We start from the raw sequence: 72,089 nt of genomic DNA on the forward strand, positions 1-72,089 counted from the left end.
CTCAACTTGTGAATTCACACAGAATTTCAACAAGTGTTAAATATCACATCGGTTTAACTTCAACTTGTAAATTCACACAGAATTTCAACAAGTGTTAAACATGACCCCGGTTTAACTTCAACTTGTAAATTCACACAGAATTTCAACAAGTGTTTAAATATCACATCGGTTTAACTTCAACTTGTAAATTCACACAGAATTTCAACAAGTGTTAAACATCATCTCGGTTTAACTTCAACTTGTAAATTCACACAGAATTTCAACAAGTGTTAAACATCATCTCGGTTTAATTTCAACTTGTAAATTCACACAGAATTTCAACTTGTTAAATATCACATTGGTTTAACTTCAACTTGTAAATTCACACAGAATTTCAACAAGTGTTAAACATCATCTCAGTTTAACCTCAACTTGTGAATTCACACAGAATTTCAACAAGTGTTAAACATGACATCGGTTTAACTTCAACTTGTAAATTCACATAGAATTTCAACAAGTGTTTAAATATCACATCGGTTTAACTTCAACTTGTAAATTCACACAGAATTTCAACAAGTGTTAAACATCATCTCGGTTTAACTTCAGCTTGTAAATTCACACAGAATTTCAACAAGTGTTAAATATCACATCGGTTTAACTTCAACTTGTAAATTCACACAGAATTTCAACAAGTGTTAAATATGACCTCGGTTTAACTTCAACTTGTATATTCACACAGAATTTCAACAAGTGTTAAATATGATCTCGGTTTAACTTCAACTTGTAAATTCACATAGAATTTCAACAAGTGTTAAACATCATCTCGGTTTAACCAACTTGTAAATTGCTACAAATTTCAACAAGTGGTAAATATCATATCGGTTTAACCAACCTGTAAATTGCTACAAATTTCAACAAGTGGTAAACATCATCTCGGTTTAACCAACTTGTAAATTGCTATAAATTTCAACAAGTGATAAACATCATCTCGGTTTAACCAACTTGTAAATTGTTACAAATTTCAACAAATGGTAAACATCATATTAGTTTAACCAACTTGTAAATTGCTACAAATTTCAACAAGTGGTAAACATATTCTTCTTCTCTCTGCCTCCTGCATGGCTTCCACATACTCCTTTGCGAACCTTATAAAAGGTCTTCAACCTGGCTAACTGCAGTCCAACCTTGTGTGTTTTCTTTTTTATCTTCTGAGATCTGAGATTTGCTCACTGAGCTCTTCTCTTTTCGGACTTAAGTGCCGAGATCTTGTCTGCCAGAATCTTGGATCTGCTCACTCAGGTTGGGCTATTCTCTTCATGGACCTACTCATCTAGGCCGAGATCATGTCTTCTAGGATCCGGGATCTGGAATCCGGGATCTGCTCACTTAGGTTGAGCTATCGTCTTCTCGGGCCTACTCGTCTAGGCTAAGATCATGTCTTCTCGGATCCGGGATCCAGGATCTAGAATCCAGGATCTGCTCACTCAGGATGAGTTCTTCTATACTTGAATGTTATCTCCTTGGGAGCGCTCATGCCCCCTGTCTTTGCATCCCTTCTAGAAGGGTCTTCGTTCCTCCGCAGGTATCTATCCTTCCATACCTGAAGGTCATCTTCGTTGTAGTATCCGCTTCGATCTGTTGTCTTTGGTACGTCACCTTCCTGGCTGGCATCTTTCACTCCGTGACTCTGGTCACGAGTTTCTGTGTTGTTGTTGTCCCTTTCAACGTTGAGGTTGATAGATCTCTCATTCCCAGCAGGAGCGTTGTCTCTAGTCTGATCCTTCTGTTCGTCATTGGCCATTTATTCTTCTTTCTTTTATTGGCCATCTATTCTTCTTTCTTTCCCACAGACGGCGCCAAATTGTGTGGGAAATTTTCCGACCACACTGCCAACTCAGTAATTCAGCTAGAGAACACTGACAGAATAGATGGCACCTAACTGACCTGCAACAGAAATATAAGAATCCCGCAGTGATTCGTCCACCCGGGGGCACTCCGACGATCAAGTCAGTATATCTCTCAAAGATAATCAATTATTCAACTCACAAGCTTGAGCCTAAAAAGCATACCTTAGACCCATGAGGGTGCCTCTCTTTTATAGCCAACATAAATCTAGTTCCTATAGAAGCCTAACTTCTATGGACTCAGGATTACTGCTAATCTTGGACTCCCAGTAAGATTAGGATAAACTCTCTAAGAGTCTTATCTTAATACAAACTGAAGTCTTCTCTCATTCTAGGACTCTTGTCCCTCATCCAGGTTGAGTTCCCTTTTTATTCTAGGATTCTTGTCCCTTATCCACTTATCTCGGATTCCGATAGCTTCAGAGATAACTTCGGCCTTGCCGAGATCACCTCGGTGTCACGACCAGGACACGTGGCACCTCGACTGACACGTCGGCGTCACCTTGCCACGTGTTGGTACTCAGAAAATATATCCCCACACCAGTAAAAAGTATTTTCAGTCCAATGTAACTGAGATGGAGACTCTTTTTGATGAAGTCTTTGAATTAAATCTATGTTGTTAAGCAAAAATAATTGTAGTTTATTTTTTATTTTGTAACAATGAACAGTAAAGCTCTACATATAGTTTTGTACTTGAGTTATTGGGTTTTAATAATATCATCCTCTTTATTCATATTTTGTGATATGAAATGATATGATTGTGATGTTATCACATAATTGCGACTTGTGTAGTCATAATTATTCTGAATTTTCCATTTCATAAATTTAATTTGGAATTTTATGATTCAAGCACACCATAGTCAATAAATGATGGATGTTATATACTAATTTATATCAAAATTGTGTGGGTGTATTGATATTTTTGTGTGGTAATATCTTAATAAGAAAATTAATTTTTCTTAAAATACTTAAAATGTGGAGGCGCTTGGAGGATTTTACTAAAGTAATGGTTTCGATAGTAGGTCCACGAAAAATTTCAATTCTTTCTATTGGACAAAGTTGGAATTGAAGCAAATATGGTTTCATTAAGTCCTAAGGAACACCTCTATGTTTATCATTTGATTTGAAAATAGGAGTGACATAGAGTAACGGTAAGTCTCGATATAATCAAAGACTTAATGCCATGGACATTTGCTTTCAGTTATGAATATTGTCCAAGGATAATATAGTAGATCCACTAACTAATCAATGATATATAACTGAGAAGGTCAAACGGAAAATAGCGGCCACTAAACAAAAGGTTTGACCAAAGAGCAAATGAGAGAAAGTTTATCGAGGGGAATGCGATTAAAGCCTATTAATTTCGAGTTGCCATAATGGCAACCCAACCTAATTGATTAGAGATCCCAAGATATAAATTCAAAGGGACAACCGAATTATGGATGACTCACCAGAAATCACTAAGAGAGTCTATCTCTTATCCATTCCTATGATGAGAGTGAAATCTGCAACATGTGTTATATGTAAGGGACTTAGGGTAAGCTATGCTTTTAATGATCACTTATATCTTGAAAAACCTAGAGGGATATCTTTCAAGATGAGTATTTAAGAAACTCGCATTTATAAGTATGAAGGGGCCGCTTCTATGAGAATTGATAAGGCTAAAATCTCTAAAGCACTCATGCCAGGACATGCCCAAGACCAAAATGGGCACAATCGTGAGAACTAAGTTGTGATTAGAGATATTTTGTGTGAATTCTATTGTTTTGGCTTACAAAAATGATTAAACAATTCAAGGCATTACGTTCACTGATTAGCTAGTAAATCCGATAGTCTTTCACTAAGGAATGTTCCAAACCAAAAGCTACATATCCCCATTCAGAATATTTCCAATTGAATTCTCGTTGAGTCTGCATCAAGTCTTGCATACTTTTCTGTTATTTCATTCATGTGGGGGATTGTTGGAAAAATGGTTTGGAAACCATTAATAGGTAAATGAGAAATTGACTCCAAAGTGCACCATTTGAGTATGGTTTTAAGACGAAATTTATTTGTTATATTTTTTGGTCAAAATTGAACCAAATTCAATTCAAAATTCAAATCTATTTGAAAGAACAATCATATCTGTTCTTTGTACCTATTCTATGGAATAGTTGTGTCTCTTTATAGAAAAGAGATGTGTGTTTTCATTGAAAAGTCACCATGACCTTTTGAAGAGCCACCAATTCACCTATATAAATAGATCTTCATTGCATTCATTAAACATAAAATTCATCTTGTATTTCTTTTCTTCTACACTTTGTCTTCTCTGTAAGAGAATTTTGCACAGTAAGGTTTGTCAGACTTGTCGTGGTAGTGCGGCTTCTACAAGGTTCGATTGTTATATCCTGGGAGACGAATGTCCGATAAAAACTCGTGAGCACCATAACGGAGACGAATTTTTCTTAAGAAAATTGTGTCCAACACAAGCCTCAATTACATTTGGTTTTGTTTCTAGATTTTACAATCTGTTTGTAAATTTTCTACATTTGTAAGTATTTTTGGTTCTCTTTATATAGTTTGGTTTGGTTTTATCCAAATAATTTACATTATGTTTAACTTATATTTTTTTAATATAATTTGATAATGTATTTAATGCAATGATTACGTGTTTCACACCATACACATAAGAGATTATTCCTACACTTTATTCTAAAGAGATAAAATTAAAACTAGCCACATAATAGCACTACTCTAAATGAAGTCATGGATGATTCATGTGATTGACAATTTCTTTAATTTATTTACATATTTGCCACTTTGTGGTGATTGCATATTGGGTGGCTCATTTGTAACCAACAGTCATATGTGGCGAAAATAAGAGTGTGTGAGGAAGTAATAAACCACAAATTTTTATTTTTATTTGAATTAGTGGATTAATCTGAATTGTTTATGAATGTAAGCTTAAGCTGGGTCATGTATATTTTGTCTTGTTGTTTATTTCACTTGTTTGCTAATTTTTTGATCAACAAATTGAAAATTTCATTAAAAATATAAAATTACAAGTACAACAAAAAGAAATACTCCGATAGAGACTTTGAGAGTTCTATCTCCCTTACTACTACAACTCATATCCTCACAACTAACCTCTCGGGCTCACAAGTTTTTTTAGAAAAATAACCACACAAAAAAAAAACAAAAAACAAAGCAGAGTACAATAAGAAAAAAAAAAAAAAAAGAAGTTAAGTTTTCACTTGTTCACTAATTTAAATCATCTACTATCAATCTTGTGTGGTTAAGTTTTTGTAGGAACTTTTACATAACACTTACAATGTTTATTTATTTATAGAATTCAACTAACAAAATAAACTTTACTACAAGTACAACCTTTTTCATTTGAAATGAATTTAGTTATAGGCATTAGAATCAAAACTAAGGGTATTTTTTTGGCACAAAACATATAACTTCTCCCTTCCTATATCTTCAATTTTAAATGAAATGCTCGTTAGAGAATAAACTTGAACCTTCCACCCCTCTCCAGAAGTTGCCTGAAAATGGAAGAACACAATGAAGAAACAAGCTATGAGCTTCCTTGAAGCTCACCAAGACAGAAACTTAGAAGGCAAGAAACTAAATTCAAACCACAGCAATAAATACACACGTTTGATACACGATTTAGAAACCTATAAATAGATTGTTAGGTTGTTATAGATATCAATCAATAAATCAAGAAACCCATAATAGGTTTGAGAGATAAAGAGATGGGAGATAAAACCCACAGATTGTATTTTTTTGAAAATAAATTCATTTATTTGTTTGTGTGTGAGACATCATCAATTTCATACAAAATATATAAAAGCCCATCATCAGTGGTATCAGAGCCTAGGAGGCCGAATTTCTGCAAAAACAGGGGCAGAACAAAGTAATTTTCAAAATTGCCCAGACATAAAAGTTGTCAAGTTCAACTTTTGATCATACTAGGTTAAAGATCTCGTCGAGACAATCACGTAAGAAAAAACCGTGTCAAAAACCTAGCACCGAGGAGGCTGCACATGCCACACACTTCGTTCGACGCTGTGACCACGCACTCCAAAGGAAGACGACGTGAGAAAGCTGACGTCATCAGCCCCCATGCACACTAAGCAGAACTATGCCGCCGTACGAGTTGTGCACCGACTGAGCCACTAACGTCAGCCTAAAGCACGAAATCTATAATTTCAATCTAGTGCTTCACACGCTGCAATTTTCTAGCAAATATGAACCGTTAGATTTATTTTGGCAATATCTAAGCCATCCGGAGTCCAATCACAATATTTCAATAGTGTTTTCTAACTATTTGGACCATTCCAAAGTCATTCGTATGATTAGATTTCGAAAATTAAATTTCTAAAAATATTTGAAGATTAAAGCAAGCTATCTGATGGCATCCACAAGAAACTTCTTCCAACCTCGGTTTCCAAAATTAGATAAAGACAATTATGAGCATTGGAGTATATAGTGAAGGTACTCCTATCATCCCAAGATTTATGGGATTCAGTGAAGCACGGATATGATAAACTAGCGTCCAAAGAAAATGAAGAAAAATTGACAAAAGCTCAGAAGACCGCACTTAAAGATGCAAAGACAAAACACAAGATAGCCTTATATTTAATTTATCAAAGCATAGATCGAACTACTTCTAAAAAGATCTCCACTACAAGCACATCAAAAAAAGCATGGGAAACTCTGTAAAAGGCAAACCGAAGAATTGAGAAAACCACAAGGATTCGACTCTAAGTCTTACAAGGAGAATTTGAGTTATTGCAAGTTAAGGACGATAAGTTAATTTTTGAATACTTTACCAGAACTTTGACTATTGTTAACCAAATTAAAAGACTCGATGACAAGATTGAAGAAATTCAAGTTATTGAAAAGTTACTTAGATCACTTAGTTCGAAATTCGAACATGTGGTTGTTGCCATTGAAGAATCAAGGGATTTTAACGACTTGACAATCGATGAATCGCAAGCATCATTAGAAATTCACGAGCAAAGAATCAATAAGAAAACTGCATCAAGTTCTCTTAAGCAAGCACTCCAAACAAAGCTTATGATAAAAGGAAGAAGGAAAACTTTAAATCAACAAGGAAAATGAAGATATCCCCAGTACAATAGTACAAGACGTCCACAACAGCAAGAAGATTATGGAAATCGTCGATCACCAACGATGAACATTCAAAGTGGTCGAGGAAGAGGTCGATACAAAAGACCACAAAGGTATGACAAATCTCAAATTCAATGTAATGTTTGTCAAAAATTTAGACATTATGCTACTGAATGTTGGTATCGAAATACCAACATTCAAGAAAGGGAAGTCAATTATGGTGAAGTTAAACAAGATTCCACTATGCTACTGACATTTAATGATAGCGGTGAAGCAAATCAAAATAGCTTATGGTACCTTGATTCTGGTACCAACAATCATATGAACGGCAAGAGAGAATTGTTCACAACACTCGACGAAAGTCAGCAAGAAGAAATCACCTTTTAGAGATTCAACAGAGAGACCCATGAAAAGCAAAGGAACTATCGGCATTAAGTTAAAGAATGGAGAATAACAATATATCGACAATGTTTATTATGTACCAGATTTAAAGAGTAACATTTTGAGTTTTGGTCAGTTACTTGAGAAAGGCTATAATATCCACACAAGAGAATTGGGATTATCCATCTACAATCAACACAACAGATTGATCACGCATGTAAACATGACCAAAAATCACATGTTTCCTCTCTATTTGCAAGCTAGCAATGCTATTCAATCCAATTGTTACAAAGCCAAAATCATAGGTGACACTACATTGTGGCATCTCAGATTTGGTCACTTGAACTTTTAGGATTGAACATTATGTTAAAGAAAAACATGGTGATAGGGTTACCATAGATCAAGTTTTCGCTAAAGAAATGTGAAGGATAACTTATCGACAAACAACACCGAAAGAGCTTTAGAGATTGTCACTACCCAAACCCGCCCCTATGGGTTTAGCACCGTAACCCGCTAGTAATCTGAGATTACCGAAGGCCTGCTTAACAATAGAACAGTAAAACAGAGTACAGGGGCCTGGCGGAAGCTAAAACAGTAAATAAATAATGTCCAATGAGCTGTGACAGTCTGTATGCAAAAGACTTTTTCATACATATATGCAGTCAGTGACAAAACAGTACGTACATATACACAATCATTCAGTTCAGGGACCTAATCCCTATTAAACAGTACGGTAACAGTCTACAGTTTACAAAACAGAACAAAAGGGGGAAAACTAAAACACCCCATGGCCTTAGCTTGACAGGCTCGGAACCTCGCAGTGAGGCACATAGGTTGGCTTGACAAAACTGGAGTTTACCCCGACGCTACTAGCCGCGGTCTGGTGCCTGCACACCTACATATATATATGAGCAGTGAGCTAAAGCCTAGTGAATAACATAAGGTGTAAAGAGGTTTAGAATGAATGTCCTTACAGTAATGAAAACAGTTCATTAAATCAGTATTTCAGTCGTTCAGTCAGTACAGTCATATGTGGTACATCCATTAGCATAACAGTACAGTAAACAGTAGGTCTTGAAAGACCGAACAGTCAATGATTGCCATCAATCAGTAAACAGTAGTGGTTCCAACAAGGGAACCGACAGAGATCTCTGTAACAGTAACAGTCAGTAATAGTAGTTGCTAAGGATGTCACAATACAGTTCAGAATAGAGGACATACATTCATTCTATTAACAGTATCAATTCAGAAACAGTACAGTTCAATTGTTCAGAAGATAATCATTTTTGAACATATCTTTACACAATTGTTACTCACAGAGTTCTGGGCTACAGTTAGGCTAGAGCGCGTCCTCAGTCGCCAACCCTACACAGTTTACAGATTGAACACACACTAAGCTACACAGTTGGGAAAGATAATAACTTACTCCCTATCTTGACTCAGTGTAGTTCTACATCTATATCCTCATTAAGATGCCTTAAACTAGGCCTAAGAATGCCTAGGATGAAATGAGGATGCAAAGATGCACTTTAAAAGTATTTTCAAAAAATAGGGTTCCCGCTCGAGCGTAGGTTAATCCGCTCGAGCAGACATGCAGCCAAAGGTTTCCGCTCGAGCGCAGACTTAACCGCTCGAGCGTACTTCAAAACAGTCAAAAGTGCTGGATAGGTGAAATTCACGCTCGATTGGGCGCTCGACACCCGCTCGAGCGTAAAACACAAGGTCCCGCTCGAGCGTAAATTACCCCGCTCGAGCTGACTTAAAAACAGAACAAAATGCTGGGAGCACGATTTCCACGCTCGAGCGCCAGTCACCCCGCTCGAGCGTGAGTTCAAAATCTGGAATTCCCAGATTCGAACCTCAAGCTCAAAATCGAGTTCAAATGTATCAAAACCAATCCTCTTGGGCTAATTTTCCAGAAAACTCTTCAAAACTCATAGCTTAACATGATTCAAAACTCAATTGTAAAAATCAAAGCCCAAAGGTAGTTCAAATAAATCCAATTTCAAACCAATTTTCATGAACAAGATGAACATGTAACATGCATGGACTTAAATCATTTCAAAGCTTTAAATACAAGCTCAAATGAGCTAACTCTTACAAAAACATGATGAATTCATGGTCTACTCTCAAAATATAGACATGCAAGTGAGGAATGATGAATTACAACCTCAAAACTTATTAATATGCACACGCATGCAACAATTGAGCTCTAATTCAACAATTTGAGCCATAAGTTGGCTCTAGACTTTAACTTTGTTCAAACCCATGCAAGAACAAGCTTAAACACAACAATGAGAGGTTGAATTCTCTTACCTAAGTCTCCAATACAAGGTGAGGAAGCTTAATTTGCAACCTATATTCCAATTCTTCAAGCCAATGCACAAAATCAAGTTAAATTCACTCCAAACCTCTCACTCTCCTCTTTTGGTCAGTTGTGATGTTCAATTGTGGCTGATGAAATGTTGCCTAAATATATAATAAGGCTCAAATATGGTTCATCTAGTGGGCCACTAGTGTGGTGTTTTGGTAATTAAGCCAAACTATGTAATTTACCAATATTTAATCTAATTTAATCATACCAAATCAGTTTTCAGATAAATATACCATAAAATCCTATAAATTCTAACGAACACAGAACATTAATCAATTTTAGATATGGCCGCCGATAAGGCCTTCAATTTGTAGTTTAAACATAAAAACACGAACATATCAATTAACAATCAACAGATAGAAAATGCATTTAAACAGATACAGTCAATCAATCAGTTTCAGATTTCAGTCAATCAGTTCAGTATTTCAATTACTTTAGTTATCAATCATAAGCAGTCTCAGTTTAGCAGTAATCGGTAGTTTATCGGTAAACAGGGACGAGGGTTGTTACAGAGATGGAGGAATAAAAAGGGCAACTCAACATCTCCAGTTGGTCTACACAGATGTATGTGGTCCTATACAACCCATGACACTCGGTGGAAACATGTATTTTCTTACTTTCACTGATAATTTTACTAGCAAGACATGGGTTTATATCATGAAAGAGAACAGTATAGTTTTTCAAAAATTTAAGGAATTCAAATCCTTAATTGAAAAATACAATGATATTTCATCAAGACGATGAGATCTGATTGTGGAGGCGAATATACGTCAAAGGAATTCAAAAGATTTTGCAAAGAAAATGGGATTATTCATCAACATACTATCCCATATACACTTCAACAAAATGTTGTCTCAGAAAGAAAGAATAGAATGATCCTAAATACAGTTCGTTGCATGATCAAAGAAAAAGTTATGCCAAAGGAGCTCTGGGGAGAAACTGTTGTTTGTGGAGTATATTTGCTCAACTGCTTTCCAACCAAGAGATTATTAAACAAGACCCCTAAAGAAGAATGGAGCTTGAGAAAGCCAAAAGCTAATCATTTGAGGATTTTTTGATGCACAACCTATGCAAAAATTCCAGGCGAGAAAAGAACAAAGCTAGAAGATAAAGGCCAAAAATGTGTTTTCATCAGCTATGGAGAAAGTGGATACAGGCTTTATGATTCCCTCATAAAGAAAATATTTTATTCAAGAGATGTTGAATTTGATGAAGCATCAAGCTGGAATTGGCAGAAGCCAAGTCAAGAACTAGTCCCAATAATCAATGATGAAGATAATCTAGCCACTAGAATTGAAGTCTGCAGTCACCCGCATTCACCTTAAGGGGGAACAAGAACACGAATGAGTACTCCACAACATAGTACACAACAAGAAAACGCCAGCTCTTCATCAACAACAAAGAATATAGTAGGCAAGACTAAAACCATTCAAGATCTATATGATGTTACAAGAAGACTTAAAGATGGTGAAGATTTCACAATGTTTTGTCTATTCTCTGGAAGTTATCCTATTCACTTTGAAGCAGTGCAAAAAAAAGACATATGAAGACAAGCCATGAATGAGAAAATCCAAGCCATAGAAAGAAACAACACCTAGGAACTTATATCCTTAGTAGAAGGACACAAAGCAATTGGTGTCAAATGGGTGTATAAGAAAAAAAGAAATGCTAAAGGAGATATTGAAAAATACAAAGTAAGATTGGTTGTGAAAGGCTACTAGCAACAATATGGTATAGATTATGATGAAGTTTTTGCTGTAGTAGCATGCCTAGAAACGGTACGAATTTTTATCTTTTTAGCAGGCCAAAAAAAATAGAAGATATACCAAATGGATGTCAAATCAACATTCTTAAATGTTTATCTTGAAGAAGAAGTGTACGTTGAATAGGCGTTAAGCTATGTAAAGCCAAACCAACAAGATAAAGTATATAAGTTAAAGCGAGCACTTTATGGCTTGAAACAAGCACCACGGGCATGGAATGCAAGAATCGATAGGTATTTTGTTGCAAATGGGTTTGTTAAATGTCCTTGTGAACATTCCCTATACCTCAAGACAAACAAAGGGGGATATTCGCTATTTGTTTGTCTTTATGTCAATGATCTAATATTCACAGGCAACAATCTCGACATGATCCGAGATTTCAAAACATCCATGATACAAGAGTTTGAGATGATAGACATCGGACTCATGGAATATTTCCTGGGAATAAAAGTCAAGCAAAGTAACGAAGGCATTTTCGTATCACAAGCTAAGTTTGCCAAAGAAATCATAAAAAAGTTTGGCATGGAAAATTGTCAAGCCGTCAACACACCAACAGATGGAAGTAACAAGATGTCCAAGTATGATGAAGGAGATAAGGTTAATCCAACGTATTTCAAAAGTCTAGTTGGAAGCCTAAGATATCTCACAGCCATACGACCTGATATATTGTTCACAGTAGGCTTAGTTAGTCAGCATATAGAGGAACCTAAGACACCACATCTAAAAGCAACCAAAAGAATCCTATAGTATGTGAAAGGTACAATAAAATACAGATTGTTTTATTCATCTACAAAAAAAAAGTCCAAATTAGTAGGACACAGTGACAATGACTGGGCAAGCAATGTGGATGATTGTAAAATTACTACCGGATTTATGTTTTATCTCGGAGATACAGCTTTTACGTTGTCCTCAAAGGAACAACCGATAGTAACTCTATCGACACCTGAAGCAGAGTATGTAGTTATTCCTGTAAGAGCATGTCATGCTATCTAGTTAAGAAATTTGCTGAAAAGAGTTCAAGAACCACAACAGAAAGCCACAGAGATATACGTAGATAACAAATCAACAATTTAGTTAGGAAATAATCCAATCTTCCATGATAGAAGCAAGCATATCGACACAAGATTTCATTTTATACTAGAATGCATAAGAAAATAAGAGATCCAGTTGATACACATAAAAAGCAAAACAACAACATTTGTGAAGCTAAGGAAAATGCTCGGAGTTACCTTATTTGGTGATTCAAGTTTAAGGGGGGATGTTGAAGAATAAACTTGAACCCTTCACCCTTTCCAGAAGCTACCTAAAGATGGAATAACAGAATGAAGAAACAAGCTATGAAGCTTTCTTGAAGCTCACCAAGACAGAAACTTAGAAGGTTAGAAGCTGAATTCAAACCACAGTTGTAAACACACACATTTGATACGCGGTTTAGAAACCTATAAATAAATTGTTAGGTTGTTGTTATTGTGACAACCCAACTCGTACTCTACTTAATTATGCATATGATTATATGTTTGATATGAATTTGCAAGTTGAGTATGTGAATTATGTGAATTTGAAATAATATTTATTGAACGTAGAAGTATCTATTGCAATTACAACTTTGAACTGAAATTGAAAGCCTTAGAGGCGCGATAAACAAAAACTGACTTCATATCTATGATTAGAATGATTTATAGAGCATATGGTGAAATTTTGAAAAATTATGATTCGTAATGATTAAATCATGTTTTATGATTTGGGTCATATATGTATTTAGCCTTATGTTCTTCTTTCTTGGTTGAGAGCTCTAGAGAGTGAGTTAGAGAGAGTAAAAGAGGGAAGCTAGGGATTTTGAAGAGAATCAAGAGGCAAACCTTATGTTTGAGTTAAGGTATGTTAATTTATTTACAATCTTTGTCTTCAGCTCATCTTTGTTATGGAATCAAGAAGGAATTGAGAATTTTGAGTTATGTAATGGCTAGAGCTAAATGTATGAAATTGAACCTTAATCCCTTCATCTTTGTTTGATTTGAGTTCATTCTTGTGATTGATCCATGAAATAAACCCTAGATGGTTTAAACAAACAAGATTTGTTAGAAGATCATTCATGGATAGATGTATTTTGAACTTATATATGTAAATCATGAATTTGTGAAAAGATGAGACCATGAATTTGATGTTGAAGCAAGATTGATGCGTTTAATGTAGAATTACACTTGTATCATGCTTGTATATTATGTTTTTGAGTGAGTTTTGCTTTGATTTGGACTTGGAATGAGTTTGGGAAGTTTGCATCATTGAGCCATTTTTAGACTGTTTGATTTTGCCCAGACCGCACGAGTGGAACATGAACAACAACAGAAAATTGCATTCTTCTTAAACCACTGCTCGAGTAACCAAGGCCACCGCTTGAGCGGCTCAGTCACCACACGAGCGGTCAAAATGGGCGCACATGCGGCCAACCCTGTTTCAGCTTATACCTGGTAACTTCAAAAAGGCATATCTCCTTCATCCGAACTCCATTTTAAGTGATTCTTTAGCCTAAATTCAAGCCTTGGAAGTCTAGTTTCTAATGGTGGTGGTCTCACATCCAAATTTTAAGTACACAAATAGATATACTCAAATTAGTGAAGACTATTTATTTTCTTTTAACTGTTTCATGTTATTTCCTACCCTAACTTAGTTCCCTTTCGCTTCTTGCTATTTCCTTAAACCTTAAATATGTAAACATGATATTTTCAATGGAAAAGACATGAAATTGTTTTAGGAAACATTAATTTAAGCGATGAACATTTTGGACCGTTTAAAGCACATCTTTGACACAAGCTTCGTACGTGAATCACATGTAGAGAAGTTTAGCATTAAACACTTGAGAGAGATTAAAGAATGGAGAATGATTGAACGGATATGTAATGAATAAATCGATGGAGTGAATTGAAAACAATGGGTATTGAAATGTTATGCTTGATTATGTTTCTGCAGGCTGAGTTGTTACGGAGTATCATTCGACCAAACACTGTGAGTAATTTCTTTGTGTTAGATTTTTATTCTTGGAAATCCCGTTTGACAAAACCTCTTTCAGTTGTAATTTTATTCATTCTTTTATTTCAGTGGGGCTATGTAATGACTCGGATTCTAATTCATACCGGATTGGTGTAAAGTGGTGCATGTCACCTTAAAACTTGTGTGGCTGTTGGACTCTTGGTATTGATGGGTTGGCAAATGAACTTAAAATATTATTATTGAGGACCCTTGGGTGATTTTTGGAACCTTTTAAGGTATTTAGGCAAGATTAGATCAAAAGCCCCAAGTTTGAGTTTGAGTTTTTGACTAACCTTCACTCTTTTTTCCTTTTTTTCATTCCATACTTTAAATTTGAATGTAAGGTTAGAACCATTGGAAATCTTGTTTCCGGGGCTTCAATTTGGACACAAGAACGACCTAAAACGGAGTCTGAACGAGAGAGTTATACCTATTTAAACTTTGAGTTTCTATGCTAGAAGCATGCTCGCTCGAGCGAGATTTTCTTCGCTCAAGCAAACTGCGCGATTTTCAGAGATTCTGGAAGCTTATTTTCTATGCTCGAGCAACCAGATCACTAACAGACTTTATAAAGTGACTTTTTGGCTCAAAAACTTTACTTTTTCATCCTCTCTTCTTCTCCCCTCCTCCATGTCCGAAAACCTAGCCCCCAAAACTTTGATTTCATCCATTCTTATCAACAATCCACCATGGATCTTATATCAAAGATGAAGAACAAGTGAAGATCAACATTTTCAACCAATTAGATTTTGGATTTTTGAAAGAATGCTCTTGATCTAGCTTCCTTGCTTCCAATCTTGAGGTCGGGAGTTCTCTTAACCAACGTTTTAAAAACCGGACCGGTGAGCGAACCAGAAAAGGGATCGGGTGGACATGTCACCAGTTCAACCGTCGGGTTGAACCGGAATCGAACCGTGACGTAATAAATATATTAAAATTATATTTAAATAAAAATATAAGTAATAAAATTATAAATTAAAAATATTAAAAATATTAAATTATCTTAAATATTTGTCCTAATATTTTTTTACTGAAAAATATAATAATATATTTTAAAATATTATTAATTTCAATTTTAGAAGATGAAATCAAATATTTAATATTCCCTCCAAGTGATTTTAATTCAAATAATTTGATTGAAATGAGAGCAAAAATTTTGGAGGGATATCAAAATTTCAATATTCCCTCTAATACATTTGATTGAATTCCACATGGATTTCTTGAGTCTTTTTGAAAGAATTTTTTTCTTATAAATAGGTGAAAACTTTCACAGTAATTTCATCAAGCTCTTAATGGGATTCCTCACAAGAGGAGACCCTTGAAAAAGAGTTTCAAATTAAAATTTTCTTATATTCTTATATTTTATATATATATATATATATATATATATATATATATAATAAGAAAGAAAGAAAATAAAGAAAGAAAATAAAAAAAAAACTAAAAAAAAAAAATCGAGCCGGACAGCCCGGCTCCGGGTCGACTGGTTCGCTGGTTCAACCGCCGATTTTTCCGGTTCTGGCTAAATACACCGGTTTTCATCTTTGGCCGGTTCAGAGGGTATGTCCGGACCGGAACCCCGACCGGTCGACGGTTCAACCGGTCAAACCGGCCGGTCCGGTCCGGTTTTTAAAACCTTGCTCTTAACCATAAATACTTATGATTCAAAGTGATTTTGGTGACATTTTGGGATTTTGAGTTGATTATGGGTTAGAAAACACTAATGGCTATTTGTTTATGTACAAATGGGGTTTTCACTCAAATTTTTAAAGGGTGTTGAATGTTTTGGCATATTGATAAATAATAATTGATGATTTGAGGATTTAACTAAGAAAAGAGAAAAATCCCCAATCTTCTTTAAAACCCTAGGTTTGAAATGTTGAGTAAAAAAGGGATTTTGAAACTAATTGATAGTTTTATGTTAAAATTGACATTAATATGGTATTGGAATACATGGAGATTATGAAATGGGTAAATCCTAATAAATTTGATGGGGTAAATTGCATTTACCTCCCCTGAGGTTTCTGACAAATACAGGGACCTCCCCTGTGGTTTGAATAATTACAGTAACCTCCCCTATTTTACCTGACAATATCAAGATTCCCCCCTGCTGTCAAAAATCACTAAACGGTGTCACTTTTTCCTTCAGAAATTACTTTATTGCCCTTCCCTTTAAAAATATTAAAAAATGTTTTTGGATTGGAGGATAAGTTTAGAGTGTTTTGAACAGTATTTTTAGATTTATTTTTTAAAAATATTAAAAAATGTTTTTAAAAAATTATTTTTATTTTAAATATATAATTTTTATTTAAATATTTTATTTTATTTTGAAAAATATTTTAATTTTTTAATTTTAATATTTTAAACTCAAAACACAATTTCACACTCAAATCATAACCAAACACATAACTCAAAACTCAATTCAAAAATTATTTTCAAACCTCATAACCAAACACATAACTCAACACTCCACACTACTTTCAAAACTCTACATTCAAATCGTAACCAAACGCATAACAAAAAAATAAAATACTTAAAAATATATTTATAAAATAAAATAAAATATTTAAAATAAAACTATATATTTAAAATAAAAATTAAAATTTTAAAATTTTTTAATATTTAAAAAATATATTTAAAATATTAAAAAAAATACAACACATAGATGTATGAAATATAATGCACATTAAAATAAATAAATAAATATTTAAAATATAAATATGTATCCTAAAAAAATAAATTCAAAAAATTTCAAAATTTATAACCAAACAAATTTTTTTTTTTCAAAACTCATAACTCAAAATATGGCTCCGCACTCAAATCATGATTCTAAAAATAATTTTAAAAAATAAAATAAACTTTTTTTGAAATTTTTTTTCTTTTAAAATAGAGTTTTTGAAAAAGTTTGGTTTTGAGTTTTGGAAAGAGTTTTGAGTTTTGAAAAAAGTTTTGAATTGAGTTTTAAGTTTGTGTTTGGTTATGAGTTTTGAAAATAATTTTTGAATTGAGTTTTGAGTAATAAAAACATGTTCCGAATTTTTTGTTTTTTAGAAACATGTTTGGTTCTCTTTTAGAATCACAATTCCAATTACAAATTTTCAAAAAAAAATTTAAAACTCATAGTGTTAACCAAATACACAATTCTAATTAGAAATTTTCAAAAATCTTTTCAAAACTCATAGAATCACAATTCAAATAGAAATAATTTCTTGAATTTACTTTTTTAGGGTAAATATTTTATATTTTAAATATTTATTTATTTATTTTAATGTGCATTATATTTCATACATCTATGTGTTGCATTTTTTTTGATATTTTAAATATATTTTTTAAATATTAAAAAATTTTAAAATTTTTATTTTTATTTTAAATATATAGTTTTATTTTAAAGATTTTATTTTATTTTATAAATATATTTTTAAATATTTTATTTTTTTGTTTTGCGTTTGATTACGATTTGAATGTAGAGTTTTAAAAATAGTGTGGAGTGTCGAGTTATGTGTTTGGTTATGAGGTTTGAAAATAATTTTTGAATTGAGTTTTGAGTTATGTGTTTGGTTATGATTTGAGTGTGAAATTATGTTTTGAGTTTAAAATATTAAAATTAAAATATTAAAATATTTACAAAATAAAATAAAATATTTAAATAAAAATTATATACTTAAAATAAAAAATAATTTTTTTTAAAACGTTTTTTAATATTTTAAAAAAATAAATCCAAAAATATTGTTCCAAACACTCCAAACCTATCCTTCAATCCAAAAACATTTTTTAATATTTTCAAGGGATGGGCAATAAGGTAATTTCCTAAGGAAAAAGTAACACCGTTTAGTGATTTTTGACAGCAGGGGGGAATCTTGATATTGTCAGGTAAAGAGGGGAGGTTACTGTAATTATTCAAACTACAGGGGAGGTCCCTGTATTTGTCAGAAACCTCAGGGGAGGTAAATGTAATTTAGCCAATTTGATGAAACTAGTGTGGGGATAGAAGTTGTGGATTAAATCATTTTGGAACCTTAGCATGGGAGTTTAATGGAAATGAGATAACTTACCTGAGTAACGTTTACAAGTGGAATTTGAATCGTTTTGAGTTGATATTCACATGGTGTTGGAAAGATGGAGAATTTGGGATTGATGTTGCTATATTAGATGATTATGGAAATTGTTTAGATGGCCTTGCTTCTGTTTCATGTTAATTATTTTTGTAGTAATGATTTGAACCTTAGGCAAACTATGATATTGGCAAACCAATTGCATTGCATTGCATCGTATCTTCATGGCTTTGGGGTCAAGTGTGTTGAGTTAATTAAAATGGGTTATTTTGAAATATGTTGTGTGTGTTGAGGTGCCTAATTGCCCTTTCGTGCTTGTAGGTCAAAAAATGTGGGGATTTTATCAGTATGTTGGTAAAGGTGCCCAATTGCCCTTCCGTGCTTGTAGGCCGATAAATGTGGGGGGAAAGTTACAATGATTGATGGGTGTCCAATTGCCCTTCTATGCTTAGTGGCCGGAAAATGTGAAGATGTTTTAAGAATGAAATGGGTTTCCAATTGCCCCTCCGTGCTTGGTGGCCAGTAAATGTGGAGGTTTTCTAAAAGTAAGAGGCGCCCACTTGCCCTACTGTGCTTGGTGGCCAGTAAATGTGGGAAGTGTTTGTGACATGTAACGTGGAGTTTGCTACAAAATGAAGGTTCATGATTGAATCAATGGTTAAGAAATTGGGTCAAACTTGGAATACGAATCTAGCATCTTACAAATTGCTTTTCTAATAAAGTCAAGTTGTATGCATGGCATGGCATTGCATGAACATAATCACTTTGAGCATATTTATTTGTTGTTAACTTTATTTCCTACTGAGCGTCAAAGCTTACTCCCTTTTTATGGGCTGGATATCCTAAAAATCCAAGTGTTGAAGGTGTACTATGATAGTGTCGAAAAGCGAATGGAATTCAATGTGGAGCGTCGAAGCTTCTTTGATGTTGTTCGCCTACAGCCTTTGAGTTGTTTGTTGAGTTAGGAATTTTATTTGTTGAATCAAGGCTCTTAGTCTTGAAAGATGTAAGCCCTTGTGGCACTTTAAATGGATATTTTTATATCACCGTGTATTGTAATTTTATTACTTTGAGCTTGATAAGAAATTTATGAGAATGTGATAGATTCCAGTTATTGAACCGTACACCTTTGCTTATTTTTCATATATTGGGTTGGTAGCATATCATGGTGTAAATATCGGGGCGTTACAAGCTATGAGTTTTAGATGCGAATCCAACCTGAATCTGCCTTGCAGAGAAGTTTGTGATGTGTATTATTCCATGTTTGTCACTTCACTGACTATGTCAGGGATTGAGCTGCCCGGTCAGCTCACGGGGGGTCCAGGGCAGCGCCCCCGAAGCAAAAAAAAAAAAATACAATCGAAGTTGTTTGTCCGTTCGAGTGGCCATTCCTACGCTCGAGCAGAGATCGCGACCTTTCAGAAGTTTCACTTGCTTGCAAAAGTACTGGGAGTTATTTTTTCCTGCTCGAGCGGCCATTCCTGCACTCGAGCGTAGATCCGCTTAAGCGGTCATTCTTGCGCTCCAGCAAAGATCGCGAATCTACTTTCTATAAATATGTGTTTCAGTCTGATTTTAAGATACAACTTCCAGATTTTCTTCTTGGGTATTAGGGTTTTTCATTTGGAGCTTCTTTGCTTATTTCCTTTGATATCTGTGAGAGTTTAATCATGAATTGAGTGAATTATATCAAAGGGTTTGTTTAGTTTGGTTTATTAAAAAAAGACAGAGTTGTTCTTTGGTGGATTCCGTGAAATTTGGGCTTGAAGCTATGGTGGATTCTGGAGTGGCTCATCGTCATGGATTCGACATCGGCGTTATGGATTCAACGTTGAGCAAGACAATTCCAAGGTGAAAACGGGGCTGGAAGAGGCACATAGGGGTCGGTTTGATTCAGGCATGGATTCGCTAGGTAATTGAGAGTACATTTGTGTAATTCCTTTATGTCTTCTTAGTGGATTGTTTTGTGGCTTTTGCTTGTGGTTTTTTTTTTTATCACAATTGAAGGCGCTCCAATTGTGGTTTTTCCACGTTAAAATCATTGTATCGATTTGTCTTGATTGGGATTGTTATTTACTGCTTAAAATTGATACATAATCACAAATCAATATCTAGGGGATTTCTAGATTTTTCAATTTGTATCAAAGCAAGACAAAAAAAAAAAAAAGTAAACAAGCACACACTAAATGATACCACACATTAAATAACTCAAAAAGAAAAAACACACAGAAACCCAAAAACAAAAACAAAACAAAAAAATGAATAAACAACTTAACACAAGTCAAGTTTTCTCACCCAAACCGCTTTAGTATAAATAAAGTTGTGTGAATTGCAGTTCTTGGGTAGTGTCTTGACCTTGTGGTTCCCTTCCCTATCAATGGGAACCCGTCTTGACGTGGTTTCTAACTTCCTATTCCTAAGTTTAGGCAAATGCAAACTCGCTCCATGTTTGGTCTCAAGCACATTAAAATAGCAAGGTCTATTATGACCCTTAACCTCATTACGACCAATGAAATGTCTCCTACTCCACGAGATGTTGGAATTTTTTCCATCTCTATGAGACACTCTCCCATGCAACTCATAACAATAAGGGCGAATATGACCATATATACCACAATGATAACAAACAAAAATAAGGCATACCTTCTTTTCTTTGACCTTACCAACTCTAGAAAGACTGAGAAGTCCTTCCTCTCGTTGAATCTTTTGCTCCCCTACCCTTGAGTTCTAGTATCATGAGATATGGATGCACTCTATTTTTGCTCTTTCTTACCACCAAAGCCAATGCCACTCTTGTCAGAACAAATTTGTTGAGACCCAATGATATTGTCCAAAGTCTTTGATTAATTATTCCAAAGACCAATGGTTGCCATAGCACACTTGAGCTCTTCCTCTTTCTTGATGATTAGTTCTTCTAAGGCACCTTGAGACATCTCGAGAGTTTCAATCTTTTCTTCATATGTTGCATAGATTTGTTGTAGCTCATTCCTCTCTGTCTCACAAATCATGAGTTTTGCACAAAGAACTTGTCGATCATTAGATATCTTGATGGCACCATTCCTAGTCTCGAAAATCTCCTCCTTTAGTTTGACATTCTCAATTTCACATGATTTGAGTTTCATAGTGAGTTTGTCATTCAATTTAGATAAGTTAAGAGATTCCTTATACAACTTTTCATAAGCTTGCTAAAGCTCTTTATCATCACTCCCCGAGGATTCATTATCAGTGGCATTCTGAACCGGTCTCTTCGAATACTCTATTCGTTCTTCAGTTTTGGAAGTCGCCATGAAAGCAAGAAATTGTTCATGTTCCTCTTCACCTTGATCTTCGTTGTCACTTTCATCTTTATCAGTTTCTGATTTATCATCCCAAATGATAGCGAGGGCTTTCTTCTTCCTCAAACGAGTAGGGTATTCTTGAGCAAAGTAGCCAAATCCTTGGTATTCATAGCATTAGACTCTTTCAGAGTTCCCTTGTATCTTTCCTTTCTTTTTCTGGGTTATAGAATTAATTTTGAATTTATCTTTGCCTTTGGATTTATGAGTTGACTCCAAAATATGAAGATTCTTTTTCAGAAAAGACTTTTCAAATTGTTTTACGAAAGCATCCGTAATCTTGGAGTCAATCTCACAATCCTCATCAGAATCTTTTCCAACTGTATGAGCACTACTCAAAGCAATATCGTCTTTTTGTTTTTTTTTTTGAAATTTCTATGTGTCTCATAAGTTTGGAGATTTCCAACCAAATAATCCAACTTGAGGTTGTCAACATCTTGAGCCTCCTCAATAGTTGTAACTTTTGGTTGGAACCAATCGAATAAGGACCTCAAAATTTCTCCCACAACCTTGGATTTGTGTATTTTTTCACCTAAATTGAAGCTGAAATTTACAATGTCACTCAACTTCGCATAAAATTTATCAAAGGTCTTACTATTTTTCATTGAAAGGTTTTTGAAACTAAACGTGAGCCTTTGAAGTTTTGAGTGTTTAATAGAAGGAGTGCCCTCATGAATAGTTTGTAAGATATCCCAAGCCTTTTTTGCGACTTCACAATTGCAAATATGACTAAACTCTTTTGGTGTGATGGCGCAAAAGAGAGAATTGATAGTTTTACTATTCCAGCTACTATTTTGGAAATCAATTGTGTCCCACTTATCAATTGGTTTAGGGAAGGTTACTCCATCAACGGTAATCATCGGTTCGATCCACCCATACATGACAGATTTTTAAACTTTTTCATCAATAGATTTTAAAAATTATCTCATCCGAGCTTTCCAAAAAGAATAATTGAATCCGTCAAGTAGGGGTGGTTGAACCATAGAATTTCCCTCATGAATTGAATCCATTATCACAAATCAAACAAGATCTTGCTCTAAAAGATTTTATTTTTTTTTAAATAGAACAACCTGCTCTTATACCAATTGAAAAATTTAGAAATCCCCTAAATATTGATTTGTGATTATGTATCAATTTTAAACATTAAATAACAATTCCAATCAAGACAAATCGACACAATAATTTTAATGTGGAAAAACCACAATTGGAGCGCCTCCAATTGTGATAAAAAAAAATCATGGGCAAAAGTCACAAAACAATCTACTAAGAAGACATAAAAGAATTACACAAGTGTACTTTCGATTACCTAGCGAATCTACGCTCGAATCGAACCAACCCCTATGTGCCTCTTTCGAGGTGAAGACGGGGCTGAAAGAGGCACATAGGGGTTGGTTCGATTCAGGCGTGGATTCTCTAGGTAATTAAGAGTACACTTATGTAATTCATTTATGTCTTCTTAGTGGATTGTTTTGTGGCTTTTGCCCGTGGTTTTTTTGTCACAATTGGAGGCGCTCCAATTATGATTTTTCCACGTTAAAATCGTTGTGTCGATTTGTCTTGATTGTGATTGTTATTTACTGCTTAAAATTGATATATAATCACAAATCAATATCTAAGGGATTTCTAGATTTTTCACTTTGTAACGGTATTTTCATTTGAAATACTTTGAAATTGTGAAACTTATACTTTACATAAATTATGTGCCTTGATGAGTGTTTTTGAAATGATAAAATATTCTTGAAATCTTCGAAGCAATTATGTTATGGCAAGTTTTTGGAAAAATGTTTTAATAAGAATGAATGAGTTTCCTTTTAAGCAATGATTATGACAAATTGAGAAAATGTACTTTGACCCTTAGTAACTGTTATTTGTCTATGATCCGTCTTAGACATTTTGCATAAGCTAATGATTTGCGATAAACGTTCTGTATGATGTCAACTTTTGACGATTGTCCTGTATGATAATTCAGCAAGTTAATTAAGGCCTTTGGGTACTCTGCTACGACTTCGAGTTATGAAAGGTTTGATAAAAGGTTTGATAAGCAATATTTGACACTATGTGATTTGAAACAAGCTTTAATGTGATTTGGAATCAGACTTAAATGTATCATTTGATCGAATTGAAGGAACTTCATTAATATTATATGATATATGCAATATGGGCTTGAGGCCGCTTGTTATATGATTGGACCCGAGGTCGCTTATTATATGTTTGGATCCGAGACCGCTTATTATATGATTGGGCTCAAGGCCACTTGTTATATGATTGGGTCCGAGGCTACTTGTTATATGATTGGGCCCGAAGCCGCTTGTTATATGATTGATCCCGAAGCCGCTTGTTATATGATTGGGCCTAAGGCCGTTTGGGTATATGATTGGGCCTGGGGCCATTTGTTATATGATTGGGCCTAAAGCCATTTTGAATATATGAATATATATGACTATGGACGTTGTGAGAATCTTACGATCATCTATTTACACTGCTTTACCGTATTATTACTCACTGAGCTTAGCTTACCTAATATTATGTATGCACATGTAGGTGATCAGCGGCATGGAGCACAATCGAGTCATGCCTCTGAAATGGAGTTTTGTCTTTGACTCACACCACACATTGACCTTATTTTGTTTTTTTCCATTATGGTCTTGGGTTTGTAAACAATATGTGTAAATTTCTTATGGCACTTATATTTTTACTTGGGCATGTAAATGTGTTAATGTGTTATGAGGCTATCTTCATAATTTTTCCTCATGATTGGCACAGCTCAATAGACTTCTCTTTATTATACGCTTCCGTTTATGGCCCCATTAGCATAAATATTCTGTATGATCGTTTAAGGTTTTCGATAATCTATGGGTTACTGGCCGGTTATGACCCAAACTTTTGGGACTGGTTCGGGTCGTGATAGTTATAAATATCAATCAATAAATTAAGAAACTCATAAGAGATTTGAGAGATAAAGAGGTGGGAGATAAAACCCACAGATTGTATTTGTTTGAAAATAAATTCATTCATTTGTTTGTCGGTGAGACATCATAAATTCCATACAAAATATATAGAAGCCCACCATCAAACCTAACAAATTACTGTCATTTTGAATCATACCAATACTGTTTTAAATCATAACTAACATCACTTGACATTTAGAAAATTTCTTTAAAGAATTTTATCGATGAAATGGTAAAAAAGCTCCACTTTCTTTAGATATTCATATGTTGGAGGGCACTTAGGAAGCCGCCTACTACAAACTCGATCCATATATGTTTATGCAAGCATGCGTAGCACGTAGAGAGAGAGAGAGAGAGAGAGAGAGAGCAAGCACAAGTCACAGATTCATTCCATATATGTTTTTTGCAGCAGCACGCGTAGCGCGGAGGGAGAAATGTTATATTACAATGGAGAGTGCACTTAGATGGTGGAAGCACCGGTGTGTTTTCAATACTCACTTCACAATATAATGAATCAAAGAAGTTTTGAAATAATTGTACTTGAAAGTTTCAAATCTACTTTATCAGATCAATAGATATATTGATATGGAATGTTGTCAGTTTTTTCCCTTGTTTGTCTGTTCAAGTTTTCAAAGAGTACATGATGATAATGATAATGATATGACCATAGTTTTGATTGATGGATAGAACCACGTGAACAATGTGCTAAGGTATAAGTTTGTTTATGCCTTCCTCACTAATTGATGTAACCCCTCTCTCTCTCTCTCTCTCTCTCATGAAATCTTGGAGATAACCATAATGGTTTTGGCTTTCTTGAACTGGACTGATAATGAGTATTATTATACAAAAGCGAATTGTCTAACCATCTTCCAATGAATTGTAGTTAATTAATGTTTTTATAAATGTGTATATATTATATATATATATATATATATATAAAGAGAGAGAAAAATGATATGAAAACTTACTTTTATATTCATTTTATAGATTTAGCGACATGTAAAAGATATAATTGACTATGATTACAGTAGACATAAAAAAGATAGTTACCTTAAATATTTTTAATAGACTACTACATTATTGAATTCAATAATGATAGAGACCACTAATTTGGGAGCTCTAAAAAGACCACTAATGACATGGCACTCAATAAAAAAAGAAAAAAAATACAACACCAAAGTCAAAACATCAAATCATTCCTAATGAGGCCCACTATCACATCATTAGTGATAGCACTAATTAGTGCTCCCACTCATTTCCCTATTGAATTTGAAAAATACAACTAATTTTTGTATATAAAATTTGAATTGAATTTATATATATATATATATATATATATATATATATATATATAATGTTCAGTGAGCAATAATTTATCAAGCAGACAGAGTGGCCTAGGGTTATTGTGTCTGTAAACATTTCAAAATTCTTGTTAAATACGTACTATATTTCCTCTTGATTCTATATTCTTGTTAAATTTTTTATCATATCTCTACTTTTTTTACCCTAGTGTCAATTTGAAGAAACCTTATGGTGTATATCATATACAAAATATACAAACCCAATGGTGTATATCATGTATAAATTGTAGTCTAAATTGATGTTGATTACAAACCTGTGTTAGGAATGGGCCGTTGTGTTTGTGGTGGTAGTGGTGGTGATGAAAGAGACAAATTATTGAATCAAAATTCCATTTGTGTTAGTAATGGGTCATTGTGTTTGTGGTGGTAGTGGTGGTGGATGAGAGAGACAAATTATTGAATCAAAATTGGTGATCTCATTATTTTGTTTGTTTATGTCTTAAAGTAGTATTAATTGCGACTAATGATGGTGAATTAGGTCACACTCAAAGTAATCTTCGATTATGATTTGACTTAAATTAATGTTAATTACAACTTAATATGGCTATTATTGGTTTGGTTAATCTTTGATTTGATTAAAAAAAATTACCTCACCTTTGATTTAATGTAAATTTGATGAAACGATCAAAACACACTTTGTCATTTTTTCATCAAATTTGAATTATGAAAAAAAAAAAATTAATGAACGATTGAAAATGCTCTTAGAGCACCTATACCAATATAACAAAATATTGGAATAATTTGTAACAAATCTGTGTAAAATATACTTTTATTGTGCTTAAAGTAACACAAAATACTACTCTTCTAGGGATGCTCTTAAATCATGAAAACATGCCTTGTGCTTGTGTTTGTATGTGTGGAGTTGCAAGTAAGCCACCAAAAACAACAACAACAACAGAGCAAGAAGAAAACAGAAAACCAGTGTTTGATTCTGCTTGCAATAAGTTCAAAATAACTTTTTGCAGAGATGCACATGGAGAGATGCTTTTGAGCCTATTTGGTGTTGATAACAAAAAAAAATCGAAACCGAAAATACTAACTACTAGATAATCAATTTTTTTCCAACTTAAATAAATTATTTCTACTTAATAAATTGTATGCAGAAACTATACTAAACAATTTAGCACACATACTCCCAAAATAAGTTTTTTTTTTTTTTTTTTTTTTATAAATAAAAAAGTTATAAGCAGTTCATATAAACTGCACCAAACAGTTTAATTTTTGGCTTTTTATCACCAAACAGGCCATGGACACTAGTTCAACTTAAGCAGTACATTGTAACAACTGATGGCCAACAACTTTTTCCAAAGATCCACATTCACCAGATACAAAGATAAGTCATTACACGGCATTGGTCCACCAATGTTGGATACTTAGGAAGGATGCACTCGATACAACCTAAACTTTGACATATCTTGCACAAACACAACGTATCATTTAAAAAAAACCAACACAACCACATTTTCCTTGTAAGAAACAATCATCAAAATCCAAAAACAAAAAGGGAGGGCTAGTAACTAGAATAGTAGTTTTACTCAAAAAGCAGAGATCAAGAGCACTGATGCTAACTAGGCCAGAAAAGAACCAGTAGAGGAAAATTATGCCTTTGCTTTTCCGGCCTGGAGATACTGAATTCTTTGCTGCAACTTTAAAATCTACAAAATATTATAAAAAAAATGGAAGCAATTAAAGTAATAGCACACATATTATTAGCACAATTTACAAATTTTGCATTCCTGTATCTATGACCTTCATTAAAAGTGCCTATGCTTCTTTGCTTATGGGTTTGTAATTTGAAAGAAATATTTTAGTAGGTAATTTTAAAACTTCTCCTTTGATATGACCTAAAGATGTGAAAGAAAAACTAAAAATGAGGTGCACAACAAACGCTATAGGCAAAATTATTCAAATAAAAATATATTTTTACAATTGTTTAGACTATTCCCATTAGTAACTGTTTGGGCAAAAATGTAAGAAAACGACATACCAAAATAATCCAATATCCCACTCTCTAAGCCACATGTCCTACTACCGTTTCACACATTCATTGTGTGCGCAGAATCACTCTAGGATTAAATAAATAACAATGGAACATAACAAGTATGCAGGAAATAGTTGTGGAAGAGGGGAGTGAGAGATTAATTGTTTGTACATGTAATCTCTTTGACTATAAGTGTATTTTAATAATGATGGAACATAACAAACAGAGGAAATAGGTAGGGTAGTTAGGGATGACGGGAGTGAGAGACTACGGCTGTGTTTGGTTACATCCTCAAACTATATTTCCACTCATACATTTACACTTTCACATTTGGATACAATTTTCATATTGTAATTCCACCATACAATTCAAAATACATCTCCACTTCCTGTTTGACAGAGTTCTCCCTTCGTTTCTCCACTGTAAAAGCTTCCAACAGTACAACTCTGTATTTTTTGATATTCTCCATTTCTGAAAAGCTTCACGTGAAGGAAATTTAAAACTAAACTTCTGAAAAGCTTCACCTCAAAGAAATTCCAAGCTGAACTTCACGAGTCCTCTTCCTCTCTTTCAACGATCACAGGTGAAGATTCTTCACAGGTCGTGTTCGAATCTATGAACCCCCTCTCTACCCATAAAATCGCAATTACCAGCTCCCACAAATCAAGTAAGTTACAGTTTGTGCGTTGTGGAAGATTCACTCTCCGAGCAACAAAACAACGACAAGACCGAGGTCAACTACATTACAAATTTCTTTCAAATTTTAAATTACAACTCACTAATTTCCTCAAAATTCATTCCCAATTTATGTGTGTCAGGCCAAATTTGTGAAACGTATTCTCCAATCAGACACATTGCGAAGAAGCGCACATCCACCCACTATAGCCACTCAGTCATCGGTGACAACTATTCCACTCCTACTCTGGTACGTATATCCTTGAATGGATCTGCTAGTCGTATATCGTTCAATCCTTCATATATCCTTCAATAGATCTTCTAGTCGTATATCGTTCAATCCTTTACTCGATCTAGTATGTACTAGCTGAGAAGGGGAAATGTTCTGTCAAACCGGTCAACCGCCAGGACAACCAGCCGGTCGTCCCACCGGACTTCCGGCCCAACCCCCTCTCCTCTTGGTCGACCGGCAATACCCTTTTCTACTTCTCTTCTTCTTCTAGTCTCCTTCTGGTTATTTGTGCTTATTGTCTACTGTATACACTTCTCTTATAAACTTTTTGCATATAATATTATGTTTTTTCTTGTTATATAACATTGTTAACACTTCAATTGATATTTTTTTTTTCCTAGCAATATTCTGTTTTTTCCTCTTGTATCTATTTTTCCCAACACTGTTAATAACTTCAATTGATGCACTTTCTTTCCTACGAAAACATAATTGGAGAAGATTCTTGCAATTTTAATTTTTAATATCCAATTCAGATTAGTTTAGATATAAATTGTGTGTTGTTAGATGGATGGCAACAATCAGGACACAAGAATGTGGAGTTCCAGAATAGAAATGAAGATAATAAACATGTTGAAAGACGAGGTACAAAAAAATCAAACAACAGGTCATAGTACTGTGTGGATAGTTAGGCATTGGACTCATTTTGCAACTGAGTTGCAAAATTTGTACGGATTTCGATACACACCAAAACAGGTATGACAAAAATATTAGCGATTGAAAGCTGATTACCAAACCTTCAAGCGATTGCAGGCACAGACCGGTCTGGGATGGGATCCCATTGTAGGAACGGTTGTTGCACCCGATGAATTTTAGGACAAGGTATTCAATTAATCTATACCCTTTTCAATTTTTTTTGTAACATTTTATAACATGTACAGAACGCTTATTTTTAATATATTCAATTGCTGTAGGCAACAAAAAATGTTAAGAAATTTAGGACAAAAGGATTTGAATATTTTCAAGAAATTGCCGAAATTGTTGAAAACTGTTGTGCCACAGGGGCCTTGGTCCGTGCATCCACACAAAGAGCCCCTGACTCCGATGAAAATGATGAAATGCTTAATAAATTTTGGTCTCCTGGAGCTGGTGAGAGTAATGCGGCCGAACCTATTACTGTTGACTTATTCGGCGATGAGTACATAGAACCATCGAATGGCAAAAGTCACAAGAGCGGCCCTACAACTAGCCAGACTGATAGTGGTCGTTCTAAATGGTCACGATCAAGTGGCTTTGATGATGTATGCGCAGCTTTCACTACCTATGTACAGGCAAAAACGGAACATTCCCATGCCCGATCAACAGACACAGAGGCTGTAAGCGCATGTGGTGATGAGTATTCTCTTAATGCATGTCAAGATGCCCTGTTAGAGCTTGGAGACATCAGTCCAGTACATTAGGGCTCTGACACTATTCAAAGACAATAAATGGCGGAGGTTTTTAATGCGCACTCCTGTCCATATGCGCCTAGCTATGATTCTAGCTTTGCAGTGAAGAGAGAAGTTGTGGCTTGATCGAGCTTGCGGTTCTCATTGTGGTTGTCCAACATGCTTTGATGATGTCTATGTTGTTCTTATTAATTTTTTTTTTTTTTTCACCTGATGACCGGCTACTGAGAGTACCAAGATTTGCAACCATCATTTCCTTCACTATTATGTAACATAAATCTAATGTTTGTCCAATTTCAAAACAATATAACAAATAAACTGTTAGAATTTACCATCACCTACCACCAATTTACCATCACCTACCAACACCTACTCCTCACCTACTCCTCACCTACTACACTCACCCTCTCCTATATAATGAGCCACTCACCATTTGTAATATAAATCAGAATATCAATCAATAATACATCAATTTTAACTTGGTATCAGAGCAGGTTTAGAACCTAATATTTTTCGCTTCACCGGCGGGCGGCAACCTCGCCTTGGCCGCCCGCCGGACCTCAACCTAGTCCGTTAGAATTTTCTACACATACCTTGCAATTTCTTCGAGACCACCGCCGTCACACAGCGCCTCTCTGCCACCCCCGCCTTCCTTCATATGGTGGAAGTTTGCATCTCCTGCAAGTTTTCTGGCGAGGTACAGGAAAGGTTTCTCAACGTTGTAATTGCTCTTTGCTAAAATCTCATAGTATTGCAAGTTCTTTTTCCTATGGAAAGTAACTTGCTTTGCCTTCACTTGCCTGTTCTTCACATCACCCTTGTTTCCGCAAAGCACAATTGGAATATTCTCCCACACCCTGCAGAGATCCTAGTGCCATGTGGGAACATTCTTGTAAGTCACTCGGGCAGTCACATCAAACATGATGATGGCACATTGTCCATGGATATAGTGGCCATCCCTAAGGCCACCGCATTTCTCCTGCCCTGCTGTGTCCCAGCAATAAAACCTAATTTTTCCACAGTTGGTGAAGAAATCCAGAGGATGAACTTCCACGCCAATGGTTGGCTCATATTTCTTCTCACATTCACCAGTAAGATGTCTCTTCACAAATGTCGTTTTCCCTGTTCCACCATCACCAACAATTACAAGCTTGAAACTGGGATAATCAACAGTCTGCTGATTTGGCAAAGCCATTGATGCCGTCTGAGACTTGGCCGAGTCGATGATAGAGAGAGAGAGAGAGAGAGTGGGTAGTATGATGAAAGGAGGAGACACAGCACATGGAGGGGACACAAACAGCAGAGGCGGTGAACAAAATAAAATAAAATAAAAACATATCAACACACACAACACTTGCTTTCTTTCTTTATTTATTTCTTTCTTTTCATTCCTTTATTTATTTATTTGTTTTGTTCATCCACCGCCCACATCCCTCACTTTCTTTAAACCCACTTTTATTTTATTATCTACTTCACATGCTCCCTTTCTTTTTATTTTTTATTATCCACCCACTCTTTCTTTATTTAAACATACAGCTTTGATTTTTTATTATCCACCCACTTTTCTTTTATTTTTTTATTCTCCACCCACTCTTCCAACTCCATGTGCTGTTGCCTCACTCTTGATTCTCACTCTTTCTTTTGTCAGACTCCTCTCCCCCCACCATGTGCTGTTGCCAGCACCCATTCTAGAATATATATCTATTTTTTTAAAAAAAAAAAATTGTTTTTTTATCTCTTTTTTTTTTTCTTTTCTTTTTATTATTCAACAAAACAACATCATCAAAATAACACCACAAACATTCTACAATCTTATCATTTCTTCATGCCGGGGATCAACCCCGATCAGCATTTTACACCAAAAAAAAAAAAAAACACACCAAAACAACCACACATCACAGGCGGGATTTTTCTTCTCTACTCTGCCGCCGGTCTCTTCTTCTTGCCTCCGTCCTGGCCGGCCCTTGACGGTGTTGCCTCCGTGCTTCCTAGACCACCAAGCAAGTTGCCTCCTCCCTGCTCCTCCACTACAGCATATGGTGGACCTCCAAATCGGAACATCACGGTGGCCTTCCGCATCAGCTCCTTGTTTTCTGTCTTTAGCACACTTATTTCTGCTCGCGCATCCTTATACATGCGTTGGAGCAGAGCCAGCTGGGAGTTTAACTGTTGCACCTCATTTGTCCTGCTCTGCAGCCGGTGCGACAAGTTTGTGACCGCAGTCATGGTTTCCACACATGACTTCAGAGTATACTGATTGGCCTCAATATCAGTTTGCACCGCCATTTTTTGCTCCACCGACCGCATCGGAAAGTTCAACGGAGCAAACACAGAGGTGTTTGGTTGAGGTTCACTGGCCACCGCACCAGTTCTCTCTCTTGTTGACTCATTGAGGTCTGGAAAGAGAGTGAGCAGACTACGGGACGAAGAGGCCATTTTCTGGGCAACCGAGTATTACAGAGTGTTTCAAGATTTGCAGCTCTTAGAGACACTCTCTCAGCCAAAGGAACTATCTCTCTCAGCAACACGAAGAGTTTTTTTTTCAGAGTTTTTTTAGCGGGTTTTCTGCCTCAGCCTCAGCCTCCGCTTTGATTTATAAAGACCTTGACGAAGAGGCAGACACGCGCATCATGAGTCGCTCGGCGCTCGCCGACAACTTGGCACGCCTTTTGATGGCACGTCTTTTTATGGATTGGGCACGCCTTTTGATGGCACGCCTTTTTATGGATTGGGCACGCCTTTTGATGGCACGCCTTTTTGAAAGATTGGGCACACCTTTTGAGGGTGCGACTTTTTAAGGGTCCGACAAGACTCTGTAAACTGTCCCGACATTGATTCCGGTTAGCTCCTTTATGGGTCCGACAAGACTCTGTAAACTGTCCCGACATTGATTCCGGTTAACTCCTTCAAGGGTCCGACAAGACTCTGTAAACTGTCCCGACATTGATTCCGGTTAGTTTCTACAAGGGTCCAGCAAGACTCTGTAAACTGTCACAACAACTGTCACAACATTGTCTGCTACAACGGTCCGACATGACCCCATAAACTGTCTTCTACATCGGTCTGACACCGCCATCCAGTGTCCTCTACACCGTTATGACACCACCATACAGTGTCCTCTACAACGTTATGACACCCTCATACAGTGTCCTCTACAACGTTATGACACCCCCATACAGTGTCCTCTACAACGTTATGACACCACCATTCAGTGTCTTCACCAATGGTCTGACACGACCATACAGTGTCTCCTATCCTTTTTTATTTTTATGTATTTTCTTGTTTTGTTCCTCTCTTCAAACTCAAGTTGGTTAGTTTCTATCCTCCTTGAGTTTGCGGGGGGCTGTTAGAATTTACCATCACCTACCACCAATTTACCATCACCTACCACCACCTACTCCTCACCTACTACACTCACCCTCTCCTATATAATGAGTCACTCACCATTTGTAATATACATCAGAATATCAATCAATAATACATCAATTTTAACTTAAACATTATAAAATGGAACAACATCAAAATGTCCTTTTGTAGGAGTGACATTTTTGACTATCCATCGATAAAGAATATGAAAGTGGGGTTTTAAATGGCGTACTTGTAAATTAGTGCCGGTAAATCGGTTCTCACAAATTATAGTATAAACCTCACTTACATCACCAACCATGTTAACTAGGTTAGCCTCACTTTGAAAATAACATTGCAAATCCCCTGATTGAACTCCAATAATTTGTGCTAAATTGTGGGGGTTGAGTGTGATTAGTTTACCTTTCACGTAAGATGTCAAACTATTCTTTCGAATTGCTCCCTCAATAGGTCGTAAGTGAAGGTAAAATAAATACACAAAGCATGGATATACCTTTTGTGGTAAATTAGTTAAAGGTAGTCATCCCATCGTGTCCAGTCTACCAACCAACAAAGGATCATATTGAGAAGGTGGATTTACTCAGATTTACCCTTCTCCCGATAACAATTGGTCAGTTGGCAAAATTTGGATGAGCTTGTTCATGATTATAGGTAAGAAAATCAATTGTTGGATAAGTTTGTTGTTGGCGTTGTGGAGGGTTAGAGGTTTGGCCACGTTCTGGTCTGGCTCTTTTTGTTCTCGGCATGACTTATGAACGTAAGCAAAAGATAGCAAAAGGTAACAACAATGTATAAAAAATGTATAGCAAAATATATGAAAATGGTGTGCAAAAGTAACCAACAGATAGCCAAAGCTCAGCCTCAGGGTTCAGACTTGGTGGAAGCTGGAATAGAGAGGCCAGTTGACCTGCCGGATAACCCACCAGTTGTCCGCCTGGTTGTCCGGTTTGCTGCACTGTTGGGTTGTAACCAATAGATCTGAAGGCACCTTTCAAAAATAGTTCTACAGAACAGATCTGAGGGAACCTTTGAATTTTATAAATTGATTGAATGGGAAATTAATTGAGGTAGCTGGTGGAGGAGGTGGTTGTATAGTTCGGGTATTGACAATATTTTGATATAAAGAGCAACAAAGATGGTGAAGAAGATGGTGAAAGTTGTGAAGCAAGAAGTTGTTGGAATGAAGATGGTGTTGCTGAAAATTTTGAAGTGAATTGTTGGTTAGGAGAGTGATACAAAGAGCTTCGGTCAAATGGTCAAAAATATACTGAGTTTTGGGTTTTTTTTTTTTATTTTAAAATAGCATCCAACGCTGACCAACTATTTTGGCTTCTTTTTTTCTTTTATCAAAGCTAACCAGATTTTGCAGAGGGCACAGAAATGAGTGAAATTACCATGTTGTCCTTTTTATTTATTTCTAACTTATGAATTTATTATTTATTGAAAGGGGTAATGTGGTAATTTCAATGTCAAACCCATCACACACTACCATTATTGATGGTACTTCACTTCATGGGTCTCTGTTTCACTTCGCGGGTCATGTGCAGTAAGAAATGGAAAGGTGAGTACAATAATAATGGTGAAAATAATAGTATAGGTTTACAGATTTTATTGTACTCGCCTTTGTAAACCTCTAACCCTCCACAACGCCAACAATAACAAACTTATCTAACAATTGACTTTCTTACCTATAATCATGAACAAGCTTATCCAAATTTTGCCAACCGACCAATTGTTATCGGGAGAAGGATAAATCTGAGTAAATCCACCTTCTCAATATGATCCTTTGTTGGTTGGTAGACTGGACACGATGGGATGACTACCTTTAACTAATTTACCACAAAAGGTACATCTACGCTTTGTGTATTTATTTTACCTTCACTTACGACCTATTGAGGGAACAGTTCGAAAGAATAGTTTGACATCTTACGTGAAAGGTAAACTAATCACACTCAACCCCCACAGTTTAGCACAAATTATTGGAGTTCAATCAGGGGATTTGCAATGTCATTTTCAAAGTGAGGCTAACCTAGTTAACATGTTTGGTGATGTAAGTGAGGTTTATACTACAATTTGTGAGAACCGATTTACCGACACTAATTTACAAGTACGCCATTTAAAACCCCACTTTCGTATTCTTCATCGATGGATAGTCAAAAATGTCACTCCTAAAAAAAGACATTTTGATGTTCCATTTTATAATGTTTATTCGTTATATTGTTTTGAAATTGGACAAACAATAGATTTATGCTACATGATAGTGAAGGAAATGATGGTCGCAAATCTTGGTACTCTCAGTGGCCGGTAATCAGGTAAAAAAAAAAAAATTTAATAAGAACATAGACATCATCAAAGCATATTGGACAACCACAATGAGAACCGCAAGCTCGATCAAGCCACAACTTCTCCCTTCACTGCAAAGCTAGAATCATAGCTAGGCGCATATGGGCAGGAGTGCGCATTAAAAACCTCCGCCATTTATTGTCTTTGAATAGTGTCAGAGCCCTAATGTACTGGACCGATAGTATGTCCTCAAGCTCTAACAGTGTATCTTAACATTCATCAAGAGAATAGTCATCACCACATGCACTTACAGCCTCTGTATCTGTTGATCGGGCATGAGAATGTTCCGTTTTTGCCTGTACATAGGTAGTGAAAGCTACGCATACATCATCAAAGCCATTTGACCGTGACCATTTAGAACGACCACTATCAGTCTGGCTAGTTGTAGGGTCCCTCTTGTGACTTTTGCCCTTCGATGGTTCTATGTACTCATCGCCGAATAAGTCAACAGTAATAGGTTCGGCCGCATTACTCCCACCAGCTCCAGGAGACCAAAATTTATTAAGCATTTCATCCTCTTCATCAGAGTTAGGGCCTCCTTGTGTGGATGCACGGGCCAAGGCCCCTATGGCACAACAGTTTTCAACAATTTCGGCTATTTCTTGAAAATACTCAAATCCTTGTCCTAAATTTCTTAACATTTTTTGTTGCCTACAGCAATTGAACATATTAAAAATAAGCATTCTGTACATGTTATAAAATATTACAAAAAAAAATTGAAAAGGGTATAGATTAATTGAATACCTTGTCCTAAAATTCATCGGGTGCAACAACCGTTCCTACAATGGGATCCCATCCCAGACCGGTCTGTGCCTGCAATCGCTTGAAGGTTTGGCAATCAGCTTTCAATCGCTAATATTTTTGCCGTACCTGTTTTGGTGTGTATCGAAATCTGTACAAATTTTGCAACTCAGTTGCAAAATGAGTCAAATGCCTAACTGTCCACACAATACTATGACCTGTTGTTTGATTTTTTTGTACCTCGTCTTTCAACATGTTTATTAGCTTCATTTCTATTCTGGAACTCCACATTCTTGCGTCCTGATTGTTGCCAACCATCTAACAACACACAATTTATATCTAAACTAATCTAAATTGGATATTAAAAATTAAAATTGCAAGAATCTTCTCCAATTATATTTTCATAGGAAAGAAAGTGCATCAATTGAAGTTGTTAACAATGTTGGGAAAAATAGATACAAGAGGAAAAAGTAGATAAAAAGGCAGAATATTGCTAGGAAAAAAAATATATCAATTGAAGTGTTAACAGTGTTACATAACAAGAAAAAGCATAATATTATATGCAAAAAGTTTGAGAGAAGTATATACAGTAGACAATAAGCACAAATAACCAGAAGGAGACTAGAAGAAGAAGAGAAGCAGAAAAGGATATTGCCAGTCGACCAAGAGGAGAGGGGGCTGGGTCGGCGGTCGACCGGCCGGAAGTCCAATGGGACGATAGGCTGGTTGTCCTGGCGGTAGACCGGTTTGACAAAACATTTCCCCTTCTCAGCTATTACATACCAGATCGAGTAAAGGATTGAACGATATACGACTAGCAGATCTATTGAAGGATATATGAAGGATTGAACGATATACGACTAGCAGATCCATTCAAGGACATACGTACCAAAGCAGGAGTTGAATAGTTGTCACCGATGACTGCGTGGCTACAGTGGGTGGACGTGCGCTTCTTCGCAATGCGTCTGATTGGAGAATACACTTCACAAATTTTGCCTGACACACATAAATTGGGAATGAATTTGGGAAATTTTGAGGAAATCAGTGAGTTGTAATTTAAAATTTGAAAGAAATTTGTGATGTAGTTGACCTCAGTCTTGTCGTTGTTTCGTTGTTCAGAGAGTGAATCTTCCACAACGCACAAACTGTAACTTACTTGATTTGTGGGAGCTGGTAATTGCAATTTTATGGGTGGAGAGGGGGTTCACAAACATACTTTAGATTCGAAGGTCTGAGTTCACAGAGTAACACGACCCGTGAAGAATCTTCACCTATGATCGTTGAAAAAGAGAAAGAGGTCTCGTGAAGTTCAGCTTTAAATTTCTTTAAGGTGAAGCTTTTCAGAAGTTTAGCTTTAAATTTTCTTCACGTGAAGCTTTTCAGAAATGGAGAATATCAAAAAATATAGAGATGTACCGTTGGAAGCTTTTACAATGGAGAAACAAAGGCAGAACTCTGTCAAACGGGAAGTGGAGATGTATTTTGAATTGCATGGTAGAATTACGATTTGAAAATTGTATCCAAACGTGAAGTGTAAATGTATGGGTGGAAACATAGTTTGAGAATGCATCCAAACACGGTCTAAATTTTTTATCAACATGAACATTCAAAAGCCTGACCAAACTAGCATCAATAATTTCAAAGAAACCTCGCTTTCTCAACAAGGCTATTAAACTTCATTTTCTTTACCTTTAAATGGTCAAATAGCAAACCAAATTTTAGAGAAAAACAGAAAAAAGTAGGACAAGTTGCAAAAGCTTGAAAGAAAAGAGAACACATAACTCTTTTTTTTCTCTCTAATGGCCCTTACACTATCACATGTGGCTGGTTTATATGGTCTTCCATAAAAACATGTAACATCGTTAACGATTTGAGGGGAAATGAATTAATTTCAATAGTGTAAGGTGTTAATTGCTAAACTTGATAGTTAAGGGGATAATGTGACAAATGTGATAGATCGAGGGGCAAAGTAAAGTTTTCTATCAAAATGTCGTAATGTCGTTAATGATTTGGGGCAAAGTGAAAAAATTTCACTAATTTAAGATGTTAATTGTTAAAAGGGGAAATTACATAACCCCAAGGTTTGACCCCTCGTAACGTATTCAATCCTAAGTTTTAAAAAATTTCAAACAAAACTATAAATTTTTAAATTGCACACAATCTTAGGCATCCATCCGTCTTTACTATATTGTACAACAAAGAGAAAAAAAATTGTAGTACATGTGGCAAAATATCTTTCACTCTTTTAACTTAGGGTCCGTTTGTTTTCAGAGATAAAAGTGAGGGGATTCATAGTGAGGGGATTAATAGCAAGGGGATTGTTAATGAGGAGATTGATAGTGAGGGAATTAGGTAAAATTGTGTTTGTTTTTATGATAGTTGTTAATGTAGGAATTGTTAAATTATTTTTATATAAAATAATAAAAAAAATATAAAAAATTAAACATTAATGTTTAAAAAAATCCCAATATGTAAAAAATAAAAAAAATAAAAAAATTTCTAATCCCCTCACTATGTTTCTAATACCACCTCTACCTCCTCCATCTCAATCCCCCTTCCAACCTCCATCTTAATCCCCTCCTCCATCCCAATCCCTTCCCCAACTCTACAAACAAACACAACATTAAATAACCCCACCTCCATCTTAATCCCCTCCCATCTATTACACCCCAAAACAAACGGGGCCTTCATGTATACCCCATAATTAAGATTGACCATACCAATTACAATCCCACCTTACCAATCATCCAACATATCATTAACCCTACCATGCACATTAACACATTTGATCACTCACCTCTGCCTTTCCCCCCATCTCGCAGCTAGTGGTTGCCCTCCCTCCCCCTCCACTTAACCCTCCCACCATAACCACCCTCTCAACCTCCACCAAACCCTTACCAAAATCGTCTCCTCCATTGAGAAGAAGATGAGAACAATAGTCATCAACCACCAGTACCAATCCCACCATCTCTCCCCCTAGCAACGCTATACCCCTGCCCTTTGTCCACCCCTCTAGCACCGCTACCCCCACTATCTCTTCCCTTTTTACCGCATGACAGTCCCTCACACTTCAATTCACTGCCATCACCCCTTCTCATTCGATTCACCTCATCGATCGAGGAACAATGAAGGATGCCTGGGTGCATAATGTCACGCTGGCAACGAGGTAATTGTCATTCTTCAAGTCACCACTATCATTGAGTTGTGTGAGCGCGTTAATACATGTAGGCATATATCAATATTGCTGGAAATTTGTGTTAATGCATATAATAAGATAGTGGCATGTATATAATATGATAGTGGTGTTGGTGGTAGATAGTGGCATGTATAGAATATGATAGTGGTGTTGGTGGTAGATAGTGGCATGTATATAATATGATAGTGGTAGATAGTGGTAATATATAATATGTAAGTGGCATATAATGGGTTACAATGATGTTTGTAATATCTCCTATATAAGGAGTGTCATTTGGTCTTGTAAAATAAGAAATTTTGAATATAACATAAATATATTCCTTCTTCCTCATATTTTCGGAGTTCTTCTTCCTCATATTTTCTAAGTTGGTATCAGAGCAACAAAAAACACAGCAGCTCTAAAACCGTCATAGCCATGTCGGAAGTCACGTCCGAAACCACTTCAACCCCTGCCGCTGCCATTCCAGTGAAAACGTCCAACTCTCACTCTGTCCAAATCACCACCATCCGCCTAAATGGTGATCATTTTCTCCGCTGGTCACAATCTGTCCGGATGTATATCCGTGGGCAAGGAAAGATCGGTTACATCACTGGTGACAAGAAGGCTCCTGCTGTTAATGATCCGCTGTTCGACAGTTGGGACGCTGAAAACTCCATGGTTATGACATGGTTGGTCAATTCCATGGAGGAGGATATAAGCTCTAATTACATGTGCTATCCTACTGCACAAGAATTGTGGGATAATGTTAGTCAAATGTATTCTGACCTAGGAAATCAATCTCAAGTTTTCGAATTAACTTTGAAGTTGGGAGAGATTCGTCAAGGAGATGATTCCGTCACCAAATATTTCAATTCGTTGAAAAGGTTGTGGCAGGATCTTGACATCTTCAACACATACGAATGGAAATCGGTTGACGACTGCAACCACCACAAGAAAACTGTGGAAGACAGCCGTATTTACAAGTTTCTTGCCGGCCTTAACATTGAGTTCGATGAAGTGCGAGGAAGAATTATTGGCAGACCTCCTCTCCCATCCATTGGCGAAGTATTTGCTGAAGTCAGAAGGGAAGAGAGCCGAAGGAGCGTCATGCTTAAGAAAAAAGGTACTGGTGAATCAATTGAAATTTCTGCTTTAATTAGCGATGCTGCGGCCAACAAGGCTGCAAATTACCAGCGCAGGTTTGATGATAAGCCACGGGTCTGGTGTGATTTTTGCAACAAACCTCACCATACACGCGAAACGTGTTGGAAGATCCATGGCAAACCTGTCAACTGGAAAAGCAGCAAACAAGGAGAGAAGAATCGTGGCTTTCCTACCGCTAATGAAGCCGATTCAGGTCCCTTCAACAAAGAGCAGATTGATCAACTCTTAAAGCTGATAAAATCCAACTCCTCATCCGGTACTCCTAGTGTTTTGTTGGCACAAACAGGTAGAAATCCTAAAGCCTTCTCTTGCCTAAACTTCTCTCCGTGGATCATAGATTCCGGTGCCTCCGATCACATGACTAGTTTTTCCATTTATTTAGTACCTATTTCCCTTGTTCTGGTCATGACAAAATCAGAATAGCCGATGGTAGTTTTTCACCTATTGCAGGAAAAGGATTTATTAAACTAACTGAGAAAATTAATCTCAATGCTGTTCTTCACGTCCCCAACTTAGCCTGTAACCTTTTGTCTGTCAGTAAACTATCTAAGGATTCTAATTGTCGTGTTACATTTTTTGAATCCCATTGTGAATTTCAGGACCAGAACTCGGGGATGATGATTGGGCGTGCTAGGATGCTTGAAGGTCTTTACTACTTTGATGAAGTACCTGTTAGTAATAAAAAAGCTCAGAACTTTAATAGTACTAGTTCAATCTCTGTTCGAGAAAAAATAATGCTATGGCACTATAGGCTAGGACATCCTAGTTTTCTTTATCTGAAACATTTATTTCCAGAATTATTTAAAAGGATTGATTGTTCTTCTTTTCATTGTGAAAGGTGCATTTTTGCAAAATTTCGTCGCTCTACTTATTTGCCAAAATCTTACCAGGCTTCCAAACCTTTTTATTTGATTCATAGTGATGTTTGGGGCCCTTCTAAAATCACTACTCTTTCTGGTAAAAGATGGTTTGTTACATTTATTGATGACCATACCCGCTTATGTTGGATTTATTTGATGAATAAAAAATCTGACGTGAAAAATTTATTCACAAATTTTTACAATATGATTGAAAACCAATTTCAAACCAAAATTGGTATTTTACATTCTGATAATGGAACAGAATATTTCAATGAGCAGTTGGGTGAGTTTTTGGAAAAAAAAGGGATTTTTCATCAATCTACATGTCGGGATACCCCTCAACAAAATGGCATTGCAGAACGAAAAAATAAACATCTACTTGAAGTAGCACGTGCTATAATGTTTTACATGCATGTTCCTAAATATTTATGGGGTGAAGCAATTTTAACAGCCTCTTATTTGATAAACAGGATGCCTACAAAGGTGTTAACATACAAAACACCTTTCGATTGTCTAAAAATTTTTTTTCCTGACACGAGATTGTTTTCTGATTTACCCGACAAAGTTTTTGGATGTACTGCCTATGTTCATGTTCCCAGTCAATTTCGTTCAAAACTTGACCCCCGTGCTATAAAATGTGTTTTTTTGGGTTATTCCTCAAACAAAAAGGGGTATAAGTGTTTCGATCCTCAAACCAAGAAATTTCATGTGAGTATGGATGTGTCATTTGTGGAAACAAAATCCTATTTCCCCAACACTTCTCTTCAGGGGGAGACAAGTGGAGTAGAAGACCGTTTTTGGGATATTTCTATCCCGCTCCCCAATGTCATTTATCCTACACAAAAACCACATCTGTCTGATAATGATCACTTAGGAGAACCAAGTTCTATGGTGCCTAGTCAAGAAGATTCTTGTTTAGGGGGAGAAGTACTACAAAATGATCTAAATCCTGAGCTTCAGGTTTATACTAGGAAGCGATTTCATCTAAGAAATAATGATCCGAATGTCCATCCTAATGACCCGAATGTCCACCCGAGTTCTGGCATCGAAATTTTAGGTAATCCTATTCCTTCTATATCCGACCTTGATGTTCCTATAGCAATTAGGAAAGGTGTCCGAAATTGCATTAAACATCCTATTGCAAATTACCTCTCCTATCAAAGACTGTCTAAAAACCATAGAGCTTTCACATCTAGTATTTCACACTTGTTTGTTCCAAGGAATATACAGGAAGCATTGGATGATCCGAATTGGAAATTAGCAGTCATGGAGGAGATGAATGCTTTAAGGAGAAGTGGTACTTGGGAGATAGTTGATCTACCCAAAGACAAGAAAACAGTTGGGTGTAAATGGGTGTTTACGATAAAATGTAACGCAGATGGAAGCGTTGAGAGATACAAGGCGAGACTGGTGGCTAAAGGCTTCACTCAAACTTATGGGATCGACTATCAGGAGACGTTTGCTCCTGTTGCTAAAATAAATTCCATCAGAGTACTGTTATCTCTTGCAGTAAATTCAGATAGGCCTCTACATCAACTTGACATTAAAAATGCATTTCTCAATGGTGATCTTGAAGAGGAGGTGTTCATGAGCCTACCGCCGGGATTTGAGCAGAGACTTGGAAGCGACAGAGTATGCAGATTGAACAAGTCATTATACGGACTCAAACAATCACCAAGAGCGTGGTTTGAACGCTTTGGGAAGGCAGTTATCAGTTGTGGCTTCTCGCAGAGTCAAGCAGATCACACAATATTTTATAAACATTCAAAAAACAGTAAAATTGCAATTTTGATTGTTTATGTTGATGACATCATTTTAACTGGTAATGATGAAGCAGAGTTAGCAGCCCTCAAAGAGAAACTCGCAAAAGAATTTCACATTAAGGATCTGGGAGCCCTCAAGTATTTCCTCGGAATGGAATTTGCAAGATCCAAGGAAGGTATATTCGTTAATCAGAGAAAATATGTTCTTGATCTCCTTGGAGAAACAGGTATGCTTGGTTGTAAGATGGTGGAGACTCCGATCGAGCCTAACTTGAAGTTACAAGCTGCTAAGGCTGAAGAAGTCAAAGAGAGGGAACAATATCAGCGACTTGTCGGGAAATTGATTTACTTGTCTCATACGCGGCCTGATATTGCCTTTGCAGTCAGCATGGTAAGTCAGTTCATGCACTCACCAGGGGCAGAGCATTTTGAGGCCGTTTATAAGATCTTAAGATATTTGAAAGGAACTCCAGGGAGAGGCTTACTGTTCAAGAAACATGGACATCTTCAAGTTGAAGTATACACAGATGCAGACTGGGCAGGAAGTGTTACAGACAGGAGATCAACATCCGGATACTGCTCCTTTGTAGGTGGGAACCTAGTTACATGGCGGAGTAAAAAACAGAATGTGGTAGCTAGAAGTAGTGCAGAAGCTGAGTTCAGAGCTGTTACCCATGGAATCTGTGAAGTAATGTGGATTAAAAGAATTCTTGAAGAATTAAAGCTTTCTCACCCGACACCTATGAAGGTCTATTGTGACAACAAAGCAGCTATATCTATAGCTCATAATCCAGTTCTACATGATCGCACAAAACATATAGAAGTGGATAAACATTTCATCAAGGAGAAAATCAATGCTGGCATAATCTGTATGACCTACCTTCCAACAGGTGAACAATTAGCTGATGTGCTAACGAAGGGACTACACAAGAAGCAATTTGATAAGCTGACTAGCAAGCTGGCTATGGAAGATATCTTCAAACCAGCTTGAGGGGGAGTGCTGGAAATTTGTGTTAATGCATTTAATAAGATAGTGGCATGTATATAATATGATAGTGGTGTTGGTGGTAGATAGTGGCATGTATAGAATATGATAGTGGTGTTGGTGGTAGATAGTGGCGTTGGTGGTAGATAGTGGCATGTATATAGTATGATAGTGGTAGATAGTGGTAATATATAATATGTAAGTGGCATATAATGGGTTATAATGATGTTTGTAATATCTCCTATATAAGGAGTGTCATTTGGTCTTGTAAAATAAGAAGTTTTGAATATAACAGAAATATATTCCTTCTTCCTCATATTTTCGGAGTTCTTCTTCCTCATATTTTCTAAGTAATATATATACTTATCTATACGACTGTAAGAGGCTCTTACACTTTGCTATAGTGCATCACTTCTATTTTGCCACTTTCTTCCATATCTTTTTGTGCTTTAAAAGACGGAAAATTTATAGTTTTGGGGGCATTAACCATTCAGTTGGCCTTATTTAGAATATCACATTGAAACTACTTTCTTGTCCTTTCTTCATTGGGAATATTATAACTTCTCTTGTGCTTGTAATATTTTTTATTTTTAAGGTTCTTTACAAAATTTTAACAATTTTGGTTTCATGAATTTACTACTTTGACAATTTTGATAGTTTTAGATTCCTGTTGCTTTCTATATGGCAGTATTCAGACCTCATGCACAATGATTGTCTTTTTGTAAAATATCAATAATGTTATGATGACCATATTTTTATATCATAATTTATTTACCATCTCATATATCACAACTGCATTAGATCAAAACATGAGTGGTGGGTACTCTTTAGACTAATGCAATGATCAGTGTTTTAAAAGGCTCTAGGCGCACTACGGCGATAAGGTCTCCTATAGCCTAAGTGCAAGGCGCGCGCCTCACCAAATTGAGGCACGAGTAGTAGAAGAAAAGAAAAATTATAAAATAGGCAAACTTTTCAACATAACAAATATATATATAGAATTCCAAAAATCATAAAGCAAGTTTCACAAGCGTAACAAAAGAGAAAAAACAAAAAGACAACCCGCAAAGAAGTAGGAGAAGAGAATAAAATAAGAAAAGAAGAAGAGAAGAAAAGTAAATAAAGAAAAAACAAAGGCAGACCCACGAAGAGAACCCATCGAAGAAGAGAAGAATAAAATAAGAAAAAGAACAAAAGAACAAAAAAATAAAGGAAGAAAAAACAGAGGTAAAGAGATAACCCAACCAACAGAACCCATTGAAGAAGAAAAGAAAACCCTGAGGAAAAAACCAAAGTCGTGTCATCTTCTCACTTTCTGATTGCTTTTTTTAATCTTCTCTACCTAGGATCTTTTTTAATCACTTTCTACTCTCTTTTGACCACGTTTGGTCATTTTATATTGAAGATTTTTGATTTCCTATAGGGTATGCTCACAAAAAAAGCACTAACAGTTGGAGTAGAAAAATAAGTAAAAGCCATGAAGCTCGCAACTTACACCTCGAAAAAAAGCCCTCGCCTTATCGCCTTTCAAATTGTGCCTTGTCTTGACTTGTTTGAAGCGCAAGGTTGCGCCTCACGCTAAGCGCGCCTTTTAAAACACTAGCAATGATGATGCACGAGATGATAAACAATTTATGATACACAAATATGATCATCATAGCATTATCGGTGAATTATTTCTAAGTTTCTTATGTATTCATTTCCTCCATTATAGTAAATGTTTATCGTCTTTGGAATTATTCCTAGGTTCATGCTAACAAGTGACCTGGGCACTTGTTAAGGAATAATTAATTATATGTTCAAAGTTTCGAACATATATGTTTATATATGTTAAAAAAAAATTAGTTTCTAAAGGCAAATGCTAACAAGTACTCCTAGGAGGCTGGGACACTTGTTAAGGTGTAATTAGTGAATCTATTTATACTAAAAAGTGAGTGAATTGATATATAAATTTTTTGTTATTATTAAATAAGTCATTAAATGCAAGGTTTTCAACAATTTACTTAATAATTTCTTTTACTACCAAATATACATTTGTTTGGAGTCATGATGAATACACAAGTAAAATGATAAATTAACTAAAATAAATTGTTGAGAATTATTATTTATTACCGCATATAATTTCACCCCTTTACCTCGCCTGATATTTATATTCATGCAATAAATACCATGTGTATATGAGGGCCCATCATATTTAAAAAATGAGAAAACCCATCATATCACATGCGAAATCAAATAAGAAGTGAAAATTTTTGGTGAAATATTTAGTTGATATATAGTAGCCCTCAAAAAAGTTTCTACCATGTTGTATTAAATTAAATCCATTTAATTTTAAAAAATTATTTGTCTTTAATTGCGATGTAATTAATTCAAAGAGCATTAAATCTAAGGCCTCGTTTGGCAAGAGGCTATTTTAGCCAATTAGCCAAAAAGTTACTAAATTAGTCAAAAAGCCAACAACTCATACCAAAAAGTCAAAGATTCTCTTTTCTCTCTACTTTTTGCACATCTTTTCATAATTAGCCAAAAAGTCATCCCAAACATACAAGTTTTTTTTACCTACCTTTTTAGCCAAATAGCCAAAAAGTTACTAAATTAGCCTGTTCCCAAACGAGGCCTAAGTAAGTGTTTGGCATGTGCTAAAAAAGTGCACTTTTTTTGCATACGTACACTTATTTTGATCATATCAATCAACATCTATCAACATCTCCTCTCTACTGTTTTACTCACTTTCTCTACTTTTCTACACATTTTTTTATAAAAAGTTAAAAAATACACTTATTTAGAGCATCCTAAACCATCCTTAAATATATAGGCATTAATTACTCCGGGCAAGACCACTTTCAATATTATTATTTTTATTTATGTATTTATCATGGCTATATTTGGTAGTAAATAATTTAATAACTACTACAATTAATATAATTAATTAAAAACCTTGCATTTAATAACTTATTTAATGACAAAAAATCAATATATTAATTCACCAACTTTTTAACCTATAATAAATGATTAATTACAAATTAATAAGTGTCCCGAGAGCACTCATTAACATTTACCATATTCAGCTACTTAATCTATATATTTACCCCAAAAAAAAAACACATTTGCAATATTCTTAGAGGGGTGCATGCCGCACTCACAAAGGATTGCCAGTGACATACTAGAGAAAGGTGGGTATTTTTTTTATTTTTTTTTTGATAAATAAAGAATGTTAGTAAAGTTAAGTTACAACTTAAAGGGGCCGCTGCTGGTCCATCAACTCGAATTCCAAACCTTCTACTCACCATACCCTAAGGTGCGGCTACAATGTCACTCGACCACAAGGGCCTCGGCAATTTTAATGGAAAGGGGTGCAACACGAGGACTTCCCAGGGGGTCATCCATCCTAGTACTACTTGACATTAATTACTAATAATGCTATATGATGACCATATGATATTTTGTTTACCACCAATACAGTGTTGATATGTGACATGGTAAACAAAACATTACAAAAAAATATGATCATCGTAGTATTATTATTGATTCTTATACATATGTATTAATACTACATGCCACAGGGCTATTGCTCTACCATTGGCATGGCAACATCATGCGTAGCACGAAGCATATATACTAGTATCTACCTAAGGCTATAGGTCTACCACTGGCATGGCAACATCATGCATAGCATGAATCATATATACTAGTACATAGGTGTACGTATCAATATACCCAAACTAATGTTTCAACGTTGCAAGGATTGACACAATGTTTTAGGAATCCAATTTTCGATTTTTTGAATTGCCTCTAAAAATCCAAAGGAGACCCAGCCATTTCCTTTTGCAAGCATTCCAACTGGAAAGAGAAGAAGAGGGCGTAAAATGACAACATTATCCTCCCTCCACTAGCGTCTTTTACGTAGATGAGTGGATGATTTAAATTGATATCAGTTTAGGAGTTCAGGGTTTAATTTAAAAATATTAAAAATTCAAGGTTTAATTAGTTACAAGGCTCGTACTTTTCGGTCTTTTATGTAATTTTCCTTTGTTAAAATTGAGAGTTCAGGGGGCAGAGACACAAGTGTAGTAATTTGAGAAGACAAAGTGAAATTTCTCGATTTTTTATGTGGGTCCATTTTTTTCCTTTGAAATTAGACAAAAAATTTCTTTCCAAATTTTAGGTGGTTCAAGCAAACATAATTGTTGAATAACTAATCAAAAACATTATTTTCCCAAAAGCAAAAGTGTTATATCAAAATGCTAACCAAACAATGCCAGAACTTTTATAGAGTTAGCATTAGCATCAACATCAACTTCCAATAGCCATAAAAAATTATTACCTAGTTGATCATAATTCAAGACTACATGAGTGGCATGGATATAATGAGAATGCAAATTATAACATGTAAAGAGAGGAAATGATACTAACCGCATCTTTCTTACTATTTTGTTTTTCTTCCAAATCTTGTAGAGTTGCATCCAACCGTTTCCTATTTTATGGAAACACAATTTACATTCACATAGCAAAGCAGCAAGAACAATAAGTACAGCAGAAGACGAAAGCGAAGAGGAATAAAGAGGAAGAAGAAGAGACTGTGAAAAGGGACACATGGTTTATTACATGAGTGCTTAAATTATAGGTAAAAAGGATGAAGTCACTACCAAGGTAATGCAAACATACATCGTAGATAAAAGGCAAGTACAGAGAAGTAAACTATTTTATGGCATACATTGTATCCCAGCCCAACAAACATAGAAATTTATATTTCAATGTCCAATCTAAAAGCTTCCACCAAATTTTAAAACAACTACCACAATAATAATTCAATAGACCAGGCATGGAAATGAGGTATTGGACAGAAGAAACTCCCTAAATCTGGATACCATGACAAATGTGCGTGTGTGTGTGTGTGTGTGTGTGTGTGTGTGTGTGTGTGTGTGTGTGTGTGTGTGAATTTATTACATTAAGGCCATCAATAGGGTTAATTAGTGTAAAATCCCACCAACATGTACTCATGCAAGGATATGTTCCATTTTAAGTCCAGTAACTAGTGAAGTCCCCACATAATAATGTTTGTGAGCATAACTTCTTTTTGAAATTGCCATCTCATGTTCAAACAATTTTATCCTTGAATCTAATGGCAGCAGCATGAGTGGCATTGCTGACATGCCAAACAGTACATTTTTTCAAACTTTAAAATATCATATTCATAACTTTCAATGTACATGGAAAAAATATATTTTTTGGAACTTTTCGTTGCGATCAAACAAGATCCATATTGAATATGAAATTATATTTTAGCATGGTCAACAAGATCCATGAATATGAAATTGGCATGATCCATGTTTACAATTATTAGCATGATCATGTAAAAATTGGCATGACTATTGCAAACATGAATCATATTCAAATTTCATATTCAACAAGATCCATGATTATTAGCATGATCATGTAAAAATTGGAAACTATGAAAGATCATGCCAATTTTTTCCACCTTTGAGATAATCATGCCAATAATTGTAAACACTACAAATAAAAAATTATTCAGGGTTAATTACACTTAGCATCCCTATACTTTTAATTGTGATTATTAAGTAAAATTATAATGTCACCCTTCTGTCCATATGGCATTAATGAGACTAATAGAAATTGACATGTGAGCCAAATGTGTAAGGCACAATTAAAAGTAGAGTGGCCAAAGTGGGGATTTTGGTGAAAGTTGAAAGACCGGAGTGAGATTTTAGTGAAAGTGCAAGAGTTTTAAGAACAACATAAGAAAAATATAACATGAAAGATCATCAAATGGGAATTATAATAATAAACAAATATTGGGAAAAACCATACAAAATACATCAGAAAAGGAGGCGTTTTAAATTTACAAAGCATCTACACTCATCTATCCATCACAACAAACAGCAATGACAAATTATTTTGTAATATAAGTTTCTATATCGATCAAGTAGCATAAATTTCATCAACAGAGCATTATTAAGATTCCCGAATAACAACAATTCCCATCAATTTTGGGTTCCTACAACATTCCCATTCTCTGACAGTAAATACGAAAGGGGTCATCCTGAAACTACTAGAAATTTCAACAAACTATCATTAAGGATCTGAGAATCAAGCCGTGTATTTATACCCCCAACCAATTAAAAACAACAAATTGGGACTTAGATAAAAATCCGACGTGCCTATAAGTAGAATTTGCAAGAATTAGTCATGAAATTTGTGAAGAGAGGTAAAAAAGGAACATACAATTCAGCAGAGATGTAATCAATTCGCTTACGGACATTCGCGTTGGCCTCTGCTAAATCCTGCTTCACGAGTACAGGTCCTATCAATTTGTACACATTCGCATCTTCATTCAACAGATTCAGCTCCTTCAATAAAAACCCCAATAATCACAAACCATAATCACAATCAAATGAGTTATCCCTATACCTATATATATATATCTATCTATCTATAAAATGAAATTAACAAAATGTGACATTTTTATTTTCAAAAATACCCTTATAGTCTATTTAAAATACCAAATTATATAGTGAGGCCAACATTTTTAGCGCACACAACATCAAAATCAAATTTTATATTTTACAGATTTAACAGCACATCCTTCGGCTGGACACGAACCCACTAGTATATACAGAGAGAGACCTTGAGGACGAGCTCGTTTTCACCGAGCTGGATGGTGTACTTCTTTCTAACTTGATGGTTCTTTGCGATATCTGTTAAAATTAAAAAATTAAAAAAAAAGGTTGAATTAGGGTTAGGGTTAGATTGGAGGAAGAGGATGATATAGAGAGAGAGAGAGAGAGAGAGAGAAAAAGGTTGAATTAGGGTTAGGGTTAGATTGGAGGAAGAGGATGATATAGAGAGAGAGAGAGAGAGAGAGAGAGAGAGAGAGTTGCCTTTCTGGAGTTTGCTGAGATCGTTGCCTTTGGACTCGAGTTCTCGCTGTAGCTCGCGCATAGCACCCGACGAGCCCATTTTCCTTCGATCGTCTCTCTGTCTGTCTGTCTGTGAACTCCTGGGTTTTTCCGGCGTTTGTGGGTGAGGTTTATGCACTTGTGGGGACATTTTTAGATGAAAAATTAAAAAATAATAATAATAAAATAAAAAAGCAAATTCGGGTTCTCACCTTGTCCCTCACTTTTTAACAACAATGCTAGATTGTCCAAAAAATTGTAGTTTAAAATACTTAAAATGATATCATTTTAAGTGTAAAATGATGTCATTTTGACTCGAGCCATAAAAATTTGAGTCACCAAACATTTTTGACTTTTTAATTATGATGCATTTTACCTTAAATTTTACATATATTTTAAAATAAGAATAATTAAAAATACTATTACCTCATTTCAATGATAAAGTCATTAATTTAATAAAATTTAAATTAATTTAATAAAAATAAATATTAAAAATTATCTTTAACCACCAAAGATAAAATTATATAAAAATAATAAATTTTTTATATTTTATTTTTTTATCAAATTAATTTTTAATATATGTTTGGATGATAATCATGTAATGAGTGGTTGTTTTTGTTGATATTTTTATGATTATCATGTAATAGATGGTTATATTTGTTATTAATAAATTTTTTTTGTCTATTATCATATAATAGATGGTAATTAGCCGTGCAATCTATATGTTTAATATATGAAATTTTTTAATTTTGGATTTTTTATTTAATAGATTAATTTAATAACAATATCAAAGTTATCATGTTCGACTTTTGAAAAAATAAAAACTAATTTAACGAAATAAATATCAAAAAAATATTTTAAAAAATCTCTTTCTATCCTCCCAAAAGATAAAATTTTTATAAATTATATAAAAATGATGTGTTTTTAATTTTTTTCACCAATTTAATTTAGTTTTTAGAAAAAAAAAATTTAAATAGATTATGAAAATCAAACCAAATAAAACTTTATAATAAAAAAAGTTTCACCATTATTCATTCAAAAAAAAGGACATTACATTTTAAACAACATACAATTAACCAACATAAAATAAGTTTTATGACGCTGTTGCCCTTGAAATGAATCGTTCGTAAATAAAAACATCTTTGATTATCCTTATTTGAAATAATATTCAAAATTCATAATTAAATGTATCACAATTAAAAAGTTATGAACTAAAGTAACACAATTGCCAAATTACAAAAATTGTTAGTGCAATTCATCCAATGAAAAATGTTAGGATCCATCCTTGTGGGCTCAAATTTAGCCCGAACGTATTTGTGTTTAATTGATGAGTGTGAGCTCTACATATGAAATGAACATGAACTATTAACCTCTTTTTTGAATAAATTATGAGTTGATAAAAATGAATATGTAATGTTATTATTTTAAAATAGGCTTTTGTCACCCATATTTATTATTTACTCTCTTACCTTTCCTTTATTTGGGCAAAAAAAATATAGTTTAATGAAAGATATTTTATACCAAAAAAATGGTGAGACAAAGGTGGAGGTAGCGGGATAGCGGTGATGATGATGATTATGGTGGTACTCGTCATGCTGATGGTGGAAGTGAGAATAACGGTGGTAGTGTCATGACATTATTAAAATTTTAGTTTGAAAAATATTTTTTACCTTTTTAAATATGAGAAATATTTTCTATTCAAATAAATTTATTTTTTTATTGACCATGGAAATATTTTTTGTATACTTTTAATTTTTATTATACCAAATGCTAAAACATACACTGTTAAAAATAAAAAAATTGCTAAAAGATACATCAAATATTAAGATGTATCAGTTTACTCCTTTTAAACTACTTCAAAATGAACATATATTATTTGGACGTTGAAAGGATCATACTGTAACTAACCCTTTCAAATAATAAAATTGTTTTCATGATTCACATATAATAGCATTGTTTGATACAATTTATTTTTTATTTTTTATTTTTAGATTCACATATAATAGCATTGTGCATTGTTTGATACAATTTATTTTTTTATTTTTTATTTTTAGATTGGGATGCAATTTATTATAAATTGAAAAGTTAATAATCCATAAACATAAGCAAAAAACGTAGATATTCTAATTTTACAATTATTTTTTTAAAATTACTTCAGTTATTTTTATCCATAAACAATTATTTTACAATAATCCATAAAATTACTTCAGATAGAATGTATGGGTAAAAAAAAAAAAAAAAAAACAAACAAACAAACAGGGGGTCCCACTACAAGACTCATAATATATTTTAAACATGTTTCTTGACTCTTTACATTTTGAAGATTTTCCACGAAGACCCAACTTTGAAAGAATCACTCCAATGGTCGACATTAATAATTGGCGCTCCAGCAAAAGAAGACAAAGTCCATAGAAGATAAAGATTCTCCTCAGATATCAGAAAAATGCACGCCAAAGAAAAAACAAAAAAGATTTTGCAAAGATTTTGTGTCTATAATTATTTGAGTCTGTCCGTGATAAGGATTTTCCTTCACTCACTACTTTAATAAAGTAGATATTTCTTATCCTGCTTTATTAAAGAAAAGCTGTGAAAATCCTTATACGTGTCCTGTAATAACTTATAGTGTCAGAATTTTGTCAAAAAAGAAGGATTGAATGATATGCGATGGGGCCCAAAGCAGTACCCGATATCATTATCCTAATCTTTTATTGATAAAATTTTATCCTTAATAGTAACTCACGTCCAAATCTATGCATTTATGGCATAGATATTATTAGTCTAGAGTCATAGATATTATTAGTCTAGAGTCAAGATTAGAGTTAGACTAGAGTTAATAGCCTTAGCCTTTTAGACTTTTTGTTTCTAGCCTTTTAGGCTTTTGTTTTTGGAGTTTTCTTAAGTGTGCAAGTGCACACCATGTGCCACTTACACAAAAAGTGTAAGTGTAAGGTGTAAGTGTAAGTGTAAGGTGTAAGTGTAAGGTGTAAGGTGTAAGTGGGTTGCACATGGTGTGCAACCTCAAAAAAGGTGTAAGTGTAAGGTTTAATTTTTTACAAAAGGTGTAAGTGTAAGGTGTAAGTGTAAGGTATAAGGTGTAAGGTGTAAGTTGCACACCATAACCAAACCCTTTGTTTTTAGCCAAAACATTTGCGTATTGTTTTTTGGATTGTATATATCAACTTTGTGGATAAATTGGCTTGCATGCCAACGGATGAAGCAGAATGAAAAACACCACTTCACTCTGCGTTGTAAATTTTCCAACCCCTCTCAAAAAACCTCTAAGTGTATTAAGTTTTTCAGAGTTTCAGAGTCTGTAAGTATATTTCTTATTAATATGAAGTGTGAGTAGTTTCTTTTTTTCCTTAAATATTTCGAAAGGGTAACTCTTCTATTCTAAAAATTTATTTTCTTTTTGGAAAAACTAAGTTTATGGAATGTTTGTTTGCTCATTAATATTACATGCTTTGAACCTTCGTAGTATCTTTAATTTTCTATTTTGTTACTGAGTGACCTTAGCTGAAGAGCCCGTGTGAGCCGTGGTTAGGCGTTGGAGGGCAAATTGTAGGCAGAAAGGGAAAAGTAAAAAATAGAAAATAAAAATATACTATGTTGAACGAGACTTAGTCTCAAGGTGGGAGTACATGTAATGAAAACAAACATTTCTTAAAAATAGTTTTTACTATAGAAAAGAATTTTAGAATAAAAGGAGTACAACCCGAATAGAAATATTAAGAAAATATTGTCCATATAAGAATTTCAAAAAATTAAAATTTACATGCCTTTAAAAGTAGACGTGAAAAATTAAATTTCAAAAAACAAGAAAGGTATATGCCATTAGATGAAGACCTTAGGAATAAAATTAAAATTAGTATTGAACTAATACAAGAATTAGAAGATCAAAAATTTAGATATCAGTTTCTTTTATCATTAGCTTCTGACAGATTCCTAGAAAATTACAGTTTAAAAATTTCTCAAATAAATAGACAGCTAACTGAAAAACAAGAAGCCTTAAAAATAGCTATACAACAGCTTGAAGATCTATAACTGTAGAATTAGTCAGATAATTCTCAGCCCAATTTCAAAATAGTGGTAAACCACTAACTCAACCCCACACACCACACACCACCAAAAATTGGTATCAGAGCAGTGTTCGGTTTTAGGACAGTTTAAATTAGTTTATGCATTTTGCTTATGGTAATAGAGTAGTTTTTATTTTTAGAGATTTTAGTTATAAATTTCATATTATAGTAGCTTGTAATAATTTTATAGTAGGAGTTAATTTTGTATATGAAAAGAGTAGAGTATCTAGATTTAGAACTCAGCAGCCATAACCGTCGCCTTAGCGTAAATAAAAATAATTTCCGTTGTAATTTTGAAGAGACTTTTACACATCAGCTTCATAGTGAACATAATCCTCAGTTAAATAGCATTATAGATTATCAGATTAATTTTGCAGAAAATATTAAAAAAGACATAGATAAAATTAGTAATCTTTTTATTTCATCTATAGATCATCTCCGTAATAATCGTAGTATAATTAAAGACCAAGATAAAAAATTAGATTATATCCAAGATCAGTGTAGTTCTATCATACAAAAAAGAATAGATTTAAATTTAGAAAAATTTCCTACTAAGCTAGAAATAGAAACATTAATTTCAGCTACAAATCAAATAGCTAAAAAAATAGAACAAATTAATCAAATTCAAGATAATTTAAAACAAAAATTAGAAATTTTAGAACAACTTGTAAGGTCCTAGTTTATGAGTAGTGATAAGAAAGCTAACAGAGATTATCAGACTATTTTAAAACAAGCAGAAGACTTTCATAATAACCCGGAAGGAATTAGTACTTATCAAGGAATAAATCAATCAGATAAAATATCAGTAAGACAAAATAATATAGAAATTTTATTTTTAATTCGACTATGCGAAAAACTTGAATACCTATCAGAACAACTACATAGTTTAGAAAATCGACTAGCGTCTTTAGAAAAAATAGTACTTCAGAAAGAAAAAGGAATAGAAGGACAATCTAACAAACCTCAATCTCAAGTAAACGAGGAAGATATAGCTAGATATTTTGAAAAGCTTAAATTACCTAGGAAACCAGTGTGTAGAATTTATAGGAAATAAAAATGTTTAAACAGCTAATAAAAGGAAGTAGTAGTAAAAAGCGTAATGAAGATGAAGATGTTAAAGTAGAAAAATTTATAGATGTAGAACAGCAGATAGAAAAATTTAAAAAAGAAAAGTTAGAGTTAATTCCAGCTAAATATGTGTATAAGTTAGGTAAGATTCATAAAAAATAATATTTATTTAAACACTATGGTGAACGAATGATTAGCGTGACTCAAGAAGATGAGAAAATAGAGCTAAATTTAATAGAAAGAGAAAGCTATAAATATGCAGTAAACGAACACCTCAAAATGACTCATTTAGGATTAGTAGTGGTAGGAGTTAAGGCTTTAACCAGAGAAAATTTAGGAACTAAAGTATTTATATGTCTCTATGATGATAGGTTTAATGATGTCGGACAAAGTATTTTAGGAAGTTATGAACTAGATATGAATTCAAAAGGAGGAATAGTTTATTTTACACCAGACTTTTTATTACCAACCTCAACCTTTCATAAAAAGATAAAAATAGGAATAAAGAGTAGAGGATATAAAATGAAAAAGGGAGAAAAGAATTTATTAGTTTGCACAGGATTTTTAGGTCTAGCAGTCTCAGAAAGCAATACTCACTATAGACTTACTAATGATCAGATAGTTAAATTATTAGGCGCAAAAGGAATAAAAGCATTACCAGCTAAAAAATTTAATTCTGAAGATAATGTAGCACTAGATTGGAAACTAGGAGATTTCCTAGGACAAAAGAGATTAGCCCCTTAAGATAATTTATTATACCAAACAGCAGATGGAAATTATGCAGTAAGATTTACTCAGTATACTTATGTAGCACCAGAAAAATCTGAAGATGATGAATTTAGTAATATAGATAGGGAAGAAAATCAAGATAATCGTAGTGAAATAAATCAGCTTTACGTAATGACAGAAGAAAAAACTATATCACAAAATAAGATATATAATATTGATGAGATAAATTTAGAAAAATTTACCCTAGAAGACATGAATAGAATACTAGATGCCAGATATTATGAATACTTAGCCAGAGGAGATACCCATGACGAAGCAGTGTCATTTTTGGATCAGGAATTTCATACGGAATATGTAGATGATATCATAGAAGATACTATACATCCCAGCAAAATATTTAGAATACCAGAACAACCTAACCACCTAGAAGAAACTTTTTATATGACTACAGAAAGCTCAGGAACCAATAATCCACAACCAACTGTAGAAGATCCAATAGAACCAATGCAGTATGCAGTAGGAGGAAGAAGACCATTAGCTAGTTCAAGACGTAGTCAATCAGACCCAGATAAAAGCTATAGATTTCATGGAAAGCGTAGACAACTAGATAGGAGTATAGAATTGCAGCCAGTCCATAATCAAGGAACCCTTTTAGATTTAGCTAGATTCGACCCTCAGATATGGCAAGAAGTAATAGAGAGATGGGAAAAAGATGCAGTAAAAGCATGGATGACTAGTCCCTATGAATCAACAGATATGTGGGAATATATGGAGACACTTTTAGGAGATTCAGCTTATAGTATTTATTTAACTTTTAAGGGGAAATATGAAGAAACAATTAAACAGCTCAAAGAATTAGGAAATAACCCGTGGAATTTTACAAATTTTATTAAAGAAATACTTATAGGATATGATCCTTCTAGAGGAAATGACTCCGCTCAAAGCATAGCATTAACCGAGTTAGACCAAATGACATTAGGAAGTTGGAAATATATTGTACCTTTTAGTAGAGAATATTTAGCCATAGCAGCAAGAACTGGAAAAAGCTTTGATGAAGAAATAGGAAATAAATATTTTAGAAAATTACCAGGAGAATTAGGAAGAGAGATAGAAAACAAATGGTCAGTTTATTATGCAAGTTTACCAGCAAGAATAGCTACTGGAGAATTAAGAATAAGAGGAACTTTAGGAATAGGATCTAGAATAATTTTTACATTTTATAAGCTCAAAGAAAAATGTATAGAAGTTAAAATACAGAAAGACTTGAAAAAACAAAGTTACGGTTTTTGTAGCAGTGTAATATATACTCCTCAGCAATATGAAGATGAACATAATAGGAAAAAATATGGAAAATATAGAAAAGAAAAATACTGGAAAAAAAATTATAGAAAACCATGGAAAAAATAAAAATTCATTAGAAAAAGTAGAACTTTTAATAGAACAAATTATAAGAAATTACCCAGAGAAGAAAAAGATAAAAGAAAACAAAGATATGTTAGAAAACCCAATAGCAAAAAATGCAATTGTTTTATATGTAGATAACCCAATCATTTTGCAAAAAACTGCCCAAAAAGACAAAGACCAAATACTAATAAACAGATAGAAAGACTACATATTATAGAAGACTTAGAAGACGATATAGTTAGCATAACTAGTGATGATTCAGAAATATATAGTATAGTCAGCGATTATGAATATCAAATAGAAGCCATAAGTTCAGATAGTGATTCAGAAAGTGATACTAATATAGATAATCTTTTAGGACAACTCAACCAAGAAATAGGATTTACACCTTCCCAAGAAACTTTCTTTATGATGGAGTGTAATCCAGATACTGAATGTCAGCATAACTTTCAAATAGGATTAGGATTTGATACCACTAGATGCAGCTATTGTAATTGGTTTCCAGCTAAAGATAAACGAGCTCAATGTTTATTATGCAGTATAACTTATTGTATAGTCTGTCTAGAAAAATTAAACATGACACATAAAATAGCATTAGGAAATACTAAAGAAGATCATAGTCTGGAAAACAGAGAATTACATTTAACAATTAGAGAATTAGAACTACAAGTAAGAGAGCTTAAGATACAAATACACGAGATAGAAACCAAGACTAGCTTTGACATAGAATGTTTAGAATTAGAAAATAGGCAGCTTAAACAGCAGCTAGAACAATTTCACAATAAGTACCCTTTAAAAGACAAACCAATTGAAGAGCATATGAATTCATTAGAATTAGTCAACCTAGTTGATTCTCAACCCTTTAGTCAATATTCTAAAGCCCAACCAGATACTACATCTTTACCATTTAATTATCCGGTTATACCTAAACCAAATTTAGTCGAAATCTCTTGTATACTCAAGTTTGCAGCAAAAACCCTTAGTATAGATGCCATGATAGATACAGGAGCTAGTAAATCATATATTGAACAACAAGTAGTTCCCCCAGGATGGAGCACGACTTTAACAACCCTAGCTCTAGTTAGTATAGCAGACGGCACTAAACAGATATACACACATTGCATCAATGGAGCACAAATTAGTTTTCATCATCTAGGTTCTCAAGATCAGCATATAGAGTGGTTCCCTTTACCTCAAGTTTGGATTGGAAATACCCAGCAGAATCATCCTTTCATCCTAGGACTTAATTTCATCCTTAGCTTACAAGGTGGCATGTTACTCAGTCAAAACAACATTAGTTTCTTCAAGCGAACTGTACATACCCCAAAAGCTTATGCCCTTAGCACCATCGCCCATTCCTCAGAGTTGCGTGCGAAGCATGGTGGTACCATAGGAGTAGATTCAGTTCCAGCTAGTTTTTTATTTCCAAGTAGAAATATTTTTCCCGACCTAGCCCAAAAATATATACCTAATGAGATAGCAAATACGTCTTTAGAGAATTTAGATGCAGAAAATTATGATTTAGAAGAATTTGATTTTGAAAATAAAGAAGATTATTGGAACCCAGAAGATTTTAAGCAACCAGCTAATTTAGAATTAATTTTTGCAAAAATAGGACAAATAAAGAAAAAACCAATATACAGAAGAACCGAAAATGATTTAGATGAGATAATAAGATTAGCTAAAACAACAGAAATTTTAGGAGAACAGCCCATGAAATATTGGGAAAGAAATAAAATCTTAGCTAGTCTAGATATAAAAAATAAAGATTATAGGATTACCTCAGCACAAATAGATCATACACCAACAGACATAGAAGAATTTAGAACACAGATTAAGGAATTACTAGATCTAGGAGTAATTAGACCCAGCAATAGCCCGCACAGGAGCGCAGCATTTATGGTTAGAATTCATGCAGAAATAAAAAGAGGAAAAGCTAGAATGGTGATAAATTATAAAAGACTATGATAATACAGAAGATGATAAATATAATATACCAGATAAAGACCAACTCATAAATAGAATACAGACAACAAATATATTTAGCAAATTTGATTGTAAATCAGGATTTTGGCAGATAAAAATGGAAAAGGAAAGTATACCATGGACAGCCTTCTGTTGCCCTCAGGGACATTATGAATGGCTAGTTATGCCCTTTGGTTTAAAAAATGCACCTTCCATATTCCAGCGCAAAATGGATAGTATATTTAATAAATATAGTTTTATACTGGTATATATAGATGACATATTAGTGTTTAGCCCAGATAAAAGTAGTCACATAGATCATTTGTATATAACATTAGAAGAATTTATAAATAATGGAATAATAATCAGCAAGAAAAAGATGGTATTAAATAAACCCTACATAGAATTTTTGGGAATGGAGCTAGGAGATGGAAAAATTAGGCTACAAACTCACATAGTCAAGAAAATTTTAGACTATCCAGATAAATTAGAAGATACAAAGCAACTGCAATCCTTTTTAGGAATTTTAAATTATGCACGAATGTATATTCCTAACCTCAGTAAAATAATAGGACCCCTTTATAGTAAAACCACACCCACTGGACAGAAATATTTCAATCAGCAAGATATAGCTCTAGTTAGAAAAATAAAAGACATTTGTAAAAACCTACCAGACCTACAACTTCCTTTAGAATCTGAATACATAGTTGTAGAAACAGATGCAAGTCAATTAGGATGGGGAACAATATTATTAGCTAAACCCAGTAAATATGACAGCAAAAATAAAGAACGCATTTGTAGATACAGTTCTGGAAAATTTAAAGAAAAAGATACAACTATGACCAGCCTAGATTTTGAAATACTAGGAGTAGTATACGCAATAAATAAATTTAGATTATTTTTGCACAAACCTTTTACAATAAGGACAGATTGTGAAGCCATAGTTAGATTTCATAACAAACTAAACGAGCGTAAATTAAGCACTAGAAGATGGGCAAAATTTTTAGATTGTATAGTAGGACAGGGATATAAAGTAGAATTTGAACATATTAAAGGAAGCGATAATAAATTAACGGACTGGTTAAGTAGAAAAATTTATTTAGAAAAAGAAGATAATCAGTTTAATTTTTGTGCAGATAATGGAGAACAGTAAGACCATGAACTTTGGGGGATTTTCTCTTCCCATTCATGAAGGCAGAACCAAGTTCAGACCCTTAACAGGGATTGAGCTAGACCCAGTTCAACAGTGTCTTTTAGATAACCTTTGGACCAGCCAAAACCACCCAGCTAAGCGCATTTCAGCCCTAAACTCTCTCAGTATATATTTTCCAAAAATTCAAAACAAGCCCTTGTCTAAAAGTTTTTCTTTCTATGTAGTAGCTAAGGGAACCAAGCCTGGTATTTACCATGACTGGATAGAAGTAGAACCTTTAGTCAAAAATTTTCCCACACCTCAGTTTAAAGGATTTTATGATTTTGAGTCAGCCAGTACCTATGCCCGAAGACAAATAGGAACCAGTTACTTTATTAGCCAGATAGCTAAAGATTACCTGGACACATTGAGCAAGATGAGATCTACCATCCTTGCTAACAGTGGCGTTCCAGTTAGCCAGACAAGTGGAAGCAGTAGTACAAGCAGCGGTAGTTCTAATCCTCAAACAGATTCCCAGAATCCTCTCCAAATGTGCAGACATTGTGAAGGCCTTTCCAGAAATTTCAAGAAAATTATGGATAAAGGCAAGAAAGTCAGTGAAGAGCTAGACCAGCTCCGAGACGAAGAAAAACAATTGAGAGCAACCATTAGAACCTTAACCATCCAGCTTAAAAAATTAGCTCTAGAAAGAACACCTACCTCCTTACCTAGCCCAGAAATCAAGCAACTCACCAGTGAGGAATTTGATCAATTGAGTGCTAGAATGTATTTCTTCAGGCATTCTATCATTCGATCCCTTTGTGAGAAAAGCCAAGTAATGGAAGACCTAAAACCTTATATTTATACCTTAGCCGGAGATAGCAGAAACGACGAGTTAGTCATTATTCAGCAGTTTCTACAAGATCTCTCCATAGCAAGGGTTGACTGCCCGGGCCTAGCTTACTAATGGACCTATACCTATGAAGATGAAGAGCAACCCTGCTTAGACGAAGAAAGATGCAATAAGAGGTCAGAACATTTTGGTAGATGTCAGTGTAACCTAGACTTCAGCATTTGCCTTTGCCAGATAAATTTAGCTACATTCGAGCCGCTGGAGATAGAAATTAGGGGCGAAACTCGTTATCTAACAGCTCCAAAATTGTTAGATTACGGCTTTGTCTCTAGACTAATTTTCACAGATCCAGATCAGACAGATAACTTTGGACACAAGCTTGCTCATGCAGTATTGTGCGTAATGGAAGAACATCATCCGTATGTGGAAGCCTTAATAGATAGCAAACTACCAGAGTGGAAGGGAATATGGTGCAATTCAGCTAAACACAAAATGTACCTCAGAGGAACCTCTACATTTCCAGGATACCCAGGACTTCTCAATAGGAGACCCTGGCCATGCAGAAGATTTTCACTCAAAGACCAGCTCAATAAATGGAGAAAATTTGCTAGCAACTCTCTCCTAGCCTATAATGGAAATTATGGACATCTAGTCTGTGAAGATAGACATCAGAAGATACATTGTAATTTAGCCATCCCAGGATATCCATTCAGCAAAGAGACATTTGTCGATGAAAGTCAGTACCCAAACTACCAACATGGCGTCTCTCATGAATCACCAATGATGGGAGAGAATGATCAAGAATGGGACGATGAACCACCCATGGGAGATGGGGATGATTTTTACGACCAACTCTCAGTAGCAGATCTTGACGACCTAGCAGATAGAATGTATGGGGAAAAAAAAAAAAAAAACAGGGGGTCCCACTACAAGACTCATAATATATTTTAAACATGTTTCTTGACTCTTTACATTTTGAAGATTTTCCACGAAGACCCAACTTTGAAAGAATCACTCCAAGGGTCGACATCAATTTGGTACAAAAATAGTACCAATGACAGGATAAATACGTTGCACTTTATATAATTGAATTGGTGACAAATAAAAAAATAAAGGGAATTTTTTTTTAGGTCCCTAATATTAAGATTTTATAGCATAAAGGACATCTAATAATTTTATAATATCTAAGGTCCCTCAACATCGATTCAGAGAAAATTCGATCCAGAAAATTTCTCTAAACTTCCCAGAGAAAGTCTCTCCAGAGAAATTTTGGGAATTTCTCTGAGCTTCTCAGGTAATTTATCTCTAGAGAAATAGAAAAATTTTGGGAAGGCCATAGAATTTATTTGGGTTCAAACAACAAGGGACAGTAATAATGATTCAAAATCAAAACTTTAAGGGGGCTTCTTAAAAAAAATAGAGTATTTGGAATTTCACTTTCAAGACATGTATAAAGATGAATTTGAGGCAAGCAGCCAAGTTGGGGGAGGCCCAAAAATGTCAACAAAGCCAAGGTAAAAAACTAATGGCCCAACACTCTCATCCTCCAGACTGAAACCCCCAATTTCCCATTGACTATATGCCTTAAGTTCATCATATTAATCATGAAAGTTTTCATCATACATGCTGTAATATTCATCCAAGAAAAAAGAGAGACTCACTGAAAGGAGAATTTCTCTCAATGGTATTGGTAGATTTTGGAATTATGATTTGAGAACAGAGTTGTATTTTTAGTTTGTGAGTTTCGAAATTATGATTTGAGTGTGAAAATTTTGTTTGGTTATAAGTTTTGAAAAGAGTTTTAAATTGAGTTTGAATTAAGTGATGTGACATATGATATTTAATATAAAAATTTACAACTCATAACCAAACACACAATCCAAAATTTTATTCAAAGCTTATAAAAAATTTTACAAATCTTTTTTTTATAATATAAAAATAACAAGTAAAACAAAAAAAAACAAAAAAAAAAGAACGAACATTGTTCCTATCAACTGGCCGGGCAACTAGTTAGCCCAAATTTTTCCGCCATGGAAAGAGTTTTCAAAAGTGAGTGTAATATTAATTTTTGAAAACACTAAAAGTGTGACGCCTCAAAATTTGGGGACATCATAATAAGGTTTAAAACTTAAAATCAATTTTCTTAATTAAGAATCCTCATCAATGTTGCCACCAAATTTACCATCATCCATTAATTAACAACACCAAAACTAAAAGTTCTTAAATTACAACTCCAGTCAAACTTAAAACTTGTCTTAGTACACAAATAAATAAAAAAACTAGAGAGAAACTAGAAAACTCAGAAAAATGGTTCATAGAACTTTGGCACGCTTCAAGCTAATCAAGGCTGAATGTTGTCTTCCAACACCTCGGTGTTTCCTTCGGTTTCTTCGGTACCTAGCATGAAACGCCAGGGCAACGAGGATGCCAATGAGCGATGAGCTCAATAAGATACTACAACCCGAAATACCCACCCCGATAATAATACCCACAATGAATAATGCGTAGTAACAGAATAACAGGTAGCATTTAATAAGTATAATAGGAATGCCATCAGTTGAAATAATAACAATAGATAATAATTAAATAAAAATGACAAACAGAGGCAGTATTTCATCATAAGGAAAATGCCCACTTTTCTTTTTAAATTTTCATAGATTTAGTTTATCAGATAAGTTCAAGTAACTCCTCGTGGAGCACTATTTCCACTCAACCGCTAAGTAATGGCCACGGGCAATTCTGACTCCCCCTTGGTCAAATATTCAAATGTTACCTACAGTAACTACCAATGATGCCCATGCACCAGGGTTACATACCCGAATCGTGACATTACGGTCTGCCCCAAGGGAACGGTCTATATTGTGACATCCGCACCACCAACCTTATATCACCTACACCGATAAGAGCCGAAAATACCTTCCCGTGCCATGTTAGGGTTCGCAACTCACTTGCGCAAGATTTTAAACCAGGCTCACCCCATCACTTTTACACTTTAATGTATCATTGGTTAAATTTCGTGTTTCTTTATTTGTTGAGATATTCACAATAATCCAAAATTTAATTACCAATAATGTCATACCAACTCAGTAAAATCCCAACATAAAATATTACATATGTCACACAATAATAAACAATTGTACAAAATTTAAATAAACAATTTATTTAAACTATGGTATGAAATCATAATGTAGAAAAAAAAAAAGAAATAAATCATAATTACACACATGCATGGACTTTTAATCTATAAGATTAAACTAACACAATATTAAATAAACCACAATACACCAATACATGGATTACTAATTTATAATATTTGATGAATTAGACCAACACAATAACTGATTTTTATCCAAATAAATAATTGAAGTGATGATCTTAAATCTGTCCAGAAATTTTCAGGTTATACCTTAGGTAATAAAAATTATAAATAAATTATTTATACAGTTCTAAAATTCATGTAAATGTACAGAATATTCGATAAATATGTTTAGGCCATTTTTCAGAAAGAATTTTCCAAAAATAAGTTATAAATAAACAATTGAAGAGATAGTTTTTGATTCCTCCTTAATCTGTCAAAATTTTCAGAATGTATATCTTACAAATAAAATTATAAATAAATTACTAATACAACTCTAAAATTCATATCAATCTACAGAATACTCAATAAACATGTTATGGTCATTTTTTAGAAAGCGTTTTCCAAAAATAAATTATAAATAATTCTTAAAAATTATAGGAATGTTCATGACATAGATTTATCACATTTTCTTAAATTAATTCCATACTTAAATTTATAAACCAATTCCATAATATAAAAATTTATTATGAACCTAGACTTCTCAAATTTCATTTTTTGCTTAGAAATTACCAGATTTGGTTTAATATAAATTTTTTAATGATTTTTCAAACACATAATAAAATCTGCCTATAGCTCTAGATTTGGTTAAAAATATGTATAAATTCGAAAAAAACTCAATAATTTTTGAAAAAATTTGTGGATGAATTAGATATCATTATCAACAACTTTGTAGAAGAAATCATCTTCAAATTTTGAGTATAAAATTATCTAAAAATTCGTACAACTTTATGACAGATTTAAAGGGCCAAATAACATCTTCAATAATCTTTTTAATGGCATAAGCTATACATGCAAGTCCAAATTCCACAATATAATTTTCAGACTACCAATATTTAATATATCATCATAAAATTTTGTACAATTATAAATAAAATTCTACCTACAAGTTTAGACATTTTATCATATGTATATAATATAAAAATGAGAGGGTTGAGAGGGTTTTCTTACTTAGTAATAGGGCGACAAAATGGTTGAGAATTTTGGCTTCCTTAATCTCCTACTCTTCTTCCTCTCCTATCACTAAGCTTGGTTGCTTCAGGGATCTCTCTCTCTCTCTTTTTTTTTTCCCTCACCGAATGCTTGCATGCACCCTATAGACAATGAAGGCTTGCATACATATATATATACAATGTTTGTTGCACAAATCTCTCTCTCTCTCTCTCTCTTTATTCCAAGTTTTCTTTCCCTCAATTCCAAGAGCATCATCAGCTCTTCTTCCCTAAACAAGCATGCAAACCAACATGTGGAAAGCTTCCACTGAATTTCTACAAAGGTTTGATTCCCCTTTCTTTCTTTCTTTTTGTATTTGTGTGGGTTTTCTGAAAATTGATACACTAAGATTTTTAACTAAGGTATTTAGTAAGAATAATTATCATATTGAATCATAATTAAAATAATTTATAAACAACAAATATTGAACAGCCACAAAATTATTATTCTTAATAATGTCTTTGTTAATGATTGAATTTAGTCAATTTAAAACTAACTTTTACACTAATATACAATTCAGATAAACTATAGATAAAATTAATTAATTTATTTTCTTTTAAGAATATTTAAATGTGGGGTTTTCATAACAAGCACCAGATTTTAAAGTGAGCGTGGAATTATATTTTGAAACCTCCACCAAACGAAGCCGAAATTTCTCTGACTTTATTTACAAATTTCTTTGGCTTTATTAACAAATTTCTCGGTGTTTGTTCACAATTTTAAACCAGAGAAAATTGTTTTAACCAAACCAGATAAATTTTAGTACGATAATTTTCACTGGCCAAACTAGAACTTCATTACATATATAGGTGAATAAGCAACAACAACAACTAATATACATACATATATATATATATATATATATTAAAATGTGTTTTTGTGCAAAGAGAAATCAATTAATAAATAACCTAAACCATGAGCACAAAACCGTTGAGTTGTTGTGTTGTTGAATTCAAATTACAGGCATCAAATTTCTCGGTGTTAATTAGAGGGTTTTGAATTCAAATTCCAATATGTTGATCAGAAATGTGAATTCGTGATAATTCTAGCTCCGAGTACAAAATCAAGTTCATTGCCATCTATCTCAGCTCTGATCTCATCTGCTCCAACTGCAAGGCCATCAGAATCTTCTTCGCATCTCTCACTGATATTAATGTCATGTTGATTGAATCGAACGGAGCGGATTGCCAAGGCACCGGAGAACTCAGTCATTCGGGCCGGAGACGATTGCCGATGAGATTTATATATTTGAGCATATCCTTCAGCTTAGTCCAGGAACTTCGCCGTCTAGTTTATGGCCCGTCGTTGGAGAACCGTCGGGAAAAAGCCACTGTTGGCGAAGTCCAGCAAAGTGAGGATCTCGCGGTGGAAGTTTGTTTTGGACGCATTTGGGGTTTTGTGCAAGGATGGAGATGAAATCGTTGAATGCTCGAGGGTTGGGAGTGGAGATGAGTCTCCATTTTTGTTGAGTAGAGGAGTTTGGAGAGAGAGAAAGAGAGAGAGAGAGAGAGAGAGAGAGAGAGAGAGATGATGTTTTGATTTGAGATAATCAAATTTTTCTATGATATTTGGATATGGAGTTGAGGGACCTTAGACATCATAAAATAATATTGGAGATCTCTTCTATTACTAAAAATAAGAGACGGACCTTAGACTAATTTTTTCAAAAATAAACACATAATTTACAATGTATTGATAGTAAAACCGCACGACTTTAAATTGTGAGTTAATATTTTCTAAATTAAATTATGGTGTCAAAAGTAGAGAATTAAGGCTGTATTTGTTTTTTATAAATAAATTTACTATAATTGTAAATACTACCAAGTTAAATGATGAGATTATTAACATGGTGAAATCAAGTTATAAATGCAATCTAAAAGACATTTCTTTATAAACTAATGTGATGATATTTGTGGGGATATATTTTCTGAGTCCCAATACGTGGCCAAGGTGACGCCGGCGTGTCAACCGAGGTGCCACGTGTCCAGGTTATGACGCCGAGGTGATCTCGGCAAGACTGAAGTTATCTGCGAAGATATCAGAATCTAGGATAAGCGGATAAGGGACAAGAGTCCTAGAATGAGAAAAGACTTTAGCATAGATAAGGATAATACTCTTAGGAAGTTTATCTTTATCTATTGGAGAGTCCTGGATAAGCACTGAGCAGAAGTCCATTGAAGCTAGGCTTCTATGGGGACTAGGAGTAAGGTAACTATAAAAGAAAAGCACCCCCGATGGGTCTAAGGTACGCAATTTATATTCTAAACAGTGAGTTTAGCACTATTGATTATCTTTGAGAGATATACTGACTTGATCGTCAGAGTGCCCCCGGGTGGACGAACCACTGTCGGAATCTTCTCTTTCTGTTACAGGTCAGCCAGGTGCCATCTATTCTGCCAGTTCTCTCCAGCTGATTACTGAGTTGGCAGTGTGGTCAGAAAATCACTCACACAATTTGGCACCGTCTGTGGGAAAGAAAAGAAAATAGATGGCCAGTGACGGACAGAAAAATAAGGTTGGGGACGAAATCCCTGCTATGAGTGAAAAACACGTTGACCCAAACGTGGAAGAAGATGGTCGCAATGAGGAAACTCAGAACTAGAATCACGGCAAGAAAGACGTCGGCCAGGATGGAGACGTGCCAAAGAAACCAAATCGAAGCAGATACTACAATGAGGACGACCTCCAGGTATGGAAGGATAGATGCCTGCGGAGGGACGAAGAGGTGAAAGATATGGCAAACAAGTTGGCAGACCTGCAATCGGTCGTTAATTTTATGATGCAAAAGTAACGTCATGCTGCCACCATACCCGCTGTAGGACATGCCGGTGCCAACGGCCAATGCCCAGAATGGAGGACAGAAGCCAATCCCAATAGCCCCTCAGCACACCAGAAGTGAAAAGCACTCTCACTAACATTCTAGGGAGGTCAGGCGAAAAGAGTCGAGGAAAGAAGAGTCACGAAGGACACATCGCACTAAAGAAGCAGACCCAAGAGAACATCGGCACGTTCAAAGGCAGGAGCTGTGCTTTGACACAACTCATAAAGAAAGGTCAAAAAGGGCCCACAACGAAACTGGGAGTAGTGTGCCGAAAAGACTGAAGTCGGAAGATAGCCGAGCTCTTGGGCGGAGCAAGGAAGACCTGAGAGATTACCTCAAGAGGAAACAACATAATGCCGATGCCGAAGTAACTTTACCTGTTAATCCGAGACTGCCTTTGTCGGTAGAATTGGACAAATTTGAGGCGCCGAAGAGATTCAGTATGCCAAGGTTTCAAATTTACGATGGTAAGTCAGACCCCAACTTCCACGTTGGATTATACTTGAACTCGATGGCATTATATAATGGGAACGAGCCGTTGCTCTGCAAAGTGTTCCCCTCGTCCTTTGGGGAGATTGCATCAGATTGGTTTCACAAATTACCGAAGGGAAGTGTGAAAACCTGGGAAGGCCTAGCTGAGATGTTTGTGGCCAAGTTCGTGACAAACAAGCTGCAACCATTAAAGGTGGACGCATTGATGGCTCTAAAAATCAGTAAGGATGAAGGCCTTAGGGCCTATGCAAAAAGGTACTATGAGGTGTTCAACCGAATACCAGAGTGTAATCAAGAGGTGGCGGTCGTATCTTTCAAGAATGGCCTAAAAGACAACTGTCCACTACGAAAATCTTTGGCAAAGACATTGCCAAAAAGTATGGAAGAGCTCATGGTGAGAATCGAGAAGTATACCAGAGCCAAAAAAGATACATCGGGAACCAAGGAGGCAGAGTAAGAGAAAGGAAACGGCTCGTCGAAGCGAGGCCGAGGTAACAATGGATCGAGCAAGCAAGAGACAGAACTGAGGGCTACACAGGCAGTGACAATTGTGTTCCGAATCCCAATTCACAAAGTCCTGGACCAAATTCGGAATCAACCCTATTTAAGAACACCAGCAAGGGCACCAGGAGAGTTTATGAGAAGAAACCTTGGTAGACATTGTGCTTACCACAATGAAGATGAGCACATGACTCAGGGTTGTAGAGCCCTGAAAACAGATTTGGAAGACATGGTGAGGCAAGGCCATTTGAGAGACCTTGTCGATGAGGCCAGGACAAGGGAAGAACATGCAAGACTGCCTCAGGCGACAGCAACTCCACCTCCCCTAGCACAGCAACCTCAAGCAAGAGGACCTCGGATAATTAATATAATTCACTCGAAGGTTGACGAGAACGAAATTAGGGAGGAGACCCAGAAGGTAAAGCACTTGCAGCATGTCTACCAAGTCAAGGAGAGACATCGGGCAGAGGAGTGCCAAGGACCAGCAGTGTCCTTTTCTGAAACCGACCTTTAGATGGTGCAGCAACCGCATAATGATGCCTTGGTAGTATCCTTCCAAGTTGGGGAATGCCAAGTAAAATGCATCCTGATTGACCAAGGCAGCTCTTGTGACATCATGTACGTCCGATGTTACAAGGAGCTTGCCCTTCACCCAGACGATATGGAGCAATCCAATAGCCCAATGGTTGGGTTCAATAAAACGCTGACATGGCCACTGGGAACAACCAGCTTTGAGGTACAAGCAGGCACTAAGAAAATAATAACAGAGTTCATCGTAATTGACATACCCTCCCCTTACAACATC

The 72,089-nt window shown here is 34.8% G+C and overlaps 1 protein-coding gene and 1 pseudogene across 2 annotated transcripts; both read right to left on the reverse strand.

The window, feature by feature from the left end:
• Positions 1–27,533: 27,533 nt before the first annotated feature.
• LOC114259582 (prefoldin subunit 6) lies at positions 27,534–52,058 on the reverse strand. Its single transcript, XM_028199616.2, has 5 exons — positions 51,875–52,058; positions 51,621–51,691; positions 51,219–51,343; positions 49,389–49,449; positions 27,534–27,900 (listed from the first exon to the last, which is right to left on the reverse strand). The coding sequence occupies exons 1-5, from the start codon at positions 52,041–52,043 to the stop codon at positions 27,844–27,846; spliced, it is 483 nt and encodes a 160-aa protein (XP_028055417.2). The 5' UTR covers positions 52,044–52,058; the 3' UTR covers positions 27,534–27,843.
• LOC145798526 (GTP-binding nuclear protein Ran-B1 pseudogene) lies at positions 31,147–31,851 on the reverse strand (annotated as a pseudogene). The gene has a single exon (XR_014339498.1). The product of XR_014339498.1 is annotated as a GTP-binding nuclear protein Ran-B1 pseudogene (transcript).
• Positions 52,059–72,089: the final 20,031 nt, after the last annotated feature.

This window comes from Camellia sinensis, chromosome 9, assembly GCF_055761805.1.
Source record: "Camellia sinensis isolate YWXY chromosome 9, ASM5576180v1, whole genome shotgun sequence".
NCBI classification, from domain to species: Eukaryota; Viridiplantae; Streptophyta; class Magnoliopsida; order Ericales; family Theaceae; genus Camellia; species Camellia sinensis.

Coding starts and splice junctions, on each gene's coding strand:
- LOC114259582 (XM_028199616.2), bottom strand. CDS start 52,043: ATGTCCCCACAAGTGCATAAACCTCACCCACAAACGCCGGAAAAACCC. Junction 51,344..51,620: donor AAAACGAGCTCGTCCTCAAG/GTCTCTCTCTGT, acceptor TTTTTATTGAAG/GAGCTGAATCTGTTGAATGA. Junction 49,450..51,218: donor GATTACATCTCTGCTGAATT/GTATGTTCCTTT, acceptor TCCATAAAATAG/GAAACGGTTGGATGCAACTC.